Genomic DNA, 72,089 nt, shown 5'->3' on the forward strand with positions numbered 1-72,089 from the left:
ATTTCTGGGGATGGATTTAAAAGGGGTTGTATTTACCCCAGCCTCATCCTTCAGTTGTATACCAAAACAAGTGGGCTGACATTTTGTTGTTTTTCAAATCCCAGATTGTAGCTTTGAGTCCTGCATCTCCTGCTGAGAGGAGTTAATAGTATCTGTATGAAGCCTCTACTTCAGCCAGACTCATTAGCAGCTTGGCTCCTGGATAAGAGTTGGAGAAGCATCTGGTTTTGGAATGGATAGGATGCAGATAGGATATTTCCCCCGGTAACAATGCACTGTCTGTCGTAAGACACATTCGATCCCGCTTATTGTTTGCATGTAGCTGCAAGACAACCCGAGGCCCAAGTATAATTTCTCTTGATTGTTTTTTTCGCAGAGATACATATTGAGTTTTTTTGGTTTTGCTATGGCTCAGACACCAGGCTCACAATAAACACAAAAACAGTGTGACTAAACAACCCCAATAAAGGATGTAATTGTGCCGCCTCGTCCTCAAACTTTCACTTTGGGGGTGTATCTCTTGTTCTTAGTTATTAAGCTTAGCTTGGAGAGTCGCCACAAAAAGTTATGTTTTCTCTTTGTCTTATGCTTCTGGATGACAGACAATAGTGTTACACTGGCTGTTTTTTTGCCTGAGGGCAATCCATTAACTTGAAACTGACAGTAACTTTGAGATGAACTTGATCTACAACCATCACATGTCTCTTCAGATCTGACTGACTTGTCTTGTGCTTGACCAGATCATTGAGTTAATCTGCCTGATTATAGATAGCCTAAAAGATCTAGCCATTAGATCCCTATGTATTTGTTATTATTCTTATGACAGGACGGTAGGAAGCAAGTAAGCTAGGGAGACAGAAAAGGAATGGCACAGATGACTGAGTCACGTCTCGAAATCCTGTCGCCAAGATGGCATGTGTGGTCCGGAGTCGAGACTTATCGCTTGACCAGACTCCAACTTAGATAGCCTGCAGGCATTCTAATAACTCTGAAAATACTTTGAGATAAACTTTATACCAACTTCTAAAACACATCTACACAGTGGTTAACTTGGGATGAAAGAAGTGCAGGAGCTGTCCATGACTTCTCCATGACGTTGAACCAAATGTTCCTGACTATTATTATAGCCTACATGAAAAAGTAAGCATTATTGACACTGGAAGGCTACTCTGTCTGATCCCATGCAGACCTACCATCTCCTGTTGTTGTGCCCTTGATCAAGGAACTTAACCCCCCAACAAAGTGGAACTGTATTGTTAGTCACATGTTGTCAACACGTGGTCAATCCTCCATCTAGAGAGCTTGGCTTTTGTTCCAGCCCTGAAACACCCAAGTCTGCTTATCAAGGTTGTGTTGAGCAGCTGATGTTTAGGCTACAATGTGGTTAGACCAGGGCTTGAACAAACGCCTACAAACCCAGTAGCTATCCTGGAGGATGGTTGCCACCCTTGATATCAAATATTGCAACATTACAACCAAATACTTTTATTCATAACACTATTCCCTCATTCAATGAATCAGGGATCAAATAGATAAGGTAGGCTACTTCAAAGCAAGTTATCTAACTAGACATGCTTATATAGCCTACAGCATTAGGCTAAACTATTAATGTTTCAGGGGAGATCTATGGACAGCAAGTTATTTGTCAATTAAGATATTCTTATAATATTATTTAGCGTTGTTGTAAAAGGGGAGGTTGCTTGCAAGTTTATGGTGTATTGCTATTTGAACTGTATTGATGTGGGGTGATACTATTAACATGTTGCCGGGAAGATTCATACCCTCTGCACTCTCCAGTGGGAGGTAATACAGATTATTGCAAATCCTCTAATGTTGATGACTGGGTTCTTTCTTGGAAACTGTTTCTATGAAGTTGCCGTTAAATTGCACTGCCATTTTTATTGTATCAGGTATTATTGGTTGGGTTACCCCTGTGCTGTGATGGGTGTTTTATATGGTGTGTCTTATCTTTTCTCTCTACTGGCTATCTGGCAAACAGGCTACACTCTAGGCAGTCTCTTCTGCTGATGTGTGTGGGTCTGGTAGTGGGTAGTGGTACTCTATCCTACTCTTTTCCTTTCGGCAGCAGTGTTGCCAAATGAGCGACTTTGTTGCTATATTTAGCGAGTTTTCAGACCCCTCTGGCGACACATTTTCAAAAAAGCGACTAGCGACAAATCTAGCGACTTTTTCTGGTGTTATTGGAGACTTTTGGAGACTCTGAAATCAAATCAAATCAACGTTTATTTGTCACGTGTGTCACGCCCTGACCTTAGAGATCCTTATTATTCTCTATGGTTGGTTAGGTCAGGGTGTGACTCGGGTGGGAAAATCTATGTTTTCTATTTCTTTGTGTTTTTGGCTCAGTATGGTTCCCAATCAGAGGCAGCTTTCTATCGTTGTCTCTGATTGGGGATCATATATAAGTTGTCATTTTCCTTTTGGGGGTTGTGGGATCTTCTTTTCTGTATAGTTTATTTGCCTTACAGAACTGTGCACTTTAGTTTTTGTCGTTGTTATTTTGCTTTTGGTGTCATCAATAAAAAGAACGATGTACGCCTACCACGCTGCACCTTGGTCCGGTCATTCCACAAACGAGAGCCGTAACAGAAGATCCCACCAAAAACAGACCAAGCAGCGTGGCCAGGATGAGTGGACATGGGAGGAGATCATGAATGGAGAAGGACCCTGGACGCGGGTAGGAGAGTATCGCCATTCAAGGGAGCAGCTGGAGGCAGCGAAAGCAGAACAGTGACGATACGAGGAATTAGAGCAACGGAGCAAGCACGAGAGGCAGCTCCAACAAAATTTTTGGGGAGGCACACTGGGAGATTGGCGGAGTCAGGTTTTAGACCTGAGCCAACTCCCCGTGCTTACTGTGGGAGAGTGTGACTGGTCAGGCACCGTGTTATGCGGTGATGCGCACTGTGTCTCCAGTGCGCATTCACAGCCCGGTGTGCTCTGTGCCAGCTCCTCGCAGTTGCCGTGCTAGAGTGGGCATCCAGCCAGGACGGATTGTGCCGGCTCAGCGGTCCTGGTCTCCAGTGCGTCTCCTCGGTCCAGAATACCCTGTGACAGCTCTACACACGGTATCCCCAGTTCGCCAGCACCACCCAGTGCGGCCTCTGCCAACTCCTCGCACTTGCCGTGCTACAGGGGGTATTCAGCCAGGACGCGTTGTGCCAGCTCTGCGCTCCAGACGTCCGGTGCGCCTCCACGGTCCAGTGTATCCTGCGCCGGCTCTACGCACTATGCCTCCAGTGCGCCTTCATAGCCCAGTGCGTCCTGTGCCAGCTCTCCACACTCACCGAGCTAAAGTGGGTATCCAGCCAGGATGTGTTGTGGCAGCTCCACTCACTAGGCTGCCAGTACGTCTCCTCAGTCCGTCGAGACCTGTTCCGGCTCCACGTACGAAGCCTCCTGTGATGATCCATGGCCCGAAGCCTCCAGTGATAATCCATGGCACGAAGCCTCCAGTGATGATCCATGGCATGAAGCCTCCAGTGATGATCCATGGCACGAAGCCTCCCGTGATGATCCATGGCCCGGAGCCTGCAGTGATGATCCATGGCACAAAGCCTCCAGTGATGATCCATGGCACGAAGCCTCCAGTGATGATCCATGGCCCGGAGCCTGCAGTGATGATCCATGGCACGAAGCCTCCAGTGATGATCCAGGGAAAGGAGCCAGCGACGGTCCCCAGCCCGGAGCTTCCAGCGACTGTACCCAGTCCGGAGCTTCCAGCGACTGTACCCAGTCCGGAGCTTCCAGCGACTGTACCCAGTCCGGAGCTTCCAGCGACGGTCCCCAGTCCGGAGCCTCCAACGACGGTCCCCAGTCCGGAGCTTCCAGCGACGGTCCCCAGTCCGGAGCCACCAGCGATGGTCCGCAGCCCGGAGACTCCAGCGACGGTCCCCAGTCCGGAGCCTCCAGTGAGGGTTCCCAGGCCGGAGCCTCCAGCGAAGATCGGTGGTTCGGTTCCTCGAGCAGTGTTCTACGGTCCGGAGTCCCTGACGACGATCTACGGTCCGGAGTCGGCGACAACGATCTAAATCTGCACCAGTGGAAAGCTGGGATTCCCCTCCATTAAACAGTAGCCATGTTGTAGCTGTATTATTAGAGAGGGGTAAAGATAAAGATTTTGTTCTTTAAAAAAGAAAAGATTATGTAAGCCAGGGCGGCATCAGCCAGCGGCGACTTCCCGCATGCGCGATTCATTTGCAGTCTGGACTCGGAGGGGATAACATCTCCTGCTCTGACTGCAGATGGGAGGGACTACTGCGCGAGGACTGGGCCGCCTGTGAGTGCTTTGGGACGGGGGCGGGGCCCATGGCAGCACCCGCTGCTCATTGACAAGAGTAAGAACAATACGTGAAGAGGGCACGACAAAGCCTATTCCCACTCAGGAAACTAAAAGGATTTGGCATGGGTCCTGAGATCCTCAAAAGGTTCTACAGCTACAACATCAAGAGCATCCTGACTGGTTGCATCACCCAGGATCACCTGGGGGGGGTCAGCACAGACAGGTTTTATTCAGCATTAATAACATCCATAACAATAGGATCATCAGGAGAACTTCACCCCTATAGACAGACAAGAAGTCTCAGGGGAACTTCACCCCTATAGACAGACAAGAAGTCTCAGGGGAACTTCACCCCTATAGACAGACAAGAAGTCTCAGGGGAACTTCACCCCTATAGACAGACAAGAAGTCTCAGGGGAACTTCACCCCTACAGACAGACAAGAAGTCTCAGGGGAACTTCACCCCTATAGACAGACAAGAAGTCTCAGGGGAACTTCACCCCTATAGACAGACAAGAAGTCTCAGGGGAACTTCACCCCTATAGACAGACAAGAAGTCTCAGGGGAACTTCACCCCTATAGACAGACAAGAAGTCTCAGGGGAACTTCACCCCTATAGACAGACAAGAAGTCTCAGGGGAACTTCACCCCTATAGACAGACAAGAAGTTTCAGGGGAACTTCACCCCTATAGACAGACAAGAAGTTTCAGGGGAACTTCACCCCTATATACAGACAGGAAGTCTCTATGGTCCATGGGAAGTGGATGGAAACACGTCACAGGAGGCTGCTGATAATGGCCAGAATGGAGCAAATGGAATGGCATCAAATACCTGGAAACCATGTGTTTGATGTATTTGATACCATTCCACTGATTCCGCTATAGTCATTACCACAAGCGTGTTCTCTCCAATTAAGAAGCCACGATCTCCTGTGAAACACGTTCAGGTATTATTCTCCATCCAAGGTCTGTTTATAAGGCCTATCTACAGAGCATTGTCATTCATCCACAGAAGGTAAAAGTCAAGCAGGTAGTGGAGAATTAATTACAGTAAAACTACATTCAGGAGAAAAGGGGCTTTAATACAATTTGATCATTAAATGTCCATGACATTTACACAAAGTCTTTGACCGAGCCATGAACCTAATCCAGTGTAATAAGATTTGAGTCAACGTTTACACACTTCCAGCCTTGACTGCTCAATGGGTCGGCTTTTCTTTCGTCTCAGCCAGAACATTTGAAATCAATATTACACATTTAGTAACAGCAAGGTGCAGACTTAATATGAATTTTGCAGATTAGTAGTATATAACTGCATTTTCTAATACATTCCTATCCAATGCATGAATCCTTTCTGAATAGGTTGAGAAGGTGGTACGACTGTAAGAGACTGTTTGGTGTGTTGGTTTGAAAGGTTGAGCCCTTGAGATAGATGAGGAAGTTCTAAAACATAAACACAGCTTACAGTACTGTATATTAGTCCCCTGAGGCTCCTATACATTACTTTCCGGGTAAAACGAATCAAAATATGACTGTTGTCCACCTCCCTGAGAGAGTAGGCAGTTCTAAACATAGGTCGGAATATTACACAGACAAGCAGATTGTTATTTTCTTCCTGATGAAACCTTGTTTATAACAGGCATAAACAGAGGAGTAAAGACAGCCCTGGCCCGAGACAATGCCTGAGAATAGTAGTGCATTGGCACACACACACACACACACACACACACACACACACACACACACACACACACACACACACACACACACACACACACACACACACACACACACACACACACACACACACACACAGTGTAGAGGATACGGTGTAGAGGATACAAAAAGTGTTATAAAGCCTCCCAGGCCACCAAACAACTCGTTATAGGACTGTGTTGGGTAATTGGACATTAATTATGTTTTTGTTTTTTATGAAACTGTTTGCTAGCTTCAAATAATACCATTGTCTAGCGTCAAATGGTGTTAACAAGGTTGTGAAGACAGTGGGCATAGTTGGCACAGCAACTGAATCTCTGAATGGCTGGGAATCTACCAACCTAGGAACAGACTGGGGACAAAATCGATGCAGTAAAATTGGGGTTAGCTGGGGTTTGTCCGCAAAACAAAACACAATCAGAATTCTATTTTGAAAACGTACTCTCTAATTGAGATAATAACTGTATTCTGAGAAGACAGAGAAAAAGCAATTAAATGATAGACGGTCCTATTAAATTAAAAGTTTATTCTAGACAAAAACAAATTTTGATTAAAACCCAAAACTTTCCATAATTTTCATATACACAAGGAGGGATATCACATCACATATTTTCAGATATGATTAGTCCAGGTGTGAAAGTAGTACAGAACAATGTAAATTAGAGAAGCATTTCACTGTCATGAAGCAGACATCAAATTGACTTTGATGTCTGCTAATGATGAACTGCAGACACATCGTCTATCTATATTATTGTGTAGGTTAATTAAAACAGAAGGGATATATTAATGCTTCATTACGCTATTCATAGTGTTTGGGTCCACACTTATTGGACTAAATGAACAAAGGAGCTCTGAGGGACAGTTCATACACTGTAACTGCGTCCCAAATGGCACCCTATTTGCTATATTGCATTACTTATAGTGCACTAAAGTAGTGCAATATGTAGAGAATAGGTGGCCATTTGGGAGGAAACCTTTGAGTCAACTTTCATGGCTGCTTCTCAAGGCTAAGAGCCTCTAGAAAAGGCTCAACCCCCAGCATGTACAACACCAGAATCTGTTTATGTCTGTGATTGCACACTACCATGATAGATTGATTGCATTTGAATAGCGCCACTCACTGATTCTCCAAACACTAACACCATACGTTGGAAACTCAAAACAATCACACAGCATATCATCTATTTGAACTTCACAATCCAATTGTTTAGTTTTTGTCCACCTATTCAAAAACAAACACTTGCATTACTGCCGGTAAACAATTCAGTCTGCCTCCTGTGACTGTGAGGGTTATTGCCATGCAAAGGGATTTATTATACCACCGTAAAGGGGTGGGAATAGATCAATATAGTAACATGAATGTTGGTCAACTTTAATAGTATTTTATTTTCTGTATTGAAAAAAATATCTTCCTATATACAGTGGGGCAAAAAAGTATTTAGTCAGCACCAACTGTGCAAGTTCTCCCACTTAAAAAGATGAGAGAGACCTGTAATTTTCATCATAGGTACACTTCAACTATGACAGACAAAATTAGAAAAGAAATCCAGAAAATCACATTGTAGGATTTTTAGATTTTTAATGAATTTATTTGCAAATTATGGTGGAAAATAAGTATTTGGTCAACAACTAAAGTTTATCTCAATACTTTGTTATATACCCTTTGTTGGCAATGACAGAGGTCAAATGTTTTCTGTAAGTCTTCACAAGGTTTTCACACACTGTTGCTGGTATTTGGCCCATTCCTCCATGCAGATCTCCTCTAGAGCAGTGATGTTTTGGGGCTGTTGCCAACCTTCTTTGACATGAGATCTACTTTGCCAGCCTGATGAGATCTACCAGTATCTAAATCTAAACCAATCAACAAAAGTATAAAACACAACAAACCACTGAGTATGGACCTGCCGTTATGATACCTATTTGATACCCAAATATAATGTGGACCAATAACATGTTTTCCACACATAAATACAACTCATTTCACTTCCTACCTTAGTGTGACTTTTGGCATTGGGTGGAGGCAAGTAGCTTCTCATAGTCAGGGCTGTAAGCAGCTTGTTGCAAGTCTCATGCAGGCCACAAGGTGGTCATCAGTTATAGTAGATCTGTACTAGGACTTTATTATCTTCATGTGAGAAAATGCAGACTCACAGAGGTAGGCTGATCCACAAAGGGCTGATAAGTTGAGAGCACATCTTCTTATGTTGGGATACTTCTCTTCCAGCAGCAGCTCCCAGAACTCTTCCTTCATCTCAGTGGTTGCCCTGGATTTCAGCTGAATGTCATTTTGAAGGGGGAGAATTTCAGTTTCGGCTATAGTTGTGTCCAACTGAAAAAGTGATCCCATTTTGGAGGATTTTGACTTCCATATGTATGTCTCTGCCAAAAGGAAAGCACATATAAGTGGCAATAGGCTCCTGTGATGCAAAGTCAGTGAAACGACTGTCAAACTCAGATAAGATGCTCTGGACTTGCTCCACCTAACGTCCACTGTCAAGCTGTGCTGTATCCTTGCCCTGATGTTCAAGTTCTGAATGCATGTGTTGAAAGAAGTGCCAGTCCTCACGTTGCAGCTTTCTTGTGAGCAGTTGTCGTATGCATTTAAAAGTGTTCACAGAGCTGATCATGTCGATTACGTTTGCCTTCTCCTTGCAGCTCTGCATTCAGTTCATTAAGCATGTAAGTTAGGTCAGTGAGAAAATATAAATCCAGGAGCCACTGTGTGTCCTCTAGCTGTGCATATTCTGCATGTTTGGAGACCTTGAGAAACTCCTTGGTTTCATGCAACAACTCACTGAATCTCCCTAAAAATGTACCTCGGCTCAGCCACCGCCCATCCGTGTGCAGCAGCAGGTGTGTCTTGTGCACGCTTCAGTCTCTTTTAAGTGAGCGCGAAATAGCCTCCACTGTAGGCTTCTTGCTTGAATAGAACACACAATCTTCATTGCAACATCCATCACCTCTTTCATGTTTAACATCTTCCCGCACAAAGCTTTCTGATAAATTACGCAGTGATTGTCACGTTCTGACCATAGTTCTTGTGTGTTTTACTTGTTTTAGTGTTGGTCAGGACTTGAGCTGGGTGGGCATTCTATGTTGTGTGTCTAGTTTGTCTGTTTCTATGTTTGGCCTAATATGGTTCTCAATCAGAGGCAGGTGTTTTGTGTTGTCTCTGATTGGGAATCATATTTAGGTGGCTTGTTTTGTGTTGGGGTTTGTGGGTGGTTGTTTCCTGTCTTTGTGTTCATTTCACCAGAGAGGACTGTTTCGGTTTGCCACGTTTGTTATTTTTGTATTTTGTAAGTGTTCACGTTATCTTCTGTCATTAAATCATGTTGAGCACTAACTACGCTGCGTCTTGGTCCGATCCCTGCTACACCTCCTCTTCAGACGAAGAGGAGGAAGGATGCCATTACAGTGATAACTAAGAAAGTCCGGGAAAGAATAATCTCGTTCGCACAACGCAACGAACCAACTAATGTGGCCTACCATAGCTGTTGCCCCATCTGTAGTAATGGAGACAAGCTTACAAAAGGGCAGTTGGAATTTGTTAGCAAACTCCATAAAATCTTGAACAATATCTTTGCCCCTTTTATGTATTTTCAGTGGCAAAATGGCGAGTAGTTCCTCCTTTGTACTCATGTTGTCAAATGCCATTCTGATGAAAATGCATAACTCTACCACATCCACCATATATGTGGACAGTTACAGTTCATATAAGGAAATCAGTCAGTTGAAATAAATTCATTAGGCCCTAATCTATGGATTTCACATGACTGGGCAGGTGTGCAGCCATGGATGGGCCTGTAAGGGTATAGGCCCACCCACTTGGGAGCCAGGCCTACCCATTGGTCGAGACAGGCCCAGCCAATCCAAATGAGGTTTTCCCCACAAAAGGGCTTTATTACAGACAGAAATACTCCTCAGCACCCCCTCAGATGATTCTGGCGCTGAAGAAGCCGGATGTGGAGGTCCTAGGCTGGCGTGGTTACACATGGTCTGAGGTTGTGAGACTGGTTGGAAGTACTGCCAAATTCTCTAAAACGACGTAGAGAAATTAATATTAAATTCTCTGGCAACAGCTCTGGTGAACATTCCTGCAGTCATTATGCTAATTATATGCACCCTCAAAACTTGAGACATCTGTGATATTGTGTTGTGTGACAAAACTGGCCATTTTAGAGTGAACTTGTATTGTCCCCAGCACAAGGTGCACATGTGTAAGGATCATGCTGTTTAATCAGCTTCTTGATATGCCACACCTGTCAGGTGGATGGTTTCACAAACAGGGATGTAAACAAATTTGTGCACAACATTTGAGAGAAATAATCTTTTTGTGTGTATGGAACATGTCTGAGATCTTTTATTTCAGCTCATGAAATATGGGACCTACACTTAACATGTTGCATTTATATTTTAGTTCAGTGTATATACAGTGGGGAGAACAAGTATTTGATACACTGCCGATTTTGCAGATTTTCCTACTTACAAAGCATGTAGAGGTCTGTCATTTTTTATCATAGGTACACTTCAACTGTGAGAGACGGAATCTAAAAAAAAATCCAGAAAATCAAATTGTATGGTTTTTAAGTAATTAATTAGCATTTTATTGCATGACATAAGTATTTGATACATCAGAAAAGCAGAACTTAATATTTGGTACAGAAACCTTTGTTTGCAACTACAGAGATCATACGTTTCCTGTAGTTCTTGACCAGGTTTGCACACACTGCAGCAAGGATTTTGGCCCACCCCTCCATACAGACCTTCTCCAGATCCTTCAGGTTTCGGGGCTGTCGCTGGGCAATACGGACTTTCAGCTCCTTCCAAAGATTTTCTATTGGGTTCAGGTCTGGAGACTGGCTAGGCCACTCCAGGACCTTGAGATGCTTCTTACGGAGCCACTCCTTAGTTGCCCTGGCTGTGTGTTTCGGGTCGTTGTCATGCTGGAAGACCCAGCCACGACCCATCTTCAATGCTCTTACTGAGGGGAGGAGGTTGTTGGCCAAGATCCCGCGATACATGGCCCCATCCATCCTCCCCTCAATACGGTGCAGTCGTCCTGTCCCCTTTGCAGAAAAGCATCCCCAAAGAATGATGTTTCCACCTCCATGCTTCACGGTTGGGATGGTGTTCTTGGGGTTGTACTCATCCTTCTTCTTCCTCCAAACACGGCGAGTGGAGTTTAGACCAAAAAGCTCTATTTTTGTCTCATCAGACCACATGACCTCCCATTCCTCCTCTGGATCATCCAGATGGTCATTGGCAAACTTCAGACGGGCCTGGACATGCGCTGGCTTGAGCAGGGGGACCTTGCGTGCGCTGAAGGATTTTAATCCATGACGGCATAGTGTGTTACTAATGGTTTTCTTTGAGACTGTGGTCCCAGCTCTCTTCAGGTCATTGACCAGGTCCTGCCGTGTAGTTCTGGGCTGATCCCTCACCTTCCTCATGATCATTGATGCCCCACGAGGTGAGATCTTGCATGGAGCCCCAGACTGAGGGTGATTGACCGTCATCTTGAACTTCTTCCATTTTTGAATAATTGCGCCAACAGTTGTTGCCTTCTCACCAAGCTGCTTGCCTATTGTCCTGTAGCCCATCCCAGCTTTGTGCAGGTCTACAATTTTATCCCTGATGTCCTTACACAGCTCTCTGGTCTTGGCCATTGTGGAGAGGTTGGAGTCTATTTGATTGAGTGTGTGGACAGGTGTCTTTTATACAGGTAACGAGTTCAAACAGGTGCAGTTAATACAGGTAATGAGTGGAGAACAGGAGGGCTTCTTAACTTTGGGCTGCAAGCCCGAAGCCGGGCACAATATGACAACAGCCACTTCAAGTGAAGGGCGCGAAATTCAAAATATATTTTTTAGAAATATTTAACTTTCACACATTAACAAGTCCAATATAGCATATGAAAGATAAACATCTTGTGAATCCAGCCAACATGTCCGATTTTTAAAATGTTTTACAGCGAAAACACCACATATATTTATGTTAGCTCACCACCAAATACAAAAAAGGACAGACATTTTTCACAGCACAGGTAGCATGCACAAAGCCAACCTAACTAACCAAGAACCAACCAAACTAACCAAGAAACAACTTCATCAGATGACAGTCTTATAACATGTTATACAATAAATCTGTTTTGTTCGAAAAATGTGCATATTTGAGGTATAAATCAGTTTTACATTGCAGCTACCATCACAGCTACCGTCACAAATAGGACCGAAGCAGCCAGAGTATTTACAGACACCAACGCCAAATACCTAAATACTCATCATAAAACATTTCTGAAAAATCGATGGTGTACAGCAAATTAAAGACAAATATCTTGTGAATCCAGCCAATATTTCCGATTTTTTAAGTGTTTTACAGCAAAAACACAATATAGCATTATATTAGCTTACTACAATAGCCTACCACACTACCGCATTCATTCATCAAGGCACGTTAGCGATAGCAATAGGCACGTGTTAGCGATAGCGAATAAACCAGCAAAAGATATATAATTTTTGACTAACGTTGATAAGCTTCAGTCCTATAACATCAGGTTATACATACATTTATGTTTTGTTCAAAAATATGCATATTTAGAGCTGAAATCAGTGGTTATACATTGTGCTAACGTAGCATCTTTTTCCCAGAATGTGCGGATATTTTTATGGCACTCAACTATTCTGACCAAATAACTATACATAAACGTTACTAAAAAATACATGTTGTATAGGAAATTATAGATACACTAGTTCTTAATGCAATCGCCGTGTTAGAATTCTAAAAATAACTTCATTACGACATCCAGCTTAGGTATAGCGAGAGAGTACCCAAAATCTGGGCGCAAACGACTATTTCACATGTTCGACAGATATATGAAATAGCATCATAAAATGGGTCCTACTTTTGATGAGCTTTCATCAGAATATTGTACAAGGGGTCCTTTGTCAGGAACAATCGTTGTTTGGATTTAGAATGTCCTCTTCTCCAGTCAATTAGCACGGAAAGCTAGCAAAGTAGCGCAAAGCTCTCCTTCCTGAACAAAGGCACACAACGCAACTCGCCTAACGTCCCGAATAAACTTCAATAATCTAATAAAACTATATTGAAAAAACATACTTTACGATGATATTGTCACATGTATCAAATAAAATCAAAGCCGGAGATATTAGTCGTCTATAACGAAAGCTTATCAGAAGGCAAAACCGGGTCCCTTCACGCGCTCTCCAGAAAACAGGAAACTGGTGACATGTCATGCCGAGAGCTTTTATTCGACCCCAGATCAAGTTATACACTCCATTTCTTCTCTCACTGCCTGTCGACATCTAGTGGAAGACGTATGAAGTGCATATATTCGAATAAATATCAAGGACTTTTATAGGCAGGCCCTAGAACAGAGCATCGATTTCAGATTTTCCACTTCCTGTCAGGAAGTTTGCTGCAAAATGAGTTCTGTTTTACTCACAGATATAATTCAAACGGTTTTAGAAACTAGAGAGGGTTTTCTATCCAATAGTAATAATAATATGCATATTGTACGAGCACGAATTGAGTACGAGGCCGTTTGAAATGGGCACCTTTTATCCGGCTACTCAATACTGCCCCTGCAGCCCAAACAGGTTAAAGAAAAACTAACAGGTCTGTGAGAGCCGGAATTCTTACTGGTTGGTAGGTGACCAAATACTTATGTCATGCAATAAAATGCAAATTAATTACTTAAAAATCATACAATGTGATTTTCTGGATTTTTGTTTTAGATTCCGTCTCTCACAGTTGAAGTGTACCTATGATAAAAATGACAGACCTCTACATGCTTTGTAAGTAGAAAAACCTGCATAATTGGCAGTGTATCAAATACTTGTTCCCCCCACTGTATATATATATATATATATATATATGATCTTAAAACCACTTAGTGGGTTGAGGACAATTTGACCTGAAATTGACTCTAATTACAATAATTTGATTTATCTGAACTTGGTCAGAGAAGGAGCAAATCTAGAAACAGGCTCTCCTTTCTATCCCATAACCATCATCTTCATCAATATTTCAATGCAGCTATGGGATACATGGGGGGTTAAATGTTCTCTTATCAACGTCCTATATATAGTCTAATGATTATTGAGTGATGACGCATGCCAGCGCGCGATGCAGCGGTTGTGTAGTAGCCTGGGAGAGCTAGCATGGCACAACTGGAGCCTCCACACGGAGAGAGGAATAGGCTACTCACGCATTATCGCACACGTCTCGGGTGGTGCACAGGACACAGCCGGGGTTTTATCACGACTTATCGCTTCAATAAGTCTTTAATAAGGCCACGCTCTGCCTAAATAAAGGTGAAATAAATTAGCCAGACAGCAAATGAAATAATAGTAATCCGTCACTTACTATGGGGGATACGAAAATAACTCCAGAGGCCCTGCAAGAGCTACTTTACCGGTATAATTTAACGCGTCAGGACTTTATTGAAATCTACAAAATCCAACCGCTGGTTTATACGCCTGAGCTTCCACCTGGAGCCAAGACAGCGTTCGTGATTGTGTACGTGGTTATTTTCTTGCTGGCACTACTTGGAAATAGTTTGGTTGTTTACATCGTGGTGAGAAAGCGGGGAATCCAAACTGCCACGAACATCTTCATTTGTTCTCTAGCAGTGAGCGACCTCCTGATTTCGTTCTTCTGCATCCCGTTCACTTTACTGCAGAACATCTCATCCGAGTGGCTGGGAGGTGAGAGAGTATTATCTATCTGTGTTTTATGAAGTGATTCACTTATAAATTGAGCCTATTTGGTAAAAAGTCGCCTAACATGAATTCTGGATGGTTAGGCCTATTATGATAATGGGAGAGCCACGACTTTCAAAACCACAGCTATTGAGTCATCTACAATTTGGTGCATCACCTTATAAAATAAATTCAAAATCGAAGATTTAATATAACTTCATTTACTTTTTTCTCAGGGTAATTTAACCTATTTCGTTCACTACAGACAACCCAATAATAACTAAGGCTTTACAGTTTGCTGTTATAAGTTCTGACTACATAACAAATAGTGTGAGAAAGCAGAGGTAAAGTGGAGGCTACTAAACATTCACACTAAAAAGCAATGGCTCCATGGGGATTCAAAGCTGTGGCTCCATGGGGATTCAAAGCTGTGGCTCCATGGGGATTCAAAGCTGTGGCTCCATGGGGTTTCAAAGCTGTGGCTCCATGGGGTTTCAAAGCTGTGGCTCCATGGGGTTTCAAAGCTGTGGCTCTATGGGGTTTCAAAGCTGTGGCTCCATGGGGTTTCAAAGCTGTGGCTCCATGGGGTTTCAAAGCTGTGGCTCTATGGGGTTTCAAAGCTGTGGCACTATGGGGTTTCAAATCTGTGGCTCTATGGGGTTTCAAATCTGTGGCTCTATGGGGTTTCAAATCTGTGGCTCTATGGGGTTTCAAATCTGTGGCTCTATGGGGTTTCAAATCTGTGGCTCCATGGGGTTTCAAATCTGTGGCTCCATGGGGTTTCAAAGCTGTGGCTCCATGGGGTTTCAAAGCTGTGGCACTATGGGGTTTCAAATCTGTGGCTCTATGGGGTTTCAAATCTGTGGCTCTATGGGGTTTCAAATCTGTGGCTCTATGGGGTTTCAAATCTGTGGCTCTATGGGGTTTCAAATCTGTGGCTCCATGGGGATTCAAATCTGTGGCTCTATGGGGTTTCAAAGCTGTGGCTCTATGGGGTTTCAAATCTGTGGCTCCATGGGGTTTCAAATCTGTGGCTCCATGGGGTTTCAAAGCTGTGGCTCCATGGGGTTTCAAATCTGTGGCTCTATGGGGTTTCAAATCTGTGGCTCTATGGGGTTTCAAATCTGTGGCTCTATGGGGTTTCAAATCTGTGGCTCCATGGGGTTTCAAAGCTGTGGCTCCATGGGGTTTCAAATCTGTGGCTCTATGGGGTTTCAAATCTGTGGCTCTATGGGGTTTCAAATCTGTGGCTCTATGGGGTTTCAAATCTGTGGCTCCATGGGGTTTCAAATCTGTGGCTCTATGGGGTTTCAAATCTGTGGCTCCATGGGGTTTCAAAGCTGTGGCTCCATGGGGTTTCAAATCTGTGGCTCTATGGGGTTTCAAATCTGTGGCTCTATGGGGTTTCAAATCTGTGGCTCTATCAAGTTTATTTTATATAGCCCTTCGTACATCAGCTAATATCTCGAAGTGTTGTACAGAAACCCAGCCTAAAACCCCAAACAGCAAGCAATGCAGGTGTAGAAGCACGGTGGCTAGGAAAAACTCCCTAGAAAGGCCAAAACCTAGGAAGAAACCTAGAGAGGAACCGGGCTATGAGGGGTGGCCAGTCCTCTTCTGGCTGTGCCGGGTGGAGATTATAACAGAACTATGCCAAGATGTTCAAAATGTTCATAAGTGACAAGCATGGTCAAATAATAATCATGAATAATTTTCAGTTGGCTTTTCATAGCCGGTCATTAAGAGTTGAAAACAGCAGGTCTGGGACAGGTGGCGGTTCCATAACCGCAGGCAGAACAGTTGAAACTGGAATAGCAGCAAGGCCAGGCGGACTGGGGACAGCAAGGAGTCATCATGCCCGGTAGTCCTGACGTATGGTCCTAGGGCTCAGGTCCTCCGAGAGAGAGAAAGAAAGAGAGAAGGAGAGAATTAGAGAGAGCCAAGATTTTCAAAATGTTCATAAATGACAAGCATGGTCAAATAATAATCAGGAATAAAAGTCAGTTGGCTTTTCATAGCCGATCATTAAGAGTTGAAAGCAGCAGGTCTGGGACAGGTAGGGGTTCCATAACCACAGGCAGAGCAGTTGAAACTATGGGGTTTCAAAGCTGTGGCTCCATGGGGTTTCAAATCTGTGGCTCCATGGGGTTTCAAAGCTGTGGCTCTATGGGGTTTCAAAGCTGTGGCTCCATGGGGTTTCAAAGCTGTGGCTCCATGGGGTTTCAAAGCTGTGGCACTATGGGGTTTCAAATCTGTGGCTCCATGGGGGTTCAAAGCTGTGGCTCCATGGGGTTTCAAAGCTGTGGCTCCATGGGGTTTCAAAGCTGTGGCTCCATGGGGTTTCAAAGCTGTGGCTCCATGGGGTTTCAAATCTGTGGCTCCATGGGGATTCAAATCTGTGGCTCCATGGGGTTTCAAAGCTGTGGCTCTATGGGGTTTCAAATCTGTGGCTCCATGGGGTTTCAAATCTGTGGCTCCATGGGGTTTCAAAGCTGTGGCTCCATGGGGTTTCAAATCTGTGGCTCCATGGGGTTTCAAATCTGTGGCTCCATGGGGTTTCAAATCTGTGGCTCCATGGGGTTTCAAAGCTGTGGCTCCATGGGGTTTCAAAGCTGTGGCACTATGGGGTTTCAAATCTGTGGCTCCATGGGGTTTCAAAGCTGTGGCTCCATGGGGTTTCAAAGCTGTGGCTCCATGGGGTTTCAAAGCTGTGGCACTATGGGGTTTCAAATCTGTGGCTCCATGGGGTTTCAAAGCTGTGGCTCCATGGGGTTTCAAAGCTGTGGCTCCATGGGGTTTCAAAGCTGTGGCTCCATGGGGTTTCATGTCTTGATATTGATTGGTCTACTTAATTTCATGACATAAAACATGAACTTTAAATCATGTCTAGTTTCAACATGGTGACAATTTAATGAGGACCACTGATTAGAAATTATGAATGCAACCAGAATTGGATGTTTCATTATTAGATTACAACACCACAGATATGTTCCAAATAGCACCCTATTCCCTAGGTAGTACACTACTTTTTTAAACCAGAGACCATAGGGCCCTGGTCAAAAGTAGTGCACTATATAGGCAGCATGATACCGTTTGGGACACACACACACCTCCCCTATTTTCGTAAAGAATCGCGCAATTTGTTGAATAAGGTCCATGTTTGCAAAAGTAGAGATTCTCATGATTTAAGAATAATTTCCCCTGTCTCTGCAAGGCACTCAGTTGGATAGTGAATGTCAAGCAAGGATTCAACCTCAGAGCAACCAATGAGCTTTAAAATTATGGAATACATTTTTAGACAGGCATAGATCAGGGGAGGTAAAAAAAAAAAAAATCCTAGCCACTGAATATCTTTTTGAGTATGGTAATCTGTGGGTGGTGTGTCATGTTTTTATTTGACCTTTTATTTAATTAGGCAAGTCAATTAAGAACACATTCTTATTTACAATTATGTCCTAGGAACAGTGGGTTACCTGCCTTGTTCCAGGGCAGAATTGTAACGGTTCTCCTCTTCCTCTGAAGAGGAGGAGCATGGATTGAACCAAGACGCAGCGTTTGAATAAGACATGATTTTTAATTAAACAAAACAGAAAACACGAACGAACACTTGAAATTACAAAACAAATAAACGATGTAGACAGACCTGAACGACGAACTCACATGAAACACGAAGAACGCATGAACACGAAAACTGCCTACATAAAACGAACGAACAAACAAAAACCGAAACAGTCCCATGTGGCGCAACGACATACACAGACACAGGAGACAACCACCCACCACAAACAATGTGAAACAACCTACCTTAATATGACTCTCAATTAGAGGAAACGCCAAACACCTGCCTCTAATTGAGAGCCATACCAGGCAACCCTTAAACAAACATAGAAACAGAAAACATAGACTGCCCACCCAAACTCACGTCCTGACCAACTAACACATACAACAAACGAACAGAAAACAGGTCAGGAACGTGACAAGAATGACAGATTTTTACCTTGTCAGCTCGGGGGATTTATCTATTGATCTTTTGGTTACTGGCCCAACGCTCTAACCACTAGGCTACCTGCCGCCCCAGACCCCATATCACCCAGATACTGTAAAGATCTGGCCATCCTTCCTTACTGAGCTGCAGAATAAAATGGAAACTGCTCATGGATATTTCTCTGAGGCTGAAGATGATTTTAAAACAGTCAAGAGAATTCATTGGCTGAGCTCATTGCATTCACTCCACATTACTGGCCTGTATGACAAAGTGAAAAGAAGTAAGTCTGTGTTAAAAAAAAAAAATCACTTTCCAAATTACCATCCTGTTTGCAAAGCCTTAAAATTAATAATGCAAGACAGCATCGTAAAGAAATGAACTTTTGACCTAAATTAAAAACATCCGGTTTTGATCAAATCCAACACAACACATCACAGAGTGAAACCCTCTCTAAAGCAAATTTCCTGCCATTCTAAACATTTTGCCATGTTCATATGATATCTGAGTGAGAGAGACAAAAAAATTCAGTTGGGGCCCCCTAGAGGTCAGGGCCCCAGGGCACGTACCTTGCGTGCCTGGTCAGTAATTCAGCCATTATTACTACAAGGTTTAGATAGCTGGCTAGACTAACTTAACCAGCAATCTATAAAATGTTAGATGACATGGTCTAACTGAGTGACTGTCAGTGACTGAAATAACAAGAGGAAAACTGCTCAAATTTCGAAATTGCACGTTGTGTATTCTACTATCCTAACTAACAGTAAGCTGAGACCCCGACTGACTGGTGTGCATGGTTGAAGAGCTCTATTTTCATGTCATCTGACCAGAAAGTCAATTAATATTTGATTAGATTTTTATTTGAAATAAAGATCTTTGGCCACGCACACCATTACTTGTCAAACAACATCTCTTTATCTGAGCAATTGTATTAGTATAAGATAATATAATTTCCCATTTTTTTGAGCTTTCAATATAGCTCAGTATTTATATTATTTATTTTATACAGTCTTTTTTGCTCAGCTTTATCAAGAGTGCCAATAATTTTGGACTTTAAACTTTGGACCTTAAACTTATTTTTTTTTCCCCAATACCTCTTCCATTGTCCTGCCAACAAACAAATTCTGGTAAAATTTCTATGATTTGCCCTAATTGTCTGGCAAAAAGAACACATTTCTAGGAAAATCATTCAAGTATCATTATCCTGCGAACAGACACATCACTGATAGTATACCTCTAAGTCGATCCTCTGTCAATCAAATAAACAGATTCTAGTAAAAGCATTCAAGCATCAATATCAACCTTCTGTTATCAATCAAAAGGACACATTTTTGGGAAAATCATTCAATTATTATTATGTCCTCATTATATCATACATAATCCTTCCATTGTTAAGCAAACAGATACATAGAGTGTAAGTATGTTAAAACACAACACATAACATTTTCGTAAGCCTTCCATTGATTAGCAACAAGACACATTCCTAGGAAAAGCATTCAGGTATTTCACCTTCATAAGCACAAACGCGTTTGACTAAACCGTTACACAGGATACAGATTTATATAAGACTGGCGGTAAAGAAGAACAATAGTTGCTGTCACATCTCTGGTCATGCATATAAGAATTGAATTGTGCACCAAATCAAGTAGAAAATTGTCCATTACATGATTTATTCTTTCTTTATTGAGTGCTAATATAATTAGCACTCAACAGAATTAGCACTGAGCAGGGTGGTTTGATAATAGACCGGCACCAGTTTGTCCACTAGCACCAGGTTGTCCACTAGCACCAGGGTTTTCACTGGCACCAGGTTGTTCACTAGCACCAGGGTTTTCACTGGCACCAGGTTGTTCACTAGCACCAGGTTGTCCACTAGCACCAGGGTTTTCACTAGCACCAGGTTGGTTGTCCACTAGCACCAGGGTTTTCACTGGCACCAGGATGTCCACTAGCACCAGGTTGTCCACTAGGACCAGGGTTTTCACTGGCACCAGGTTGTCCACTAGCACCAGGTTGTCCACTAGCACCAGGGTTTTCACTGGCACCAGGATGTCCACTAGCACCAGGTTGTCCACTAGCACCAGGGTTTTCACTAGCACCAGGTTGTCCACTAGCACCAGGGTTTCACTGGCACCAGGTTGTCCACTAGCACCAGGGTTTTCACTAGCACCAGGTTGTCCACTAGCACCAGGGTTTTCACTGGCACCAGGATGTCCACTAGCACCAGGTTGTCCACTAGCACCAGGGTTTTTACTGGCACCAGGTTGTCCACTAGCACCAGGTTGTCCACTAGCACCAGGGTTTCACTGGCACCAGGTTGTCCACTAGCACCCTTTCGGACACAGACAAGGACTCCTGTGGATCCCTTGCATTGGGCCTGGTCAAAGGTAGTGCACTACATAGGAATTAGGGTGCCATTTCAGACACAGGCTTTGTCCCTCTCCCTTTATAGGTGTTCTGGTGTGCAAGACCATTCCCTTTGTCCAGACGACAGCAGTGGTGACAGGTATACTCACCATGGCGTGCATTGCTCTGGAGAGGTACCAAGGCATCGTCCATCCACTCAGCATGAAGAGACAGTACACACCACAGAGAGCCTACAGGATGCTGGGTAAAGTAAAGATATGGACCTGTATTAACAAATTGTCTTAGAGTAGACAGTAAGTAGACAGTAATTTTTGCTATTCTCTTTAGGGGAGAGAGGAACAAAGTCACCTTTGACCCTCCTCGGGATTCGAAGTAGATTAGTTGTTTTATTCTTCTGAGATACAAGGATTTAAGTCAAATCAGGTTTGGCCTTCCTCAGAGCCTTATTTACAAAGCATATTGGAATAGGAATACTGATCTAGGACCAGATTGTCCTTTCAGATATTAATGAGTAAGATTATATGGATACAGGGAGCAGCGGCGATTGGTCACAAAAAATAGTTAACTTGGGATTGATCAAAAAAAAATATATATATATATTTTTTTTGTACAACATATATACAGTACCAGTCAAAGGTTGGACACACCTACTCATTCAAGGGTTTTTCTTTATTTTTACTAGTTTCTACATTGTAGAATAAAAGGGAAGACATCAAAACTATGAAATTACACATATGGAATCATGTAGGAACCAAAAAATGTGTGAAACAAATCAAAATATATTTTATATTTGAGATTCTTCAAAGTAGCCACCCTTTGCCTTGATGACAGCTTTGCACACTCTTGGCATTCTCTCAACCAGCTTCATGAGGTAGTCACCTGGAATGCATTTCAATTAAATAGTATTATTACATTCATTAAATAGAACCTGCAAAACACCAGTTTCAACGTCAACAGTGAAGAGGCGACTCCTGGATGCTGGCCTTCTAGGCAGAATTGCAAAGAAAAAGTCATATCTCAGATTGGCCAATAATTTAAAAAAAAAATTAAGATGGACAAAAGAACACAGACACTGGACAGAGGAACTCTGCCTAGAAGGCCAACGTCCCGCAGTCGCCTCTTCACTGTTGACATTGAGACTGGTGTTTTGCGGGTACTATTTAATGAAGCTGCCAGTTGAGGACTTGTGAGGCGTCTGTTTCTCAAACTAGACTCTCTAATGTACTTGTCCTCTTGCTCAGTTGTGCACTGGGGCCTCCCATTCCTTTTTCTATTCTGGTTAGAGCCAGTTTGCTCTGTTCTGTGAAGGGATTAGTACACAGAGATCTTCAGTTTCGAGATCTTCAGTTTCTTGGCAATTTCTCGTATGGAATAGCCTTCATTTCTCAGAACAAGAATAGACTGACGAGTTTCAGAAGAAAGTTCTTTGTTTCTGGCCATTTTGAACCTGTAATCGAACCCACAAATGCTGATGCTCCAGATACTCAACTAGTCTAAAGAAGACCAGTTATATTGCTTCTTTAATCAGAACAACAGTTTTCAGCTGTGCTAATAATTGCAAAAGGGTTTTCTAGTGATCAATTAGCCTTTTAAAAGGATACACCTGGATTAGCTAACACAACGTGCCATTGGAACACAGGAGTGATGGTTGCTGATAATGGGCCTCTGTACGCCTATGTAGATATTCCATTAAAAATCAGCTGTTTCCAGCTACAATAGTCATTTACAACATTAACAATGTCTACACTGTATTTCTGATAAATGTTGTTATTTTAATGGACAAAAAATTAGCTTTTCTTTCAAAAACAAGGACATTTCTAAGTGACCCCAAACTTTTGAACGGTAGTGTGTACTGTATATATATATTTTTACTGAGGTCCGGACTTCTGTGTCCTCATATGTAGTTACGGCACTGGTAGAACCATGTCTTCATTTTGCTCTGTGAGATTGTTGTCTCTTTGTTCTCTTTGACTAGGAGTTGTTTGGCTTGCATCCATGATTGTTGGATCTCCCATGTTGTTGGTGCAACAGTTAGAGGTGGGTAAGATACTACACTCTGCGTAGTACTCCTGCCAATTGTTTTTAAGCTATTTCCCTGTCCAGTTGTTTTAGATCTGGGATTACTTTGTGTGTGTGTGTGTGTGTGTGTGTGTGTGTGTGTGTGTGTGTGTGTTTGTGTATTCACGCGTGTCTCTCTCTCCAGGTGAAGTATGACTTCCTATACGACCTACACCACGTGTGCTGCCAGGAGCGTTGGCGCTCAGCCTCACACAGACAGCTGTATGCCACCTTCATCCTGGTAGTTCTGTTCCTCCTGCCCCTGGCGGCCATGTTGATCCTCTACACACGGATAGGGATCGAACTGTGGATCCGCAAGAGGGTGGGCGACTCCTCTGTACTTAACACCATGAACCAGGGAGAGGTGGGAAAGATCTCCAGGTCTGTATAGAGATACTGTATGTATGATACCTCACAAAATGACTCCATAAAAAACTTGTGTGTCCAACAACCTATACACATACATGGTAGTTACATTCTGTAGGTACAGAGTGATTGCAGCGGACATGAGTCGGTACATGGTTGCTCATGGTCTTTTAATAAGGTAGCCCCTCTGCCTGCGACTTCAAAATCAGTGTCAAGAAAGAATATCCTGTTGGTCTGGTGCTCAAGATGTTGGTTACTCCCGTGGAAGATCCTGTCCGTGACATAATTATGATAATTTCACTGAATACTGATTATAAGAATATTATCATATGATCCAAAAAGTTTCCTCATGTTAACCCGACAGATTAATGTGATTCTTATTCTTTGTTGGTGATTAGAAGGAAGAGGAGAGCCATCAAGATGATGATTACCATTGTGGTGCTATTCACTGTGTGTTGGGCCCCATTCCACACCGTCCACATGCTCTCTGACTATAGTAAGTCTGTCTGAGGAGCCAATAGCCATAAGACACTTCTCTTCTTTACATCCTTCAGTTGATCTGAAAGTTGATTGGAAGTGAGACCCGGAGATGAAGGTCCCATGGAGAATGGAGAGGCTGCTTTGCATCCTATTGTTAGTTTATTGCTGTTATGAAGAAAAAAACTATGGGGAGACTGGAAATAAGTTATTAAGACAAATGTTGGTGGGGGGGCGGGTTCTATTAAGCTAACATGGAATGGTTTTAAGATGTTCATACCCATGGATCATGGAATGGTTTTAAGATGGTCATTCCATGGATCATTTAGCTATTTGATTTAAAATTTTAGGTCCCCTGTAGGAATAACAAAAAAATATATACAGTACCAGTCAAAAGTTTGGAAACACTGACTGATTCAAGGGTTTTTCTTTATTTTTACTATTTTCTACATTGTAGAATAATAGAAGACATCAAAACTATGAAATAACACATGAATTCATGTAGTAACCTAAACAAGTGTTAAACAAAACAAAACAAATCAAAGATTCTTCAAAGTAGCCACCCTTTGCCTTGATGACAGCTTTGCATACTCTTGGCATTCTCTCAACCAGCTTCATGAGGAATGTTTTTCCAACAGTCTTGAAGGAGTTCCCACATATGCGGAGCACTTGTTGGCTGCTTTTCCTTCACTCTGCGGTCCAGCTCATCCCAAACCATCTCAATTGGGTTGAGGTCAGGTGATTGTGGAGGCCAGGTCATCTGATGCAGCACTCCATCACTCTCCTTCTTGTTTAAATAGCCCTTACACAGCCTGGAGGTGTGTTTGGGGTCATTGTCCTGTTGAAAAACAAATGATAGTCCCACTAAGCGCAAACCAGATGGGATGGCGTATCGCTGCAGAATGCTGTGGTAGCCATGCTAGTTAAGTGTGCCTTGAATTCTAAATACATCACAGACAGTGTCACCAGAAAAGCACCACCACACCTCCTCCTCCGTGTTTCACAGTGGGAACCACACATCCAGAGTTCATCTGTTCACTTACTCTGCGTTTCACAAAGACACGGCGATTGGAACCAAAAATCTCAAATTTGGACTAATCAGACCAAAGGACAGATTTCCACCGGTCTAATGTCCATTGCTCGTGTTTCTTGGCCCAAGCAAGTCTCCTCTTATTATTGGTGTCGTTTAGCAGTGGTTTCTTTGCAGCAATTCGACCATGAAGACCGGATTCACACACAGTCTTCTCTGAACAGTTGATGTTGAGATGTGTCTGTTATTTTAACTCTGTGAAGCATTTATTTGGGCTGCAATCTGAGGTGGAGTTAATTAACCTATTCTCTGTAGCAGAGGTAACTGGGTCTTCCTTTTCTGTGGCGGTCCTCATGAGAGCCAGTTTCATCATAGCGCTTCATGGTTTTTGCGACTGCTCTTGAAGAAACTTTCAAAGTTCTTAAAATTTTCAGGGTTGCCTGTCATGTCTTTATGTAATGATGGACTTTTGTTTCTCTTTGCTTATTTGAGCTGTTCTTGCCATAATATGGACTTGGTCTTTTACCAAATAGAGCTTTCTTCTGTATTCCACCCCTACCTTGTCACAACACAACGGATTGGCTCAATTGCATTAAGAAGGAAAGAAATTCCACTAATTAACTTTTAACAAGGCACACCTGTTAATTGAAATGCCAAGGGTGTACAAAGCTGTCATCAAGGCAAAGGGTGGCTACTTTGAAGAATCTCAAATATAAAATCTATTTTGATTTGTTTAACACAATTTTTTGGTTACTACATGATTCCATATGTGTTATTTAATAGTTTTGATGACTTCACTATGCCCTAAGGGTCGAAACATTGTTAATAAATATCATCTGGTAGCATGAGAAGCAGTCTGCAGTGTTTTCCTTTCTGTTTTCCATGAGTTTGCCTACAACTCCAGCATCTGCAGAAAGCACCTGGATGTGCGTATGTTCTTCAGCTTTTGTTCACTATTATTCTACATTGTAGAAAATAGTAAAAATAAAGAAAAACCCTTGAATGAGTAGGTGTGTCCAAACTTTTGACTGGTACTGTATATGTTTGATGAATTATTGAATTTGGCCTTTACTACTTTAGCCCATAGAAATGCACTGAATAACGCATTCATAAATGGCAAAACAGACAAAATATAAATAATAAGGAACATGGTTTTGAAGTGTCTGTCCTATATCTAGGAGATATAAGAAAAGCTCAGGAAATATATTTTTTGGTACACATATTTAACCCCCTTTTCTGTTGGCACAAAACTGCTTCTATACTTCCATTTTTTTTTTACCGGTACCTCGTTACCTTCAGACGAGTCCCGGGACACTTGTGGGAGTCATAGAGCAAAATGGAGAACACCACCGTGTTCATGAAAGTCTCATCTTTCCATAGTGTGGTCAAACTGTTCAGACGCTATAGATGTTTTTGTGAGAAGACCAATTTTCGGGATGTCTCCTGGTCTGACAAACAGCGCTGTAGCTCTGCCACATTCCGCCGCAGATGCGGAAGGCTGACATGGTATTCATGAGTTTATCTGTCTCTGGGGAAGTAGATAAAGAACAGTGCCAGAATTCTGAAGTATCCCTTTAAACAGATGGATATTGATGGGTATTTTTGTATTATGTCAATTAGATTGACACCCGGGTGCGTCAATCGATTATTAAGGATTAAGTACCACATTATCTAACAATCCCACCCAATTAAATTCCACATTATCATTCCCATCCTCAGATTACCTGGACGAGCAGTTCAACGACATCACGGTGAACATGATCATGGCCATCGCCCAGGCCATCGGTTTCTCCAACTCCTTCAACAACCCTATCGTCTACGCCTTCATGAATGAGAACTTCCAGAAGAAATGTGTGTCCACCTTCTCCCAGTGCTGCCGACGGCCAAACCAGAGGGTTGGAGCTCTAGATGTCACCAGTAGATCCAAACTGCATGTCCGTTTTACCCGACCGAGGGACAGACAAGAGGTGGCCATCTTGGAAGACATGTCCATCGTACAGGCCACCAGGACACAGATTGGTGGGATTGAGAATGGGGCCTCAGAGCTAAATACAGCTTTATCCTATGCAGAGGAGAAGATCTCGTTTGTGACCTGTGAGCCACAGACATGAGTGGAAGTCAGATGTAGATATGCCTAGATTAGATTTGGGACTTCTGTTCCCTAATGTGGTCCTGCTTGGCTCAGTTGGTAGAGCTTGCACCGCCAGGGTTGTAGGTTCGATTCCCGGGGCCACCCATACGTAGAATGTATGTATGCATGACTGTAAGTCACTTTAGATGGAAGCGTCTATAAAATGGCATCTATTATCAACAGTAAGGTTACAATTGAATCAAGTGATTGATGATCCTAAATAAAAGGACCAGTTACTTTTAAAGGACACCTAAAATCAGTGTGTAGGTTTCTTTTCTGGATTAGATTTGTATCTGAAAAATAATGGATATGACCACTCTACTCCTGTGTGACCTTAGACATGAGATTCTGGACTCTGGAGAGAGAATATGTGGCATCAATCATCCATATTGTATTTATCTACGTTATTTTTCCTCCACTTAGGAAAAATAATGGTTTTATAGCGCTGCCTTTGAAAACTGACTATAGGTAGGGTATTGGTATCCTCCAGAGTTATGTATTATTTGTGACGTTTGTGCATACATTGTTGTGGCATTAAATAAAACTGTGCTGTGAAGTATTTTTCAATTTTCTTTGACAACAGATGAAAGCGTAGGAATGTGTCATGCAGGGGCAGCTAGTGAAATCACTGGAATCCTAAACAAAGAGTTGCAGTCTGCTTTAGAATGGGTTACCAGTAATAAACTGGTCCTGAAGATCTCTTAAAACTAAGAGCATTGTATTTGGTAAAATCATTCCCTAAGTTCTAGGCCTCGGCTGAATCTGGTAATGAATGGTGTGGCTGTTGAACAGGTTGGCAGATGTAGATAGGCCTCACTGCATGGCTTCTTGTTTTTATAAGAGACAATGTGTTGGAAATTCCAAATTGGTTCTTCTCAGTCCCCAGGTACAGAAGAAATTCAAGAAAACATACTGCTTCCCAAGTGACCTCCCAGGTCCACCCATGGCTGCGCCTCTGCCCAGTCATGTGAAAGCCATAGTTTAGGGCCTAATTATTATTTTTTTAATTGACTGATTTCCTTCTATGAACTGTATCTCAGTAAAATATTTGAAATTGTTGCATGTTGCGTTTATATTTTTGTTCAGTATATGTAAATTGTAAAGTATTTTGTCATGTATTTTTCGTTATGTGTCGGGCCCCAGTAAGACTAGCTGTCGCCATTGGTGTTTGCTAATGGGGACCTTAATAAAATTAAATAAAAAATGTCATGAAACTCATTATTTTAGAAGGTGCACGAAGTACGTGAGAATGGAAGGTGGGTGGTATTCGGAGAAATTCACTTTCATTCATTTTCTAAGAACATGAAACAATATTTTCTTGCAATCTAGAGCCATAATCATTATTCTTAATTCTATGTAAAACATAACATTTAAAATAAGTATATTTTCTGCATAGGTTATCTAAGCATACATCTTTACCTGTCCAATTGTCTTTTTAATTAATGATGGACATTGATTCTTCAAGAACTTTTATGCCTTAGGGGTTTTGTACATCTGCCACACTGGTATAGTATCAGAACCCAAGAGTTAAAGCTATTTTAGTGTTTTTTTTAAAGTATAAAAACCTTGCCAGCAGGCATGCCAGCTAAGATAGACAAGCTACTCTAACTTGATTGATAGCCTGAAATAGCTTGGTAGCTAGTTATGAGGTTGGGAGATTGGGAACCTATCTAGCTGGCTAGCTAAAGCCAATTTAATAAAATTGCTAGGTGGCTAGAATTACAGAGAAACAACAAAACATGTTTGCTTTATTTAATCATCAAGAAGGAATCAATCGGCTACATAACTTGATCAAATTAATTTACAAACATGCCCCCTGTGAGTCCTGCCTATCACCGGAAGCTAAAATCAAATCACTTGACACTTTCTCTCCGACACTGACAATACTGTCTGCATACACTAGAGCAGGAGTATCTAGCGTCCTGCCTAGCACATCTTTGCTCAGTGGTGCACCTTGGAAGGAACCACTTAATAGGGAAAATACCGCCGACAGATATTTTTATATATAATTATGATATAACGTGGTCTAAAAAATGAAGTTAAGTAATTAATTTAACATCTGATAAATGTAAATTATGAAAAAATATTTCAAATCTTCAAATCAAATCTTATTTTTATTTGTCACATACACATGGTTAGCAGATGTTAATGCGAGTGTAGCGAAATGCTTGTGCTTCTAGTTCCGACCATGCAGTAATAACCAACGAGTAATCTAACCTAACAATTTCCCAACAACTACCTTATACACACAAGTGTAAAGGGATGAAGAATATGTACATACAAATATATGAATGAGTGATGGTACAGAACGGCATAGGCAAGGTGCAGTACATGGTATAGTATATACATATGAAAAAATATTTTTGTGGCTGCCCTTTTGCCCACTCTTGGCAAGAGTTCTCTACATGTCTCTGAAATTCCACTCTCTGGAATGTGATTCTTTAAGGTTTTAATCCATAAAAATAAATGAAATAACCATGTTACTGTCCATTTTAAGTCCAGTTTCTCATGCATTTCAATATGTGAAATCCGTGGTTCTGTTTGGCTCGGTTGGTAAGAACGTGGTCCAAAGTATTTAGTTCCGATGGTCCAGCAAAATGTTAATTGTTGGACATAACAGACTGTAAAAACACCAGGAAATCAGCTCCAAGTGATTTTAATTTTGGAAATCTGTTCCCAAGTATTCCCACGCATAATACAGAGACGTGATCGTATACAAATCTAATCAAGGTTTGAAATAATTATGATTTAATCAAATATCAAATATCTTCGGGCTTCTTGCGGTCAATTTGCAGTCTACAAATTATTTGTAATTATGTCTAGCCCACCGACCATCCCCTGAAGAAAAAATCGGCCTGCGGCTGAATCGAGTTGATGATCCCTACTCTACAAACAAGTAGTGGACACTGGAAATGTGTCTATTTTAATCCATGACCCAAAATCACGGCCCAGGCTGTCATTGACGCTACTTGACTGACATCTAGCGGTATAGGTAGGGTTTTCTCTCTATGATTTCTCTACTTCTCCATTACCGACGATTTTCATGAATGCCGTGAATAAAAATACTTCCATGTCGTTCAATAATAAACAAAAGTATACATTAACATACATTGTTGCGTTAATAAATAATAATGTGGTGGACTACTTTTGGAAAAAGGGCATCAGAGCATGATTGTGTAACTGCTAGATGAATAATATGGCCACCAATTAATAACTGTGTAATCAATAAACATGTTCTTTCTGAATGTATTGCATACAATTGTATATAGGATACTCATACTCACACGTATAGGATACTCATACTCAATAGAAATACATATACATTCACGTCAGTAAATACAGAGGATAAAATACAGATTAATCATGGAGTATTTTTGGATAACACATTCATGTGTTTTGCCAAAATTACATGGGCATTTATTTTATTTTGTGACGTTTGATCTATTGTCATATACACTTAAGAAAATAGTACATACAAAGGATTAAACGACACGTTATATTTTCCTCTGTGGGCGCTCAAATAATCTGCATGTATTTTTAGTCAGGCAAGAATTTTGGTCGCACAGCTTCCATTCAGGCATTTGGTTGGCCAGCTTCGGGCCCTTCCTCCTTTTCCTCATCCCTGAGAGGCTGATGCCAAGATGGTGAGTCTTGTGGCATAAAATGTAGAATTAAATCCTTCATATATCTTAAGCATCCTTTCGTCGTTGTTAAAGTCGTGAAGTCCGAATACATTGACAAGCCATCCCTGTTAGGAATATTACAACATTTAAGTTGTAAAGGTTCTTTTTAGTCCTTTAAGAACTCTGGTGGCCTAACCGAACTCTGGCTTTTGGACCGCCTCTTCATTCGGTTGTACAAGCCATTCAGTAATTTTAGAACACATTACTTCTACTTTTCCACGACTACTAGTTGACGGCTAAATTGTGTTTTTTTACAGTATGATATAATGCCGTTATTTGGCCAGCACGGGCAATATGGTTAGCAAGGTGTCCTCGACTACTGAGGGTAACGGTAGTCACCCTGACACAGCATGTCAGTTGTAAAGCAGCATTGTTATTCTGGATACTATCTAGCTAACGTTAAATGCCACAAGATGACTAACGCGAACTTACCACAAATGCATGATATTTGGCATGTACCTTGTAATCAATCCAACCAGAAGTACTCATGTCTTTGAAGTAGAGCGCTAACTACCTTCCATCTAAACAGGTCTAGCAAACGTTGGCCGGCTAACGTTAGCTAGCTAGGTTGCGAACTAACATCAGTGACGTTAGCAACCTGTCAGCATGATTTGATTTGTAAATACTTGGCATACTTTTCACGTAGCTAGCTACTAAATCTTACCTGTGTAAGTCACGAAATACAAGGTAATGAAGTTGGCTAACTACCTCTAGGTGCCTGGTGTGATCTGATGTGTTAGTGTATGCAACAAGCAACTTTTATTTTGCCCTGCTAAATAACTAGCTACCTGACACATCGTCTTTTTCAATACTTGTTGCTGTTTACTACTTGTATATATTATGTGTGTAGGGCCCCCAGCGTATCAGGATCCTGTTCCAGTCGTAATTTCCAGATTTTGTTGACATTAGTGGCTATAATATAAACACGTTAAATTACTGTAAAACCAACAATGTGTTCACCTGCAAGAAGGGGGTCTGAAAAGCTACCTATAACGGTATTGTCATTCCAGCATTGTAAATGCTGACCTCTGTTTTCCATCTACTTTCAGAACGACACAGTGACAGTCAGAACCCGGAAGTTTATGACAAACCGGCTGCTTCAGAGGAAGCAAATGGTAAGCCCACATGTTTCTTTACCACATGTTTCTTTCCTACCACATAACACCAAAACATGACCTCAATTGCTTTATACTGAGTGTTCAGCACACATTATTTAGTGAAGCAATTGTCTGCAGTTTCCTTTCATTTTTATAAGTGCGCATGGTGTATAACTGTTTCTCCATTGTCTCCTGTTCTAGGTTGTTGATGTCCTCCATCCGGGCAAAGCCACAGTCCCTAAGACTGAGATCAGGGAGAAACTGGCCAAAATGTACAAGACCACCCCCGATGTGGTGTTCGTCTTCGGCTTCAGGACACAGTTTGGTGGCGGCAAGACGACGGGTTTCGCCATGGTCTACGACTCTCTCGACTACGCTAAGAAGAACGAGCCCAAGCACAGACTGGCCAGGGTGAGTGGATGCTGGAAAAATGGAAACAAGTGTTGAGTTTATTTTTTATTTTTGGGGGGCTTTGTTCTTTTAATTTGTATGACACCATGTCTGTGTATAGTTTGTCCCATCAGTATCATCTATTGTCTGCTAGTGATGCACATTGCAAGCAGTGCTGTTTTGGTAAATATGTTTTTGTTCTCACAGCACGGTCTCTATGAGAAGAAGAAGTCCTCCAGAAAACAGCGCAAGGAACGCAAGAACAGAATGAAGAAAGTACGAGGCACCAAGAAAGCCAGTGTGGGTGCTGCTGGCAAAAAGGTAACTTGGCTGTTCCCCCTATGGTGCATTCCTCTTGTTCTAGTATGGGTGCGTCTCAATAGTCACAATTTTACACAAGCTGCTTTTGTTGTCTTTCCTCTGCTTTGATTTGAAAACGCAGTGGGTGATTTGAAAACGCAGTGGGTGAATGTGTAATGGTGAATGGCTACAAGATGTATGTACAAGATGTATGTTTTCACCCAAGAGAACTTCAAATCTGTGCGGGTGGAAGAGGCAGTTTAAGACTATTGAAACACCCCAAGTGCCACTTCATTCTTATTAATTATTCATTACATGCATATCTTTTCCACTTCCTAAGTCTTAGTTTTGTCTTTACTTATGTGTTCTTACTGTTTTAATGAGTCATCTTTTTCTCTCGACAACTGTTCTTTGGGACTGTAGAAGGTAAATGTTTTCATCAGTAGACTAACTGCTGTGTGTAGATAATGCTACTGTAGTCTTCCTAGCTGACTTCATCCCAATACTCCCTTTTATATAACCAAAAAGGCTACTGCCTTTTTACATGTGGATTTCTTTCATGTCCACATTGGGTTTCAGTTTAGTCCCCTACCAGTTAGAATGAGCAGCTAGGTATTAACTCATGACCCTAATTTTGGTGAGTGTGAACTGAACACTAATAGTGGTTTAGATCCCAAGTTAAACCATATTGTGTGGTCTTAAGACTCAAGAGTAGATCGCCAACTGGATCACTGAAAGACTAGAAACTAGAGCCGTTTCTCAATTCATTCCTGGACGACCCCAATGGAGAACATATGTTTGTTTTAATCCAGCACTAACACATAATTCAACTAGTCAAGTCTTAGTGCTGGGTTAGAACACAAATATACACCCCCCAAGAATGGATTGATAGACTTTCTAGAAGCTGCATTTGTGTGTTTTTATCGAAATGCCCTCATCTAGTGCTCAGCATTCAGTTTGGATTGTATTCTTTTCCTGGGTGGAGTTGACTGAATTTTGTAATTCATCTTCAGTGCAAATCTTATCCCTTTCAGGGGTCTACTCTATAAGTAAAGTATTTAAGTAAAATAGCTTAACATTATTTTCATCCTTTTGCCTTTCTTTTGCCTCCTGTGGATTTCTTTTACAGAAATGAGGTCTGTTCCAGGTATAAAGCAAAGCGGGCATGGCGTGCTGTTATTCATGTGTTGAAATGAACATTTACTCCTATATCCTGGTAGCACTAGTTGAGACCGGTCTCTGCATGTCTCACCTGTAGTCTTTCCACAACCTTTTATCTACCAATACCAACCTTCCCTCTTCAACCCACCCTATTTCCCTAAACTCCTAAAGTTACCATGGCTGGTGGTACTTATACTCTGACAAATAATCTTATATCCACTAACGTCATATCAACTTAAAGAAACACTAAATTACACTACTACTTTGCTTCTAAAGGTTACTATTCTTATTCTGCTGTTAAACTATTACATCTTTGTATTTGTCAACCGCTGAGTAGGGTTATGCTAACATGCAGTACAAGCGGTGGCCTCCGGTCGTGTAATAAAGCAAGTCTAGAGTGATTCATTGGATAATAAGTTCTAACCAACTACTGTCTGTGTGAGACAACTGAACCACATGTCCACTTATACAACTTTTCTGAAACGTTAACCTTCATAGTTTCATTTAGGAATGTATTTCATTTAATGTAATCTTTTAAATATATTTTGATGTTTTATTATACTAGACTGCCAAATAAATTGGTATCTTCACTGAGCTGAAAAATGTAAGATGCACTATGCAGAAATTGCTCTGCCATTACCTGGTTGCTAAAATTCTAAGTTTGCCTACTTTCAGTTTGTGACAACAAGCAAGTATTGTTGAATCATCGTACCATCTAAACCGCTGTGAAATATATTTTCCATAAACATAAAATATTGTATTTTCAGCCGTTTGAAGCTGGTGTACAAAACCAAAAGTGAGACACAAAAACCAAACTTAAGAATGGGAAGCATTGAAATAATGCACATAGAACAGATCTACTGCTTCTTAGACTTGCTTTCAATGACGGACCTATAACAAATTTCTGTGATTTTGGATGGTTGCCCAAAAAGTTTCATTGCTGCTTTATCTGTAATTTTGCAGTTGAAATTTGGATGCATTTACTATAAGAAATGTGTAGGTTGAGCCCACGTCCCTAGCAAATGCATCTGTTCCCACGCCCAATTTCAATACTATTACCCTCCCTCAGCCCAAAAATGAGTTGACCCCCCCCCCCCTTGAGTATAGTGGTGGCTAGATAAATAGTGAACTTCTGTTTTGCAGATGAACTAACTTCCCTTCCTCTGTTTTCCTACAGTGAGCCCGGAGAATCAGGGATGGTCCTCGTGCTCAAGATGTTCTTGTATATTGTCATCAAATAAAACGTTTGTAAAAGTCACTCCTGTTTTCACAACTTATTTGTATATACCTCGGACAAATTTGACATGTTTGTGTAGACTGTTACATTTGCAGTGTGCGGTAAATATACTGAACAAAAATATCTATGCAACATGTAAAGTGTTTCATGAGTGAATTGAAAGATCCCAGAAATGGTCCATACGCACAAAAAGCTTATTTCTCATGTTCTCATACAGGCAATAAACTAAGCAGACCAGAACAAACTTTCTTTTCATTTGTAAGCGGCCTGAGTAAGACCTTCATTTATCCACCATCTATGGTACAAAGCTAACAATAGGAGGTAAGGCGGGCGGTCTGCTTATTGCTTCAACCCCTCGTGAACAGATTGATGTGAGTTGACCCTGTCTTTTTTTCTCTTATGCTGGTAAATGTAGTAATGGATCAGAAAATGAAGACTTCAGGGTCAAAGATTCAGAATTGTCTGGAGAGTGCCCCCCTACTGGCCAAACATTAGATTCCTGCTACATTCTCCTTTTAATACTGTTGAATGGTGTTCCCTTTGAATGAGTGAAAATATCCAATATTACCGAATGCATTGAATGTTGAATTACTGAGGTGTTTTGTGGATAAACTATTGTCCTATATGATAATGGTCACATACACTGGTCCAGTGTGTTCTTTCTCTTTGTAGACATTTATTTTGCTCTTATGACTTGAATATTTCCACCTTAATTTCTCACAATGAGAGAAGACATAAATGAAAGGCTTCATTCTAACGAAGTTGAAAATATTTAAAGTGCTTTGTCAAAATGGTTCCATTGTGTTCACCAAGACTGAAGACCCTTGCTGTGAGCAGAGAGCTGAACCAATGGTGCTACGATGCAGAGACTACTACTGCTGTAATTCATACTGATTTGTCTTGGGCTATGCACTTTGTTGACAACATACCTGACTCCTACCAGGTGACATGGAAAGGTCAGCGTCCGCACCTTCTCATTACTGCTGTCCCCACATGGGTAGGCAGACCATTCCATAAAAATGGAGCTCTATAGGAGAAAGCCCTGCCTCCAGCTGTTTGCTTAGAAATTATATGGACAGTTAGGAGGCCTGCACCTTGTGACCGTAGCGTATGTACGGCAGGACCAAATCGGAAAGATAGGTAGGAGCAAGCCCATGTAATGCTTTGTAGGTTAGCAGTAAAACCTTGAAATCAGCCCTTGCCTTAACAGGAAGCCAGTGTAGAGAGGCTAGCACTGGAGTAATATGATCAAATATTTTGGTTCTAGTCAAGATTCTAGCAGCCGTGTTTTGCACTAACTAAAGTTTATTTAGTGCTTTATCCGGGTAGCCGGAAAATAGAGCATTGCAGTAGTCTAACCTAGAAGAGACAAAAGCATGGATACATTTTTCTGCATCATTTTTGGACAGAAAGTTTCTGAGTTTTGCAATGCTACGTAGATGGAAAAAAGCTGTCCTTGAAACAGTCTTGATATGTTCGTCAAAAGAGAGATCAGGGTCCAGAGTAACGCCGAGGTCCTTCACAGTTTTATTTGAGACAACTGTACAACCATCAAGATTAATTGTCAGATTCAACAGAAGATCTCTTTGTTTCTTGGGACCTAGAACAAGCATCTCTGTTTTGTCCGTGTTTAAAAGTAGAACATTTTCAGCCATCCACTTCCTTATGTCTGAAACACAGGCTTCCAGCGAGGGCAATTTTGGGGCTTCACCATGTTTCATCGAAATGTACAGCTGTGTGTCATCCGCATAGCAGTGAAAGTTAACATTATGTTTCCGAATGACATCACCAAGAGGCAAAATATATAGTGAAAACAATAGCGGTCCTAAAACGGAACCTTGAGGAACACCGAAAATTACAGTTGATTTGTCAGAGGACAAACCATCCACAGAGACAAACTGATATCTTTCCGACAGATAAGATCTAAACCAGGCCAGAACCTGTCCATGTAGACCAATAGGGTTTCCAATCTCTTCAGAAGAATGTGGTGATCGATGGCATCAAAAGCAGCACTGAGGTCTAGGAGCACGAGGACAGATGCAGATCCTCGGTCTGACGCCATTAAAAGGTAATTTACCACCTTCACAAGTGCAGTCTCAGTGCTATGATGGGATCTAAAACCAGACTGAAGCGTTTCGTATACATTATTTGTCTTCAGGAAGGCAGTGAGTTGCTGCGCAACAACTTTTTCTAAAATTTTTGAGAGGAATGGGAGATTTGATATAGGCCGATAGTTTTTTATATTTTCTGTGTCAAGGTTAGGCTTTTTCAAGAGAGGGTTTATTACTGCCACTTTTAGTGAGTTTGGTACACATCCGGTGGATAGAGAGCCGTTATTATGTTCAACATAGGAGGGCCAAGCACATGAAGCAGCTCTTTCAGTAGTTTAGTTGGAATAGGGTCCAGTATGCAGCTTGAAGGTTTATCAAATCACATTTTCTTTGTCACATACACATGGTTAGCAGATGCTAATGCGAGTGTAGCGAAATGGTTGTGCTTCTAGTTCCAACAATGCAGTAATATCCAACGAGTAATCTAACCTAACAATTTCACAACAACTACCTTATACACACAAGTGTAAAGGAATGAATAAGAATATGTACATAAAAAAATATATGAATGAGTGATGGTATAGAACGGCATAGGCAAGATGTAGTAGATGGTATAGAGTACAGTATATACATATGAGATGAGTAATGTAGGGTATGAAAACATGAGTGGCATTGTTTAAAGTGGCTAGTGATCCATTTATTACATCAAGTTGGCAAGATGCAGTAGATGGTATAGAGTACAGTATATACACATGAGATGAGTAATGTAGGGAATGTAAACATATGAAGTGGCATTGTTTAAAGTGGATAGTGATACATTTATTACATCAATTTTTCCATTATTAAAGTGGCTGGAGTTGAGTCAGTATTTTGGCAGCAGCCACTCAATGTTAGTGATGGCTGTTTAACAGTCTGATGGCCTTGAGATAGAAGCTGTTTTCAGTCTCTAGGTCCCTGCTTTGATGCACCTGTACTGACCTCGCCTTCTGGATGATAGCGGGGTCAGAGGCCATGATTAGAGGCCATGATTTTTTTCATCATTGTGTCAAGAGATATAGTACTAAAACACTTGAGTGTCTCCCTTGATCCTAGGTCCTGGCAGAGTTGTGCAGACTCAGGACAACTGAGCTTTGGAGGAATACGCAGATTTAAAGAGGAGTCCGTAATTTGCTTTCTAATGATCATGATCTTTTCCTCAAAGAAGTTCATGAATTTATCACTGCTAAAGTGAAAGCCATCCTCTCTTGGGGAATGCTGCATTTTAGTTAGCTTTGCGACAGTATCAAACATAAATTTTGGATTGTTCTTATTTTCCTCAATTAAGTTGGAAAAATAGGATGATCGAGCAGCAGTGAGGGTTCTTCAATACTGCACGGTACTGTCTTTCCAAGCTAGTCGGAAGACTTCCAGTTTGGTGTGGCGCCATTTCCGTTCCAATTTTCTGGAAGCTTGCTTCAGAGCTCGGGTATTTTCTGTATACCAGGGTGCTAGTTTCTTATGACAAATGTTTTTTGTTTTTAGTGGTGCGACATTGTGTAGCTACATATGAGGCTGTCTGAATGACCCTCTAGACTTCTCTTTGGAGACATTTCATTCTCCCCATTAGCATGGCAGTAAACACTAATCAAATATGCACATAATCAGTGCAGTTAGTGACAGATACCCCCTCAGGACCTCTGAGGTTTGCATTGCATTACAATGGCTTGTGTCCCAAAGGGTGTCATTTGGGACGTAAGCCAATGTTTTATAGGACTAGGGCACAAATAATAATATAATAGTAATCAATCATTTTTCTCTTTATTTAGCCATCTCACATATAAAATCTTGTTTGTTCATAAAAAAATGTGAATGACTCACCACAGGTTAATGAGAAGGGTGTGCTTGAAAGGATGCACATAACTCTGCAATGTTGGGTTGTATTGGAGAGTCTCAGTCTTAAATCATTTTCCACACACAGTCTGTGCCTGTATTTAGTTGTCATGCTAGTGAGGGCAGAGAATCCACTCTCACATAGGTGCGTGGTTGCAAAGGGCATCAGTGTCTTAACAGCGCAATTTGCCAAGGCTAGAAACTCTGAGCTCACCCCAATCCAGAAATCTGGCAGTGGCTTCTGATTAAATTAAATTTTCACAGAACTGCTTGTTGCAATTTCGATGAGGCTCTCTTGTTCAGATATCGGTAAGTGGACTGGAGGCAGGGCATGAAAGGGATAATCACAGCCGCAATTTTGTCCCGCACATTGCATATAGTTTCGGAGAGTCCCTGTAATCCTAGATTCAGATCAAAAGGCCAGTCGTGTGACAAACTCGTCATGGTGCAAGTGGTCAGACAAGTGAAAATTATGGTCAGTAAAGAAAAGTTTAAGCTTGTCTCTCAATTTAAAAACACGTGTCAATAGTTTACCCCTTGATAGCCATTGCATGTTGTAAAAGTGTTACATGGTCGCTGCCCATATCATTGCATAGTGCAGAAAATACAGGAGAGTTCAGGGGCCTTGCTTTAACAAAGTTAACCATTTCCACTGTAGTGTCCAAAACATCTTTCAAGCTGTCCGTCATTTCCTTGGCAGCAAGAGCCTCTCGGTGGATGCTGCAGTGTACCCAAGTGGCGTCAGGAGCAACTGCTTGGAGGCGCGTTACCACTCCACTATGTCTCCCTGTCATGGCTTTTGCGCCATCAGTACAGAGACCAACACATCTTGACCACCAAAGTTCATTTGATGTCACAAATCTGTCCAGTACTTTAAAAATATCCTCTCATGTTGTCCTGGTTTCCAGTGGTTTGCAGAAGAGGATGTCTTCCTTAATTGACCCCCCATAAACGTAACGGACATATACCAGGAGCTGTGCCAGGCCCGACATGTCTGACTCACCCAGCTGTAACGCACATAATTCACTGGCTTGTATGCAAAGCAGTAATTGTTACAAAACATCTCCTACCATGTCACTGATGCATCATGAAACAGTGTTGTTTGATGAAGGCATTGTCTGTATAGTTTTTTGGGGCCTTTTCCCCCAGCATTGTCTCAGCCATATCTGCGGCAGCAGGAAAAATTATGTCCTCCACAATAGTATGGGCCTTGCCTGTCCTAGCCACTCGGTAACTCACCATATAAGACGCCTCTAGCCCCTTCTTATTATTGGTATCTGTTGCTTTTATACATGTCTTACTACTCGAAAGTCGTCTATTCTCATTCAAAAAACTCTCGTGGCTTATTTTTAAAATGGGTCATGTTTCGTTTCTAAATATCTGCGCAAGTGTGACGGTTTCCCCCAAGAGAGTAACAGTTAATGTGATTGGATTTTAATTATTTGAATAGCTACCTGTATTTGACATGGAATTGTTATTTCGCTGAACACTAGATTGTGTCATGTTCCTGACCTGTTTTCTGTTATTTTTGTATGTGTTTAGTTGGTCAGAACGTGAGTTGGGGTGGGCATTCTATGTAATGTGTTTCTATGTTTAGGTCGGTTGTAATTAGCCTTATATGGTTCTCAATCAGGGACAGGTGTTTGACATTTTCCTCTGATTGAGAACCATATAAAGGTAGGCTGTTCACACTGTTTGTTTGTGGGTGGTTGTCTTCTGTGTCTGTGTATGTTGCACCACACGGGACTATTTCGGTTTGTTTGTTCGTTTGATGTATTCAATGTATAATGTATTATTCATGATTATTATTTGACCATGCTTGTCACTTATGAACATTTTTGAACATCTTGGCATAGTTCTGTTATAATCTCCACCCGGCACAGCCAGAAGAGGACTGGCCACCCCTCATAGCCTGGTTCCTCTCTAGGTTTCTTCCTAGGTTTTGGCCTTTCTAGGGAGTTTTTCCTAGCCACAGTGCTTCTACACCTGCATTCTAGCTGTTTGGGGTTTTAGGCTGGGTTTCTGTACAGCACTTCGAGATATTATCTGATGTACGAAGGGCTATATAAAATAAAATTGAAATTGATGTAGTCTGTTCCTGTTTGTGAATTCTAAGTGTATTTATGTAAGTTCCATGTTCAGGTCTGTCTACGTCGTTTTGTTATTTTGTAGTTTGTTGAAGTGTTTTCGGTTTTCGTCTTTACTTTAATAAACTTAATTATGTCTACATTCCACGCTGCGCTTTGGTCAAAATCCCTACTCCTCCTCTTCGTCCGAAGAGGAGGAGGACACCCGTTACAGATTGTTTAATTTTATTTTTGGCAGTGAAATGAGGCTACTCAGGCGATTAAAAAAAAAACTCACCCAAATGTATAGCCCCGTTGGAAAATATAAATGGACTGCATTAAAATGTGAAAATAAATGTGATTCACGCGTACCCAAGTTTGGGAATATTAGATCTAGAGTTTGGCGTTGATAAGAACACACAAAGGTTGTAGTAACAGAAGTTGCCACACGAGGGCTCTCTTTCCCTATCTGTCAGGGGCTGATACTTTGTAAAAGACACACAAACACACACACTCCCTCCCTCCCGGCAGCAGGCCTGTTTCAATATGCATGGCAATCCTCAGGAATAGCAGACAGAAAGGACAGAACCTGGGCCAGGGTTGTGGATGTGGAAGAAATACCCATATCCACAGTGTCACTGCAGCAACTCTCTGAAGCCTCTGTCAATAATATATTGAGCAACAGAACAATCACCACCCACAGTTTGACACACTTGGGATCCTAGTGGGAGAAGCACAACTCAGTAGTCAAAAGTGGCTTCCTATCCTTAACTGTCTCCTTTTCTTGTCTCCTTTCCTTTCGAATCGGCTTCCAGCACATTGCTTTCACCATTCCTTTGTGTATGGACCAATGCAGGAGAGAAGACTGTGAAAGGAAGCCAGATGGAGTAGAGCGTATACAAGGAGAGGAAGCCAGAATGAGAGGAGATGAGGAGAGGAAGTGGTGCTAGACTATTGAGATGCACCCTGGGTCTGTGGCAGCGCTGCTGCACGACAGAGACCAGCAGCGGAGAAGTGAGACGTGTGTAAACTGCTGATTGGTAACGCTCTGGTGTCTGACTGCAGTCATTTCACTTGTCAAAACCTCCCCGTCGCCCTGTCTGTCCTTCTCAGTTTTCATTCAGTGTGTTGTGTCAATTGGAAAATATGCCACTTGTCTCCTCTGAGCGATGCATTACTGTAGATTACCCTCTAGACAGTAACCACGTTTCCATCCCCAGTTTTTACGCTAGTAAAGTCATACCATGTAAAAATAAAATCAGGATAGCTGGGATGGAAAAAGGACGTTTCGGTACAATTTGATAAATGCCGACAGATAATTTGCTCTATCAACATGGTCGGATCATTTTGTGTTGGTAAAATGAATTATGCAATAAATGGCAGTGGTAACACCTTTATGTGCAAATATTGATATAATAACCATCATATCGAAGTAAACTTGGAGTCACTCAATGAGTGGTCCTCCCACTACGACTCGGGAAACCATGTGGTTTATTAGGATACACATGAAAGAAGTTATGATGAAGCCCCTGGGCCCAAGCCAATAAACATATATACAGTCTACAATACCGGTAAAAAATGTGGACACACCTACTCATTCAAGGGTTTTTATTTATTTGTACTATTTTCTATATTGTAGAATAATAGTGTAGACATCAAAACTATGAAATAACACATATGGAATCATGTAGTACCCAAAAAAGTGTTAGACAAATCAAAATATATTTCAAAGTAGCCACCCTTTGCATTGATGACAGCTTTGCACACTCTTGGCATTCTCTCAACCAGCTTCACCTGGAATGATTTTCCAACAATCTCGAAGGAGCTCCCACATATGCTGAGCACTTGTTGACTACTTTTCCTTTTTCCTTCACTCTGCGGTCCAACTCCTCCCAAACCATGTCAATTGAGTTAAGGTCTGGGGATTGTGGAGGCAGGTCATCTGATGCAGCACTCCATCACTCTCCTTCTTGGTCAAATAGCCCTTACACAGCCTGGAGGTGTGATGGGTCATTGTCCTGTTGAAAAACAAATGATAGTCCCACTATGTGCAAACCAGATGCGATGGCGTATCGCTGCAGAATGCTGTGGTAGCCATGCTGGTTAAGTATGCCTTGAATTCTAAATAAATCACAGACAGTGTCACCAGCAAAACAACCCCACACCATCACACCTCCTCCTCCGTGCTTCTCGGTGGAAACCACACATGTAGTGATTATCCGTTCACCTACTCTTCTCACAAAGACACGGCTGTTGGAACCAAAAATCTCAAATTTGGACTCATCAGACCAAAGGACAGATTTCCACTGGTCTAATGTTCATTGCTCGTGTTTCCACTTGCCCAAGCAAGTCTCTTCTTCTTATTGGTGTCCTTTAGTAGTGGTTTCTTTGTAGCAATTCGACCATGAAGGACTGATTCACGCAGTCTCCTCTGAACAGTTGATGTTGAGATGTGTCTGTTACTTGAACTCTGTGAAGCATTTATTTGGGCTGCAATTTCTGAGGCTGGTAACTGTAATGAACTTATCTTCTGCAGCAGAGGTAACTCTGGGTCTTCCTTTCCTTTGTCGGTCCTCATGAGAGCCAATTTCATTATAGCGCTTGATGGTTTTTGCGACTGCACTTGAAGAAACGTTCAAAGTTCTTGAAATTTTACGGATTGACTGACCTTCATGTCTTAAAGTAATGATGGACTGTCATTTGACTTTGCTTATTTGAGCTGTTCTTCCATAATATGAACTTGGTCAATTACCTATTAGGGCTATCTTCTGTATACCACCCCTACCTTGTCACAACACAACGGATTGGCTCAATCGCATTAAGAAGGAAATAAATTCCACAAAAGTAACTTTTAACAAGGCACACCTGTTAATTGAAATGCATTCCAGGTGACTACCTAATGAAGCTGGTTAAGAGAATGACAAGAGTGTGCAAAGCTGTCATCAAGGCAAAGGGTGGCTACTTTGAAGAATCTCAAATATTAAATATGTTTGGATTTGTTTAACACTTTTTTGGTTACGACATGATTCCATATGTGTTATTTCATAGTTTTGATGTCTTCCCTATAATTCTATAATGTAGAAAATAGTAAAAATTAACAAAAACCCTTGAATGAGTAGGTGTGTCCAAACTTTTTACTGGTACTGTATATTATACAGTATATACAGTGCATTTGGAAAATAGTCAGACCCCTTTACTTTTTCACATTTTGTTATGTTACAGCCTTATTCTAAAATGTATCAAATGGTTGTTTTTTCCTCATCAATCTACACACAATACCTCATAATCACAAAGCAAAAAAAGTTTTTTTAGAATTTAAAACTTAAATACTGGGCGCCAAAGACATGGATGTCGATTAAGGCAGCCCTCCGCACCTCTCTGATTTAGAGGGGTTGAGTTAAAGGCACCTAATGACTCTCAGACCATGAGAAACAAGATTCTCTGGTCTGATGAATCCAAGATTGAACTCTTTGGCCTGAATGCCAAGCGTCACGTCTGTAGGGAACCTGGCATCATCCCTACGGTGAAGCATGGTGGTGGCAGCATCATGCTGTGGGGATGTTTTTCAGCAGCAGGGACTGGGAGACTTGTCAAGATCGAGGAAAAGATGAATGGCACAAAGTACAGTACCTTGATGAAAATCTGCACTCAGGATGTTAGACTGGGGTGAAGATTCACCTTCCAACAGGACAACGACCCTAAGCACACAGCCAAGACAACACAGGAGTGACTTTGAGACAAGTCTCTGAATGTCCTTGAGTGGCCCAGCCAGAGCCCAGACTTGAACCCGAGCTAACATCTCTGGAGAGACCTGAAAATAGATGTGCAGCGACGTTCCCCATCCAACCCGACAGAGCTTGAGAGGATCTGCAGAGAAGAATGGGAGAAACTCCCCAAATACAGGTGTGCCAAGCTTCTAGAATCATATCCAAGAAGACTCAAAGCTGCAATCGCTGCCAAGTATAATTGTCTGAATACTTATATAAATGTGATATTTCAGTTTTAAAAACCTGTTTTTGCTTTTGCCATTATGGGGGTATTGTTAGTAGATTGATGAGTACATTAAAAAAAAAATCCAGTTTCGAATAAGGCTGTAATGTAACAAAATGTGTAAAAAGTCAAGGGATCTGAATACTTTCCGAATACACTGTATTAGGTAAGTAGTAGATATTTTTGTATTTATTTTTACTGCAAATGCCAACCACAGAAGGATTCAGGAGCCCATTTTCAATGAGTGTAGACAGCCTACTGCTGCCTGCCGCCGCTCTGCTAATCGTCAGATGGGGGAGTGGAGGAGGTAGGAGGCCCACGTGGGTAACTGAGTGGCCCTGCCTTGATTGGGTAAATGATTAATATTATTATTATTTGTAATTCATAATGAATGAATATGACTGGTCAATTGTGTGAGTCAGGGGCTGGGCCCAAGCCCATAGGCAGTGGTGGAAAAAGTACCCAATTATCATATTGAATGACTCAAGTAGAGGTGAAAGTCAGCCAGTAAAATACTACTTGAGTAAAATTCTAAAAAGTATCAAAAGTAAATGTAATTGCTAAAATGTACTTAAGTATCAAAAGTAAAAGTATAAATCATTTCAAATTCCTTATATGAAGCAAAGCAGCTGGCCACATTTTCTAGTTTATTATTTATTTACGGATAGCCAGGGGCACGCTCCAACTCGGACATCATTTACAAACAAAGCGTGTGTTTAGTGAGTCCGCCAGATCAGAGGCAGTAGGGATGACCAGGAATGTTCTCTAGAAATGTATGTGAATTAGACCATTTTCCTGTCCTGCTAAGCATTCAAAATGTAACTAGTACTTTTATGTTTTTTTTTGTATTTTTTTATCCGACCACAGGAGCCCGCTCTCAATGTTCAAAATATACCAGAGAGCATAATTTAGCCACAGAGGATCAATAGTTTAAAAAAACTAACTGTGGATAGAATGTTATCACATGCCATACAGGTAACTGCCAAAATATAGGAAACAGCAACATAAAACGTCTTGCAAGGGTGTTGGGCCACCACGAGCTGCCAGAATAGCTTCAAAGCTCCTTGGCATAGATTCTACAAGTGGACCTAAACCTTACCAGGAAAATGCACCCCACACACCATAACATAAACCATGTATCCCTTGTTTAGTCAAGTGTTTCCTTTATTTTGGCAGTTACTGGTTGCCTACAGTCAGGAAGGCCGCAATGTGGGCAGCATGCACATCAAATATACAGCTTGTTGCGTTGCTGCCATAGAAATATAATCCATAGAAGGGTTTTGGAACCTCTTACCCTGGCAATTTGACTGTTAAACTCATGGGTACACTAGCAATGGATGCCCGTCCTGATTTGAATGGGAACGGCCATCTATGGATTATTTTTCTATGGTTGGTTGCAGCTGTCTGTTTACCTTTTGCAAATGTCAAAATATAATCGCGTGAAAAATGTACAGTTTGGAAAGCAAATGCCTGCCGCTGAAAAGAGAAGACTAATCTGTCTATAGAACCAATTTAATTTTAAGGAACATCAGAATGCTGCACTTTATTTCTTCCGGTTACTGATAGGTATGCGCCCATCAAGAAACTGACTGTTAGAACGGCCAAATCATGAATAGATGATGAATTGAAAAACTGTATGGCTGAGAGGGATGAGGCAAAGGGAATAGAAAATAAGTTTGACTACACAGCAGACAGGCAAACATAGAGTAAATTGAGAAATCACGTAACTAAACTAAACAAAAAGAAGAAGAAACTATACTATGGAACAAAGATAAATGACATAAAGAATGATAGTAAAAAGCTCTGGAGTACTTTAAATGAAATTCTAGTCAAGAAAGCAAACTTGGCTCCATCTTTCATTGAGGCAGATGGCTTTTCATAACAAAACCCTTTGATATTGCTAACCACTTTATTACATTTTTTGTTGACAAGATTAGTAATCTTAGGTAGGACATGCAAACAACAAATGCTGAGTCTTCATATTCATGCATAATAGACCAAATAATGAAAGACGAGCACTGTAGTTTTGAGTTCCACAAAGTGGGTGTGGAAGAGGTGAAACAGTTGTTGCTATCTATAAATAAGGACAAACCACCTGGTACCGACAACCTGGATGGTAAGTTGCTGAGGTTGGCAGCGGAATACATTGTGACTCCTGTTTGCCACATTTTCAATTTAAGCCTAGAAGACGGTGTGTGCTCTCAGACGTGGAGTGGGGCAAAGGTCATTCCGCTACCCAAGAATAGCAGAGCACCCTTTAAATGTTCAAACAGCCAACCAATCAGCCTGTTACAAGTGCTTAGCATAGAGCTTAGCACTTAACATAGAGCTTGAGTCAGTTTTAGAATGGGTAACTAGCAAATGGCAGGTGCTAAATATCTCAAAAACTAAAAGCATCATTTTTGGGACAAATTACTCACTCAACAATAAACCTAGTTTAGATTCATTAATGGATAATGTGCCTTTTGAGAAAGTTGAGGAGACTGAACTGCTGGGTGTAACCCTAGATAGCAAGGTGTCATGTTCAAAATATGTACTGTTTACTCAATGGTTGCTAAAATGGGAAGAGGTCTGTCCATGATAGGGCGTTGCTCTGCCTTCTTGACATCTCAGTCGACCAGACAGATCCTAAAGGACCCTCGTTTTGTCGCACCTGCTCTACTGCCCAGCTGTGTGGTCATGAGCGGCAAAGAAGGACACAGGTAAATTTCAGTTGGTACAGAACAAAGCAGCACGTATCGCACTTAGATGTACACGGAGGGTGAATGTCAGTAACATGCATGTCAATCTCTCCTGGCTCAAAGTTGAGGAGAGATTGACTGCATCACTACTGCTCTTTGTGCGAGGTATTGATGTGTTGAAGGTTCTGAACTGTCTGTTCAAACAGTTGGAACACAGTTTAGACACTCATTAGTACAACACAAGACATGAACCAGAGGTCTCTTCACAGTCCCCAGGTCCAGAACAGAGGCTGGGAAACGCACAGTATTAAATAGAGCCGTGACTTCATGGAACTCTCTGCCAGCCCAGGTAACTCAAGATAGCAATAAAAATAGCTTAAAAAAACAGATTAAAGAGCACCTTACTGCACAAAAGGGACTGTGAAGAGACACAGCCATGTGATATATCTTGTATTGTAATGTTCACTGTACTATGTATTGGACCTACATGTTGGATGCATGTACTAATTAATTTGTAGGCTATGTGTGACATTTTAAATGTATTTCAGTCCTTGACTAATAATGTTCTGTAGTATGTATAATGTCATGTTTCATGTGGACCCCAGGAAGAGTAGCTGGTGCTTTTGCAGTGGCTAATAGGCATTGTAAAGAGTACCAAATACCAAAAATTTCCAATTTCTTGCGAACAGCTACACTGTTTTTCAAAGTACCTCATCTTGAGATAGGCTATTGCCAAGAGCAGTGGATCAGCCATCACCGTGAGTAGTAGCCTATGGCCACACGAGGTTGGTGGCACCTTAATTGGGGAGGACAGGCTCGTGGTAATGGCTGGAGCGGAATAGGTGGAATGGTATCAAATACGTCAAACGCATGGTTTGATGCCATTTCATTCACTCCGTTCCAGCCATTATTATGAGCCGTCTTCCCCTTAGCAGCCTCCACTGCCTACGGCTTCATGTTCATCATTAGGTGAATCAGTGTGCCACTGGACATTTTATTTAGTTGCCTACTGTAGCCTATAATAAATAAATATATATATATATAGCACCAGTCAAAAGTTTGGACACACCTACTCATTCAAGGGTTTTACTTTATTTTTACTATTTTCTACATTGTAGAATAATAGTGAAGACATCAAAACTATGAAATAACACATATGGAATCTTGTAGTAACCAAACAAGTGTTAAACAAATCAAAATGTAGTTTATATTTGAGATTCTTCAAAACAGCCACCCTTTGCCTTGATGACAGCTTTCCACACTCTTGGCATTCTCTCAACCAGCTTCATGAGGTAGTCACCAGGACTGCATTTCAATTAACAGGTGTGCTTTGTTAAAAGTTAATTTGTTGGAATTTCTTTCCTTCTTAATGTGTATATACAGTTGAAGTTCGGAAGTTTACGTACACATAGGTTGGAGTCATTAAAACTTGTTTAACAACCACTCCACAAATCTATTGTCAACAAATGATAGTTTTAGCAAGTCGGTTAGGACATCTACTTTAGTAGATCTAAGTCATTTTCCCAGCAATTGTTAACAGACACATTATTTCACTTGTAGTTCACTGTATCACAATTCCAGTGGGTCAGAGGTTTACATGCATGAAGTTGACTGTGCCTTTAAACAGCTTGGAAAATTCCAGAAAATTATGTCATGGCTTCAGAAGCTTTTATTAGGCTAATTGACATAATTTGAGTCAATTAGAGGTGTACCTGTGGATGTATTTCAAGGCCTACCTTCAAACTCAGTGCCTCTTTGCTTGACATCATGGGAAAATCAAAAGAAATCAGCCAAGACCTCTAGGGAGCAATTTCCAAACGCCTGAAGGCACCACGTTCATCCTAACAAACAATAGTAAGCAAGTATAAAAACCATGGGACCACGCAGCCGTCATACCGCCCAGGAAGGCGGTTCTCTCTACCCTCTGTCTCCTAGAGATTAACGTACTTTGGTGCGAAAAGTGCAAATCAATCCCAGAACAACAGCAAAGGACCTTGTGAAGATGCTGGAGGAAACAGGTGCAAAAGTATCTATATCCACAGTAAAACGAGTCCTATATCGACATAACCTGAAAAGCCACTCAGCAAGGAAGAAAACACTGCTCCAAAACCGCCATAAAAAAGCCAGACTACGGTTTGCTCTGGTCTGATGAAACAAAAATATAACTGTTTGGCCATAATGACCATCGTTATGTTTGGAGGAAAAAGGGGGAGGTTTACAAGCCGAAGAACATCATCCCAACCGTGACGCACGGGGGTGGCAGCATCATGTTGTGGGGGTGCTTTGCTCCAGGAGGGATTGGTGCACTTCACAAAATAGATAGCATCATGAGGAGAGAAAATTATGTGGATATATTGAAGCAACAACTCAATACATCAGTCAGGAAGTTAAAGCTTGGTCGCAAATGGGTCTTCCAAATGGACAATGACCCCAAGCATACTTCCAAAGTTGTGGCAAAATAGCTTAAGGACAACAAAGTCAAGGTATTGGAGTGGCCATCACAAAGCCCTGACCTCAATCCTATGGAAAATGTGTGGGCAGAACTGAAAAGCGTGTGCGAGCAAGGAGGCCTACAAACCTGACTCAGTTACACCAGCTCTGTCAGGAGGAATGGGCCAAAATTCACCCAACTTATTGTGGGAAGTGAAATGTTTGACCCAAAATGTTTGACCCAAGTTAATCAATTTATAGGCAATGCTACCAAATACAAATTAAGTGTATGTAAACTTCTGACCCACTGGGAATGTGATAAAAGAAATTAAATCTGAAATACATAATTAATTCTCCCTACTATTATTCTGACATTTGACATTCTTAAAATAAAGTGTTGATCCTAACTGACCTAAGACAGGGAAATTTACTAGGATTAAATGTCAGTAATTGTGAAAAACTGAGTTTAAATGTATTTGGCTAAGGTGTATGTAAACTTCTGACTTCAACTGTATATATACTATACATATACATATATACATATACTGTACAATGTGTGTCCCTTCATTGGCCGGGCTGATCATCACACACTGATTTTTATCTACAACAAGTCAGTTTGGTGGAAACACCACTGGTGAGAAAATGTGCATATTTTCTTTCTTCAGATTTTAGAATATTCGCTTGAAAATCTATCGCAAATTGGATGGAAATCTAGCTTGTGATTTTGGAGGTTTTAGGCTATCATTCCATGGCAGAAGACGAGCTACAGACCAGACATCAGAACAGCTAGACTGCTACAGACCAATGTACAGGACATCAGAACAGCTAGACTGCTACAGACCAGTGTACAGGACATCAGAACACCGAGACTGCTACAGACCAGTGTACAGGACATCAGAACAGCTAGACTGCTACAGACCAATGTACAGGACATCAGAACACCGAGACTGCTACAGACCAGTGTACAGGACATCAGAACAGCTAGACTGCTACAGACCAGTGTACAGGACATCAGAACAGCTAGACTGCTACAGACCAATGTACAGGACATCAGAACAACAAGACTGCTACAGACCAGTGTACAGGACATCAGAACAGCTAGACTGCTACAGACCAGCGTACAGGACATCAGAACAGCTAGACTGCTACAGACCAGTGTACAGGACATCAGAACACCGAGACTGCTACAGACCAGCGTACAGGACATCAGAACAGCTAGACTGCTACAGACCAGTGTACAGGACATCAGAACAGCTAGACTGCTACAGACCAGCGTACAGGACATCAGAACAGCTAGACTGCTACAGACCAGTGTACAGGACATCAGAACACCGAGACTGCTACAGACCAGCGTACAGGACATCAGAACAGCTAGACTGCTACAGACCAGCGTACAGGACATCAGAACAACGAGACTGCTACAGACCAGTGTACAGGACATCAGAACACCGAGACTGCTACAGACCAGTGTACAGGACATCAGAACAGCTAGACTGCTACAGACCAGTGTACAGGACATCAGAACAGCTAGACTGCTACAGACCAGCGTACAGGACATCAGAACAGCTAGACTGCTACAGACCAGTGTACAGGACATCAGAACAGCTAGACTGCTACAGACCAGTGTACAGGACATCAGAACAGCTAGACTGCTACAGACCAGTGTACAGGACATCAGAACAGCTAGACTGCTACAGACCAGTGTACAGGACATCAGAACAGCTAGACTGCTACAGACCAGTGTACAGGACATCAGAACAGCTAGACTGCTACAGACCAGTGTACAGGACATCAGAACACCGAGACTGCTACAGACCAGCGTACAGGACATCAGAACAGCTAGACTGCTACAGACCAGTGTACAGGACATCAGAACAGCTAGACTGCTACAGACCAGCGTACAGGACATCAGAACAGCTAGACTGCTACAGACCAACGTACCGAACATACTCAGGCCACTCCAATAGCATTTTTCCCTTTTTGTTTTAAATTGCTGATAATGTTGATAATCAAGATTATCTATGATGACATCCCTCTCTACCCTCCAAAAGGTTACTGGTAACCTCTCATTTCTATTGTAGAATGATAAGGTATATTTACCTGAAAGTGTACGTGCATTTATATGAGTGATGAGACTATATCCAAGCTAAGGGCCTAATTCGAGCGGATATTGCTCTGCGGCCACACAGTCACATTTCCCCTTGTCTTGTTTATAAACAGGATGTGTCCCAAATAGCACCCTACTCCCAGTGCACTTATTTTGACCACAGCCCATAAGGCTCTGGCCATAATTAGTGCACTATATAGGGAATAGGGTTCCATTTGGGATGCAGACAGTGTTTGGAACAGAACAGATCTCCTTCGTTTTAGTGTGACCTTTCTGGTGTAATTTGCATAGAAATACCCTGGAAGGACGGGAGAGAGAGAGAGATAGTCTAAATGAAGTGATTATAGTGCTGTGGTATCAACTGCTCTCCTCAGGACACACTGCTCTCTCTCTCTCTCTCTCTCTCTCTCTCTCTCTCTCTCTCTCTCTCTCTCTCTCTCTCTCTCTCTCTCTCTCTCTCTCTCTCTCTCTCTCTCTCTCTCTCTCTCTCTCTCTCTCTCTCTCTCTCTCTCTCTCTCTCTCTCTCTCTCTCTCTCTCTCTCTCTCTCATTGTCCATTAGTGAAATATGACATGTATTTTCTTGCATATAGAGTTACTACAATTTACTTAATTAAAAATTTCCAACAGCATGATCAACCTTTCTCATCCTAGTGCCAGGCTTCTACGCTTTACAAGACTACCGTTGCACCTTAAGACTGCACTCAACCACAACGTTGTATTTTTGGCCTGGAACCCAGGGATTTGACACACTTTTACATCTTAACAAACTCTGAATGTAGGCCAGCCAGACAACTCTCCAAGTAAAGTATCCTTCCCTGTGGTCTGTTCCCGCTGGGCACACCACATCATTTCAATGTGGATAATTGGGTAATATTTGTTTGAGATGTTGATTACAACTTATATTCACCCACTCAAAAAGACAGCTAAAAGTTAGTTACATTTCCAATGTGTGATCATTATGCTTTCAACCATCTAAATGAAAAAACAATGTCTGATTTTTGGTTTAGTTGTCACCCAAATGTGTTATCACTGCACTTTCAACCATTTAAAAGCACAACAAAGTTTAAATGGAAATACAATGTCAGATATTTGAACATTAATACTACTTAATATGTAGTCACTGTGCTTCATCTAATAGCACAGCCAAATGACCTGGATTGGAGTTGAGATGACATTAAAAGTACATGGTCGAAGTGATCAATGCCGTTTGAGATTACAAGCAGATTATTACAGTAATTGTGAAGATCTCCACAGACCTGCGATGACCTATGCATCCTATCTTGAACATGCAGCTTTATGTGATTACATGGGAAGAAGTTTAGACTTACAGTAACCTCAAAATGTGAACATGGATGTGTTACTCATTTTAAGTTTGAGTAACTACTGTTACATTAGTTTGTAAAATAGCCTTAACTTTAGGCTATTCACTGTATTACCAAAATAACATTGAATTGTGTTTGGTTGACAACGCAATCAAATATCAACATTTATATAACAGGATGTTGGTGCCACCTTAATAATTGGGGTGGATGGCTCATAGTAATGGCTGAATCAGAATAGTTGGAATGGTATCAAATACATCCATTTGCTCCGTTCCGGTCATTATTATGAGCCATCCTCCCCTCAGCAGCCTCCTGTGCTATATATCTACTGCTTAGATAGCTCCATCTGAGCCACTGGCTTAATCCCATTATTTGACTTTTATTTTTGGTTGAGTTGGAAGCGTAAATCAAACATACTGTATCATTTTTTAAACTTTTTGACAGGTGAATAATCTATTTATTGTATACATTTTTTATATTGAATTGCGTTTGGTTGTCAACACAACCAAATATCAACATTTGAAGGAGATGTATCTTCTGAGTCCACAGGTGGACTCCAATCAAGTTGTAGAAACATCTGAAGGATGATCAATGGAAACAGGATGCACCTGACCCCAATTCGTGTCTATTAACAAAAGGTCTGAATACTTATGTAAATAAGGTATTTCTGTTAAAGTTTTTTTTATACGTTTGCAGAAATGTTCACTTTGTCATTATGGGGTATTGTGTGTAGATTGCTGAGGATTTTTTTTTATTTAATCAATTTTAGAATAAGGCTGTAACAAAATTTGGAAAAAGTCAAGGGCTCTGAATACTTTCCAAAGGCACTGTGCCTGCATGGTCACATTTAATTTGCTCTGTTAAACCTACCCTTTGGAAGGACTTCGATAGTAACAGTGAATCTGTTTAGTTTTATTGTGGAGATTGCTCAGCAGTCATTCTCACGATAGCACATTGGTACTAGTCAGTGACAAATATCATAGCAGGGCTTGGTTAAAACCCTGGATTGAAGTCCAAAGGGTAGCTGTAGATAGAGGAGGTCTTGCCCAGCCCGTTGTTTTTTTTCTTCGAATAGTGGATATATGGAAGATCGGACGTTGTTTTAAAGGTACAAATTCAACATATTTCAACATAAGTTTTGTCTATGTTGAAATGTGTTTACCATGATGAATGACATAATCCTGTGGTTGAAATTTCCCCCTCAAAACAACATTTTATGTTGATGATTTGTATTTTCTACGTAGATTCCACAAATTACGTTGAAACGACATTGATTCAACCAGTTTGTGTCCAGTGGGTTCCTCTGAGATGGGTGGAGAGAAGAAATGTTTGCTCGAGTGTGTGTGTGTGTGTGTGTGTGCGTGTGTGTGTGTGTGTCTGTGTCTGTGTCTGTGTCTGTGTCTGTGTCTGTGTCTGTGTGTGTGTCTGTGTCTGTGTGTGTGTGTGTGTGTGTGCGTGTGCGTGTGCGTGTGCGTGTGCGTGTGTCTGTGTCTGTGTCTGTGTCTGTGTCTGTGTCTGTGTCTGTGTCTGTGTCTGTGTCTGTGTGTGTGTGTGTGTGTGTGTGTGTGTGTGTGTGTGTGTGTGTGTGTGTGTGAGCGTGTGTGTGTCTGTGTCTGTGTCTGTCTGTGTGTGTGGAGAAGAAACAGTGTCTTCGAGGCACAGTCTTTGACACATTTTTTTGAGCACAGAATTTCCTTCACAGAATTCATAGTAGATCACCATGGCTTCCCCTATGTGGGCTAGTTAAGCAAAAAGGCCAGAGTAGGTGTGGTATATGGCCAATATACCACGGCTAAGGGCTGTTCTTATGCACTACGCAATGCGGAGTGTCTGGACACAGCCCTAAGCCGTGGTATATTGGCCATATACCACAACCCCCCCGAAGTGCCTTATTGCTATTATAAACTGGTTACCAACGTAATTAGCAGTAAAAATAAATGTTTTGTCATACCCATGGTATACGGCTTTTAGCCGATCAGCATTCAGGGCTGGAACTACGCAGTTTATAATCTTCAATAAATGCTGGCCAACCAAGATTAAACACAGTCTGCGAATCACGGCCTGTATTCATAAAACATCTCAGAGTAGGAGTGCAGATCAGCACTCTTGCCTCAAGATGCTTTTTGAATACTAAGCCTGGATCTCAATTCAAACACAACCCACTGGGCTCACACTGGTTGAATCAATGTTATTTTCACATCAGTTCAATGAAATTACGTTGAACCAACGTGGAATAGACGTTGAATTGACGTCTGTGCCCAGTGGGAAGAGACCTTACACCAGTGTAAAATATCCTTACATTTCTTAGCTCCACAAAACACTACTTAATCGGACTAATTAAATGAACAATAGTCTCCTAGTCTCCTTTAGTCTCATATAGATCCACAATGTTACATCAATCACTGATACCTGTGTGTGTACATGTTTTTCCACAAGGCAGTACAACACAGACTTTAGTCTACCTGGGTGACCTACAAACAGGCTGGCAGCTTCATTTATCTCAGCTGTGTACTGTTAAAGTGTTGGGTTATGCCCACTGTTTATATCCCGGAGCCGGGTTGACACTGAGTGGGTGAAGACAGTGAGCTGCTGTACGATGAAAAGAGAGAGACAGCAAAGAGAGAGAGAGAGGGAGGGAGGGAGGGAGGCAAGAAGAGGGCGATATAAGAGGAAGAGAAGAGAGAGAGAAGATGGAACGAGAAAAAGAGGAAGAGAGAGTGGATGAACAGAAAGAGAGAGTGAGAGGGAGGAGAGTAGATGACTTCACTACATGCACTCATTAGCTATACAGGGTCTCTCTCTGCTGTACTCTGTCTGTGTGGCAGTGGGAGGTTTGACATAAGTGGCGCTTTCAACTCAGGGACTGGTAACAGATGGCGTTGGGAAATAAGGCTCATCTACACAGCCAGCCAGGCAGCAGCACTGTTTCTGTTGCTCTCTCCCAGGAGCATCTCTCTCGCTCTCTCCTCACATTCTCCTCCTCTCTACCTCCCTGCACTCTTCTCTCTCATCCTCTCTAACTCCCTCTCTCTCGCTCTCTACCTCCCTGCATCATACTCTCTCTACCTCCCTGCATCTTACTCTCTCTCTCTCTACCTCCCTGTATCCTACTCTCTCTCTCTACCTCCCTGCATCCTACTCTCTCTACCTCCCTGCATCATACTCTCTCTACCTCCCTGCATCTTACTCTCTCTCTCTACCTCCCTGTATCCTACTCTCTCTCTCTACCTCCCTGCATCCTACTCTATCTACCTCCCTGCATCATACTCTCTCTACCTCCCTGCATCCTACTCTCTCTCTCTACCTCCCTGCATCATACTCTCTCTACCTCCCTGCATCCTACTCTCTCTCTCTACCTCCCTGCATCATACTCTCTCTACCTCCCTGCGTCCTACTCTCTCTCTCTACCTCCCTGTATCCTACTCTCTCTCTCTACCTCCCTGCATCCTACTCTCTCTCTCTACCTCCCTGCATCATACTCTCTCTACCTCCCTGCATCCTACTCTCTCTCTCTACCTCCCTGCATCATACTCTCTCTACCTCCCTGCATCCTACTCTCTCTCTCTACCTCCCTGCATCATACTCTCTCTACCTCCCTGCGTCCTACTCTCTCTCTCTACCTCCCTGCATCCTACTCTCTCGCTCTCTACCTCCCTGCATCATACTCTCTCTACCTCCCTGCATCCTACTCTCTCTCTCTACCTCCCTGCATCATACTCTCTCTCTCTCTACCTCCCTGTATCCTACTCTCTCTCTCTACCTCCCTGCATCCTACTCTCTCTCTCTACCTCCCTGCATCCTACTCTCTCTCTCTACCTCCCTGCATCCTACTCTCTCTCTCTACCTCCCTGTATCCTACTCTCTCTCTACCTCCCTGTATCCTACTCTCTCGCTCTCTACCTCCCTGCATCCTACTCTCTCTCTCTACCTCCCTGTATCCTACTCTCTCTCTCTACCTCCCTGTATCCTACTCTCTCGCTCTCTACCTCCCTGCATCCTACTCTCTCTACCTCCCTGCATCCTACTCTCTCTCTCTACCTCCCTGTATCCTACTCTCTCGCTCTCTACCTCCCTGCATCCTACTCTCTCTACCTCCCTGCATCCTACTCTCTCTCTCTACCTCCCTGTATCCTACTCTCTCTCTCTACCTCCCTGCATCCTACTCTCTCTCTACCTCCCTGCATCCTACTCTCTCTATCTACCTCCCTGTATCCTACTCTCTCTCTCTACCTCCCTGCACTCTTCTCTCTCATCCTCTCTACCTCTCTCTCTCGCTCTCTACCTCCCTGCATCCTACTCTCTCTACCTCCCTGCATCCTACTCTCTCTCTCTACCTCCCCGTATCCTACTCTCTCGCTCTCTACCTCCCTGCATCCTACTCTCTCTACCTCCCTGCATCCTACTCTCTCTCTCTACCTCCCTGTATCCTACTCTCTCTCTCTACCTCCCTGCATCCTACTCTCTCTACCTCCCTGCATCCTACTCTCTCTCTCTACCTCCCTGCATCCTACTCTCTCTCTACCTCCCTGCATCCTACTCTCTCTCTCTACCTCCCTGCATCATACTCTCTCTAACTCCCTGCATCCTACTCAATCTCTCTACCTCCCTGCATCCTACTCTCTCTCTCTACCTCCCTGCATCCTACTCTCTCTACCTCCCTGCATCCTACTCTCTCTCTCTACCTCCCTGCATCCTACTCTCTCTCTCTACCTCCCTGCATCATACTCTCTCTCTCTCTACCTCCCTGTATCCTACTCTCTCTCTCTACCTCCCTGCATCCTACTCTCTCTCTCTACCTCCCTGCATCCTACTCTCTCTCTCTACCTCCCTGCATCCTACTCTCTCTCTCTACCTCCCTGTATCCTACTCTCTCTCTACCTCCCTGTATCCTACTCTCTCGCTCTCTACCTCCCTGCATCCTACTCTCTCTCTCTACCTCCCTGTATCCTACTCTCTCTCTCTACCTCCCTGTATCCTACTCTCTCGCTCTCTACCTCCCTGCATCCTACTCTCTCTACCTCCCTGCATCCTACTCTCTCTCTCTACCTCCCTGTATCCTACTCTCTCGCTCTCTACCTCCCTGCATCCTACTCTCTCTACCTCCCTGCATCCTACTCTCTCTCTCTACCTCCCTGTATCCTACTCTCTCTCTCTACCTCCCTGCATCCTACTCTCTCTCTACCTCCCTGCATCCTACTCTCTCTATCTACCTCCCTGTATCCTACTCTCTCTCTCTACCTCCCTGCACTCTTCTCTCTCATCCTCTCTACCTCTCTCTCTCGCTCTCTACCTCCCTGCATCCTACTCTCTCTACCTCCCTGCATCCTACTCTCTCTCTCTACCTCCCCGTATCCTACTCTCTCGCTCTCTACCTCCCTGCATCCTACTCTCTCTACCTCCCTGCATCCTACTCTCTCTCTCTACCTCCCTGTATCCTACTCTCTCTCTCTACCTCCCTGCATCCTACTCTCTCTACCTCCCTGCATCCTACTCTCTCTCTCTACCTCCCTGCATCCTACTCTCTCTCTACCTCCCTGCATCCTACTCTCTCTCTCTACCTCCCTGCATCATACTCTCTCTAACTCCCTGCATCCTACTCAATCTCTCTACCTCCCTGCATCCTACTCTCTCTCTCTACCTCCCTGCATCCTACTCTCTCTACCTCCCTGCATCCTACTCTCTCTCTCTACCTCCCTGCATCCTACTCTCTCTCTACCTCCCTGCATCCTACTCTCTCTCTCTCTACCTCCCTGCATCCTACTCTCTCTACCTCCCTGCATCCTACTCTCTCTCTCTACCTCCCTGCATCCTACTCTCTCTACCTCCCTGCATCCTACTCTCTCTCTCTACCTCCCTGCATCCTACTCTCTCTCTCTACCTCCCTGCATCCTACTCTCTCTACCTCCCTGCATCCTACTCTCTCTCTCTACCTCCCTGCATCCTACTCTCTCTACCTCCCTGCATCCTACTCTCTCTCTCTACCTCCCTGCATCCTACTCTCTCTACCTCCCTGTATCCTACTCTCTCGCTCTCTACCTCCCTGCATCCTACTCTCTCTCTCTACCTCCCTGCATCCTACTCTCTCTCTCTACCTCCCTGCATCCTACTCTCTCTCTCTACCTCCCTGCATCCTACTCTCTCTCTCTACCTCCCTGCATCCTACTCTCTCGCTCTCTACCTCCCTGTATCCTACTCTCTCGCTCTCTACCTCCCTGTATCCTACTCTCTCGCTCTCTACCTCCCTGTATCCTACTCTCTCGCTCTCTACCTCCCTGCATCCTACTCTCTCTCTACCTCCCTGCATCCTACTCTCTCTCTCTCTACCTCCCTGTATCCTACTCTCTCTCTCTACCTCCCTGCATCCTACTCTCTCTCTCTACCTCCCTGTATCCTACTCTCTCTCTCTACCTCCCTGCATCCTACTCTCTCTCTACCTCCCTGCATCCTACTCTCTCGCTCTCTACCTCCCTGCATCCTACTCTCTCTACCTCCCTGCATCCTACTCTCTCTCTCTACCTCCCTGCATCATACTCTCTCTCTCTACCTCCCTGTATCCTACTCTCTCTCTACCTCCCTGCATCCTACTCTCTCTACCTCCCTGCATCCTACTCTCTCTCTCTACCTCCCTGTATCCTACTCTCTCTCTCTACCTCCCTGCATCATACTCTCTCTACCTCCCTGCATCATACTCTCTCTACCTCCCTGCATCCTACTCTCTCTCTCTACCTCCCTGCATCATACTCTCTCTCTCTACCTCCCTGTATCTTACTCTCTCTCTCTACCTCCCTGCATCCTACTCTCTCTACCTCCCTGTATCCTACTCTCTCTCTCTACCTCCCTGCATCCTACTCTCTCTCTCTACCTCCCTGCATCCTACTCTCTCTCTCTACCTCCATGTATCCTACTCTCTCTCTCTACCTCCCTGCATCCTACTCTCTCTCTCTACCTCCCTGCATCCTACTCTCTCTCTCTACCTCCCTGCATCCTACTCTCTCTACCTCCCGCATCCTACTCTCTCTCTCTACCTCCCTGCATCCTACTATCTCTACCTCCCTGTATCCTACTCTCTCTCTCTACCTCCCTGCATCCTACTCTCTCTCTCTACCTCCCTACATCCTACTCTCTCTACCTCCCTGTATCCTACTCTCTCTCTCTACCTCCCTGCATCCTACTCTCTCTCTCTACCTCCCTGTATCCTACTCTTTCGCTCTCTACCTCCCTGCATCCTACTCTCTCTCTCTACCTCCCTGCATCCTACTCTCTCTCTCTACCTCCCTGTATCCTACACTCTCTCTCTACCTCCCTGTATCCTACTCTCTCTCTCTACCTCCCTGCATCCTACTCTCTCTCTCTACCTCCCTGCATCCTACTCTCTCTCTACCTCCCTGTATCCTACTCTCTCTCTCTACCTCCCTGCATCCTACTCTCTCTCTACCTCCCTACATCCTACTCTCTCTACCTCCCTGCATCCTATTCTCTCGCTCTCTACCTCCCTGCATCCTACTCTCTCTCTCTACCTCCCTGTATCCTACTCTCTCTCTCTACCTCCCTGTATCCTACTCTCTCGCTCTCTACCTCCCTGCATCCTACTCTCTCTACCTCCCTGCATCCTACTCTCTCTCTCTACCTCCCTGCATCCTACTCTCTCTCTCTACCTCCCTGCATCCTACTCTCTCTACCTCCCTGCATCCTACTCTCTCTCTCTACCTCCCTGTATCCTACTCTCTCTCTCTACCTCCCTGCATCCTACTCTCTCTCTACCTCCCTGCATCCTACTCTCTCTATCTACCTCCCTGTATCCTACTCTCTCTCTCTACCTCCCTGCACTCTTCTCTCTCATCCTCTCTACCTCTCTCTCTCGCTCTCTACCTCCCTGCATCCTACTGTCTCTACCTCCCTGCATCCTACTCTCTCTCTCTACCTCCCTGTATCCTACTCTCTCGCTCTCTACCTCCCTGCATCCTACTCTCTCTACCTCCCTGCATCCTACTCTCTCTCTCTACCTCCCTGTATCCTACTCTCTCTCTCTACCTCCCTGCATCCTACTCTCTCTACCTCCCTGCATCCTACTCTCTCTCTCTACCTCCCTGCATCCTACTCTCTCTCTACCTCCCTGCATCCTACTCTCTCTACCTCCCTGCATCCTACTCTCTCTACCTCCCTGCATCCTACTCTCTCTCTCTACCTCCCTGTATCCTACTCTCTCTCTCTACCTCCCTGCATCATACTCTCTCTACCTCCCTGCATCCTACTCAATCTCTCTACCTCCCTGCATCCTACTCTCTCTCTCTACCTCCCTGCATCCTACTCTCTCTACCTCCCTGCATCCTACTCTCTCTCTCTACCTCCCTGCATCCTACTCTCTCTACCTCCCTGCATCCTACTCAATCTCTCTACCTCCCTGCATCCTACTCTCTCTCTACCTCCCTGCATTGTACTCTCTCTCTACCTCCCTGCATCCTACTCTCTCTCTCTCTACCTCACTGCATCCTACTCTCTCTCTCTACCTCCCTGCATCCTACTCTCTCTACCTCCCTGCATCCTACTCTCTCTCTCTACCTCCCTGCATCCTACTCTCTCTACCTCCAAGTATCCTACTCTCTCGCTCTCTACCTCCCTGCATCCTACTCTCTCTCTCTACCTCCCTGCATCCTACTCTCTCTACCTTCATGCATCCGAATCTCTCTCTCTACCTCGATGTATCCTACTCTCTCTCTCTACCTCCCTGTATCCTACTCTCTCTCTCTACCTCCCTGCATCCTACTCTCTCTACCTCCCTGCATCCTACTCTCTCTCTCTACCTCCCTGTATCCTACTCTCTCTCTCTACCTCCCTGCATCCTACTCTCTCTACCTCCCTGCATCCTACTCTCTCTCTCTACCTCCCTGCATCCTACTCTCTCTCTACCTCCCTGCATCCTACTCTCTCTCTCTACCTCCCTGCATCCTACTCTCTCTACCTCCCTGCATCCTACTCTCTCTCTCTACCTCCCTGCATCCTACTCTCTCTACCTCCCTGCATCCTACTCTCTCTCTCTACCTCCCTGCATCCTACTCTCTCTACCTCCCTGTAACCTACTCTCTCGCTCTCTACCTCCCTGCATCCAACTCTCTCTCTCTACCTCCCTGCATCCTACTCTCTCTACCTCCCTGCATCCTACTCTCTCTCTCTACCTCCCTGTATCCTACTCTCTCTCTCTACCTCCCTGTATCCTACTCTCTCTCTCTACCTCCCTGCATCCTACTCTCTCTCTCTACCTCCCTGTATCCTACTCTCTCTCTCTAACTCCCTGTATCCTACTCTCTCTCTCTACCTCCCTGTATCCTACTCTCTCTCTCTACCTCCCTGCATCATACTCTCTCTACCTCCCTGCATCATACTCTCTCTACCTCCCTGTATCCTACTCTCTCTCTCTACCTCCCTGCACTCTTCTCTCTCATCCTCTCTACCTCTCTCTCTCGCTCTCTACCTCCCTGCATCCTACTCTCTTTACCTCCCTGCATCCTACTCTCTCTCTCTACCTCCCTGTATCCTACTCTCTCGCTCTCTACCTCCCTGCATCCTACTCTCTCTACCTCCCTGCATCCTACTCTCTCTCTCTACCTCCCTGTATCCTACTCTCTCTCTCTACCTCCCTGCATCCTACTCTCTCTACCTCCCTGCATCCTACTCTCTCTCTCTACCTCCCTGCATCCTACTCTCTCTCTACCTCCCTGCATCCTACTCTCTCTCTCTACCTCCCTGCATCATACTCTCTCTACCTCCCTGCATCCTACTCAATCTCTCTACCTCCCTGCATCCTACTCTCTCTCTCTACCTCCCTGCACCCTACTCTCTCTACCTCCCTGCATCCTACTCTCTCTCTCTACCTCCCTGCATCCTACTCTCTCTACCTCCCTGCATCCTACTCAATCTCTCTACCTCCCTGCATCCTACTCTCTCTCTCTCTACCTCCCTGCATCCTACTCTCTCTCTCTACCTCCCTGTATCCTACTCTCTCTCTCTACCTCCCTGTATCCTACTCTCTCTCTCTACCTCCCTGCATCCTACTCTCTCTCTCTACCTCCCTGTATCCTACTCTCTCTCTCTAACTCCCTGTATCCTACTCTCTCTCTCTACCTCCCTGTATCCTACTCTCTCTCTCTACCTCCCTGCATCATACTCTCTCTACCTCCCTGCATCATACTCTCTCTACCTCCCTGTATCCTACTCTCTCTCTCTACCTCCCTGCACTCTTCTCTCTCATCCTCTCTACCTCTCTCTCTCGCTCTCTACCTCCCTGCATCCTACTCTCTTTACCTCCCTGCATCCTACTCTCTCTCTCTACCTCCCTGTATCCTACTCTCTCGCTCTCTACCTCCCTGCATCCTACTCTCTCTACCTCCCTGCATCCTACTCTCTCTCTCTACCTCCCTGTATCCTACTCTCTCTCTCTACCTCCCTGCATCCTACTCTCTCTACCTCCCTGCATCCTACTCTCTCTCTCTACCTCCCTGCATCCTACTCTCTCTCTACCTCCCTGCATCCTACTCTCTCTCTCTACCTCCCTGCATCATACTCTCTCTACCTCCCTGCATCCTACTCAATCTCTCTACCTCCCTGCATCCTACTCTCTCTCTCTACCTCCCTGCACCCTACTCTCTCTACCTCCCTGCATCCTACTCTCTCTCTCTACCTCCCTGCATCCTACTCTCTCTACCTCCCTGCATCCTACTCAATCTCTCTACCTCCCTGCATCCTACTCTCTCTCTCTCTACCTCCCTGCATCCTACTCTCTCTCTACCTCCCTGCATCCTACTCTCTCTCTCTCTACCTCCCTGCATCCTACTCTCTCTCTCTACCTCCCTGCATCCTACTCTCTCTACCTCCCTGCATCCTACTCTCTCTCTCTACCTCCCTGCATCCTACTCTCTCTACCTCCCTGCATCCTACTCTCTCTCTCTACCTCCCTGCATCCTACTCTCTCTACCTCCCTGTATCCTACTCTCTCGCTCTCTACCTCCCTGCATCCAACTCTCTCTCTCTACCTCCCTGCATCCTACTCTCTCTACCTCCCTGCATCCTACTCTCTCTCTCTACCTCCCTGTATCCTACTCTCTCTCTCTACCTCCCTGTATCCTACTCTCTCTCTCTACCTCCCTGCATCCTACTCTCTCTCTCTACCTCCCTGTATCCTACTCTCTCTCTCTAACTCCCTGTATCCTACTCTCTCTCTCTACCTCCCTGTATCCTACTCTCTCTCTCTACCTCCCTGCATCATACTCTCTCTACCTCCCTGCATCATACTCTCTCTACCTCCCTGCATCCTACTCTCTCTCTCTACCTCCCTGCATCATACTCTCTCTTTCTACCTCCCTGTATCCTACTCTCTCTCTCTACCTCCCTGCATCCTACTCTCTCTACCTCCCTGTATCCTACTCTCTCTCTCTACCTCCCTGCATCCTACTCTCTCTCTCTACCTCCCTGCATCCTACTCTCTCTCTCTACCTCCATGTATCCTACTCTCTCTCTCTACCTCCCTGCATCCTACTCTCTCTCTCTACCTCACTGCATCGTACTCTCTCTCTCTACCTCCCTGCATCCTACTCTCTCTACCTCCCTGCATCCTACTCTCTCTCTCTACCTCCCTGCATCCTACTCTCTCTACCTCCCTGTATCCTACTCTCTCTCTCTACCTCCCTGCATCCTACTCTCTCTCTCTACCTCCCTGCATCCTACTCTCTCTACCTCCCTGTATCCTACTCTCTCTCTCTACCTCCCTGCATCCTACTCTCTCTCTCTACCTCCCTGTATCCTACTCTCTCGCTCTCTACCTCCCTGCATCCTACTCTCTCTCTCTACCTCCCTGCATCCTACTCTCTCTCTCTACCTCCCTGTATCCTACACTCTCTCTCTACCTCCCTGTATCCTACTCTCTCTCTCTACCTCCCTGTATCCTACTCTCTCTCTCTACCTCCCTGCATCCTACTCTCTCTCTACCTCCCTGTATCCTACTCTCTCTCTCTACCTCCCTGCATCCTACTCTCTCTCTACCTCCCTACATCCTACTCTCTCTACCTCCCTGCATCCTACTCTCTCGCTCTCTACCTCCCTGCATCCTACTCTCTCTCTCTACCTCCCTGTATCCTACTCTCTCTCTCTACCTCCCTGTATCCTACTCTCTCGCTCTCTACCTCCCTGCATCCTACTCTCTCTACCTCCCTGCATCCTACTCTCTCTCTCTACCTCCCTGTATCCTACTCTCTCACTCTCTACCTCCCTGCATCCTACTCTCTCTACCTCCCTGCATCCTACTCTCTCTCTCTACCTCCCTGTATCCTACTCTCTCTCTCTACCTCCCTGCATCCTACTCTCTCTCTACCTCCCTGCATCCTACTCTCTCTATCTACCTCCCTGTATTCTACTCTCTCTCTCTACCTCCCTGCACTCTTCTTTCTCATCCTCTCTACCTCTCTCTCTCTCTCTCTACCTCCCTGTATCCTACTCTCTCTCTCTACCTCCCTGCATCCTACTCTCTCTCTCTACCTCCCTGTATCCTACTCTCTCGCTCTCTACCTCCCTGCATCCTACTCTCTCTACCTCCCTGCATCCTACTCTCTCTCTCTACCTCCCTGCATCATACTCTCTCTCTCTACCTCCCTGTATCCTACTCTCTCTCTACCTCCCTGCATCCTACTCTCTCTACCTCCCTGCATCCTACTCTCTCTCTCTACCTCCCTGTATCCTACTCTCTCTCTCTACCTCCCTGCATCATACTCTCTCTACCTCCCTGCATCATACTCTCTCTACCTCCCTGCATCCTACTCTCTCTCTCTACCTCCCTGCATCATACTCTCTCTCTCTACCTCCCTGTATCTTACTCTCTCTCTCTACCTCCCTGCATCCTACTCTCTCTACCTCCCTGTATCCTACTCTCTCTCTCTACCTCCCTGCATCCTACTCTCTCTCTCTACCTCCCTGCATCCTACTCTCTCTCTCTACCTCCATGTATCCTACTCTCTCTCTCTACCTCCCTGCATCCTACTCTCTCTCTCTACCTCCCTGCATCCTACTCTCTCTCTCTACCTCCCTGCATCCTACTCTCTCTACCTCCCGCATCCTACTCTCTCTCTCTACCTCCCTGCATCCTACTATCTCTACCTCCCTGTATCCTACTCTCTCTCTCTACCTCCCTGCATCCTACTCTCTCTCTCTACCTCCCTACATCCTACTCTCTCTACCTCCCTGTATCCTACTCTCTCTCTCTACCTCCCTGCATCCTACTCTCTCTCTCTACCTCCCTGTATCCTACTCTTTCGCTCTCTACCTCCCTGCATCCTACTCTCTCTCTCTACCTCCCTGCATCCTACTCTCTCTCTCTACCTCCCTGTATCCTACACTCTCTCTCTACCTCCCTGTATCCTACTCTCTCTCTCTACCTCCCTGCATCCTACTCTCTCTCTCTACCTCCCTGCATCCTACTCTCTCTCTACCTCCCTGTATCCTACTCTCTCTCTCTACCTCCCTGCATCCTACTCTCTCTCTACCTCCCTACATCCTACTCTCTCTACCTCCCTGCATCCTATTCTCTCGCTCTCTACCTCCCTGCATCCTACTCTCTCTCTCTACCTCCCTGTATCCTACTCTCTCTCTCTACCTCCCTGTATCCTACTCTCTCGCTCTCTACCTCCCTGCATCCTACTCTCTCTACCTCCCTGCATCCTACTCTCTCTCTCTACCTCCCTGCATCCTACTCTCTCTCTCTACCTCCCTGCACCCTACTCTCTCTACCTCCCTGCATCCTACTCTCTCTCTCTACCTCCCTGTATCCTACTCTCTCTCTCTACCTCCCTGCATCCTACTCTCTCTCTACCTCCCTGCATCCTACTCTCTCTATCTACCTCCCTGTATCCTACTCTCTCTCTCTACCTCCCTGCACTCTTCTCTCTCATCCTCTCTACCTCTCTCTCTCGCTCTCTACCTCCCTGCATCCTACTGTCTCTACCTCCCTGCATCCTACTCTCTCTCTCTACCTCCCTGTATCCTACTCTCTCGCTCTCTACCTCCCTGCATCCTACTCTCTCTACCTCCCTGCATCCTACTCTCTCTCTCTACCTCCCTGTATCCTACTCTCTCTCTCTACCTCCCTGCATCCTACTCTCTCTACCTCCCTGCATCCTACTCTCTCTCTCTACCTCCCTGCATCCTACTCTCTCTCTACCTCCCTGCATCCTACTCTCTCTACCTCCCTGCATCCTACTCTCTCTACCTCCCTGCATCCTACTCTCTCTCTCTACCTCCCTGTATCCTACTCTCTCTCTCTACCTCCCTGCATCATACTCTCGCTACCTCCCTGCATCCTACTCAATCTCTCTACCTCCCTGCATCCTACTCTCTCTCTCTACCTCCCTGCATCCTACTCTCTCTACCTCCCTGCATCCTACTCTCTCTCTCTACCTCCCTGCATCCTACTCTCTCTACCTCCCTGCATCCTACTCAATCTCTCTACCTCCCTGCATCCTACTCTCTCTCTACCTCCCTGCATTGTACTCTCTCTCTACCTCCCTGCATCCTACTCTCTCTCTCTCTACCTCACTGCATCCTACTCTCTCTCTCTACCTCCCTGCATCCTACTCTCTCTACCTCCCTGCATCCTACTCTCTCTCTCTACCTCCCTGCATCCTACTCTCTCTACCTCCAAGTATCCTACTCTCTCGCTCTCTACCTCCCTGCATCCTACTCTCTCTCTCTACCTCCCTGCATCCTACTCTCTCTACCTTCATGCATCCGAATCTCTCTCTCTACCTCGATGTATCCTACTCTCTCTCTCTACCTCCCTGTATCCTACTCTCTCTCTCTACCTCCCTGCATCCTACTCTCTCTACCTCCCTGCATCCTACTCTCTCTCTCTACCTCCCTGTATCCTACTCTCTCTCTCTACCTCCCTGCATCCTACTCTCTCTACCTCCCTGCATCCTACTCTCTCTCTCTACCTCCCTGCATCCTACTCTCTCTCTACCTCCCTGCATCCTACTCTCTCTCTCTACCTCCCTGCATCCTACTCTCTCTACCTCCCTGCATCCTACTCTCTCTCTCTACCTCCCTGCATCCTACTCTCTCTACCTCCCTGCATCCTACTCTCTCTCTCTACCTCCCTGCATCCTACTCTCTCTACCTCCCTGTAACCTACTCTCTCGCTCTCTACCTCCCTGCATCCAACTCTCTCTCTCTACCTCCCTGCATCCTACTCTCTCTACCTCCCTGCATCCTACTCTCTCTCTCTACCTCCCTGTATCCTACTCTCTCTCTCTACCTCCCTGTATCCTACTCTCTCTCTCTACCTCCCTGCATCCTACTCTCTCTCTCTACCTCCCTGTATCCTACTCTCTCTCTCTAACTCCCTGTATCCTACTCTCTCTCTCTACCTCCCTGTATCCTACTCTCTCTCTCTACCTCCCTGCATCATACTCTCTCTACCTCCCTGCATCATACTCTCTCTACCTCCCTGTATCCTACTCTCTCTCTCTACCTCCCTGCACTCTTCTCTCTCATCCTCTCTACCTCTCTCTCTCGCTCTCTACCTCCCTGCATCCTACTCTCTTTACCTCCCTGCATCCTACTCTCTCTCTCTACCTCCCTGCATCCTACTCTCTCGCTCTCTACCTCCCTGCATCCTACTCTCTCTACCTCCCTGCATCCTACTCTCTCTCTCTACCTCCCTGTATCCTACTCTCTCTCTCTACCTCCCTGCATCCTACTCTCTCTACCTCCCTGCATCCTACTCTCTCTCTCTACCTCCCTGCATCCTACTCTCTCTCTACCTCCCTTTATCCTACTCTCTCTCTCTACCTCCCTGCATCATACTCTCTCTACCTCCCTGCATCCTACTCAATCTCTCTACCTCCCTGCATCCTACTCTCTCTCTCTACCTCCCTGCACCCTACTCTCTCTACCTCCCTGCATCCTACTCTCTCTCTCTACCTCCCTGCATCCTACTCTCTCTACCTCCCTGCATCCTACTCAATCTCTCTACCTCCCTGCATCCTACTCTCTCTCTCTCTACCTCCCTGCATCCTACTCTCTCTCTACCTCCCTGCATCCTACTCTCTCTCTCTCTACCTCCCTGCATCCTACTCTCTCTCTCTACCTCCCTGCATCCTACTCTCTCTACCTCCCTGCATCCTACTCTCTCTCTCTACCTCCCTGCATCCTACTCTCTCTACCTCCCTGCATCCTACTCTCTCTCTCTACCTCCCTGCATCCTACTCTCTCTACCTCCCTGTATCCTACTCTCTCGCTCTCTACCTCCCTGCATCCAACTCTCTCTCTCTACCTCCCTGCATCCTACTCTCTCTACCTCCCTGCATCCTACTCTCTCTCTCTACCTCCCTGTATCCTACTCTCTCTCTCTACCTCCCTGTATCCTACTCTCTCTCTCTACCTCCCTGCATCCTACTCTCTCTCTCTACCTCCCTGTATCCTACTCTCTCTCTCTAACTCCCTGTATCCTACTCTCTCTCTCTACCTCCCTGTATCCTACTCTCTCTCTCTACCTCCCTGCATCATACTCTCTCTACCTCCCTGCATCATACTCTCTCTACCTCCCTGCATCCTACTCTCTCTCTCTACCTCCCTGCATCATACTCTCTCTTTCTACCTCCCTGTATCCTACTCTCTCTCTCTACCTCCCTGCATCCTACTCTCTCTACCTCCCTGTATCCTACTCTCTCTCTCTACCTCCCTGCATCCTACTCTCTCTCTCTACCTCCCTGCATCCTACTCTCTCTCTCTACCTCCATGTATCCTACTCTCTCTCTCTACCTCCCTGCATCCTACTCTCTCTCTCTACCTCACTGCATCGTACTCTCTCTCTCTACCTCCCTGCATCCTACTCTCTCTACCTCCCTGCATCCTACTCTCTCTCTCTACCTCCCTGCATCCTACTCTCTCTACCTCCCTGTATCCTACTCTCTCTCTCTACCTCCCTGCATCCTACTCTCTCTCTCTACCTCCCTGCATCCTACTCTCTCTACCTCCCTGTATCCTACTCTCTCTCTCTACCTCCCTGCATCCTACTCTCTCTCTCTACCTCCCTGTATCCTACTCTCTCGCTCTCTACCTCCCTGCATCCTACTCTCTCTCTCTACCTCCCTGCATCCTACTCTCTCTCTCTACCTCCCTGTATCCTACACTCTCTCTCTACCTCCCTGTATCCTACTCTCTCTCTCTACCTCCCTGTATCCTACTCTCTCTCTCTACCTCCCTGCATCCTACTCTCTCTCTACCTCCCTGTATCCTACTCTCTCTCTCTACCTCCCTGCATCCTACTCTCTCTCTACCTCCCTACATCCTACTCTCTCTACCTCCCTGCATCCTACTCTCTCGCTCTCTACCTCCCTGCATCCTACTCTCTCTCTCTACCTCCCTGTATCCTACTCTCTCTCTCTACCTCCCTGTATCCTACTCTCTCGCTCTCTACCTCCCTGCATCCTACTCTCTCTACCTCCCTGCATCCTACTCTCTCTCTCTACCTCCCTGTATCCTACTCTCTCACTCTCTACCTCCCTGCATCCTACTCTCTCTACCTCCCTGCATCCTACTCTCTCTCTCTACCTCCCTGTATCCTACTCTCTCTCTCTACCTCCCTGCATCCTACTCTCTCTCTACCTCCCTGCATCCTACTCTCTCTATCTACCTCCCTGTATTCTACTCTCTCTCTCTACCTCCCTGCACTCTTCTTTCTCATCCTCTCTACCTCTCTCTCTCTCTCTCTACCTCCCTGTATCCTACTCTCTCTCTCTACCTCCCTGCATCCTACTCTCTCTCTCTACCTCCCTGTATCCTACTCTCTCGCTCTCTACCTCCCTGCATCCTACTCTCTCTACCTCCCTGCATCCTACTCTCTCTCTCTACCTCCCTGTATCCTACTCTCTCTCTCTACCTCCCTGCATCCTACTCTCTCTACCTCCCTGCATCCTACTCTCTCTCTCTCTACCTCCCTGCATCCTACTCTTTCTCTACCTCCCTGCATCCTACTCTCTCTCTCTACCTCCCTGCATCATACTCTCTCTACCTCCCTGCATCCTACTCAATCTCTCTACCTCCCTGCATCCTACTCTCTCTCTCTACCTCCCTGCATCCTACTCTCTCTACCTCCCTGCATCCTACTCTCTCTCTCTCTACCTCCCTGCATCCTACTCTCTCTACCTCCCTGCATCCTACTCAATCTCTCTACCTCCCTGCATCCTACTCTCTCTCGCTCTACCTCCCTGCATCCTACTCTCTCTCTACCTCCCTGCATCCTACTCTCTCTCTCTCTACCTCCCTGCATCCTACTCTCTCTCTCTACCTCCCTGCATCCTACTCTCTCTACCTCCCTGCATCCTACTCTCTCTCTCTACCTCCCTGCATCCTACTCTCTCTACCTCCCTGTATCCTACTCTCTCGCTCTCTACCTCCCTGCATCCTACTCTCTCTCTCTACCTCCCTGCATCCTACTCTCTCTACCTCCCTGCATCCTACTCTCTCTCTCTACCTCCCTGTATCCTACTCTCTCTCTCTACCTCCCTGTA

The 72,089-nt window shown here is 43.9% G+C and overlaps 2 protein-coding genes across 3 annotated transcripts; both read left to right on the top strand.

Annotated features, from left to right (window-relative positions):
- Window positions 1–14,211: 14,211 nt before the first annotated feature.
- On the top strand, window positions 14,212–28,284 carry qrfpra (pyroglutamylated RFamide peptide receptor a). The gene is made up of 6 exons (XM_055902808.1): window positions 14,212–14,748; window positions 21,177–21,335; window positions 23,067–23,128; window positions 23,295–23,530; window positions 23,914–24,011; window positions 26,742–28,284. The coding sequence occupies exons 1-6, from the start codon at window positions 14,409–14,411 to the stop codon at window positions 27,131–27,133; spliced, it is 1,287 nt and encodes a 428-aa protein (XP_055758783.1). The 5' UTR covers window positions 14,212–14,408; the 3' UTR covers window positions 27,134–28,284.
- A 2,432-nt stretch (window positions 28,285–30,716) lies between these two features.
- On the top strand, window positions 30,717–35,042 carry LOC129836518 (40S ribosomal protein S24). Of its 2 annotated transcripts, XM_055902810.1 has the most exons (5): window positions 30,725–30,797; window positions 31,886–31,951; window positions 32,135–32,344; window positions 32,531–32,644; window positions 34,962–35,042. In XM_055902810.1, the coding sequence occupies exons 1-5, from the start codon at window positions 30,795–30,797 to the stop codon at window positions 34,962–34,964; spliced, it is 396 nt and encodes a 131-aa protein (XP_055758785.1). In that variant the 5' UTR covers window positions 30,725–30,794; the 3' UTR covers window positions 34,965–35,042. The 2 variants fall into 2 exon arrangements, with proteins under 2 accessions (XP_055758784.1, XP_055758785.1); XM_055902809.1 differs by having other exon boundaries at window positions 30,717–30,797; window positions 32,531–35,042.
- Window positions 35,043–72,089: the final 37,047 nt, after the last annotated feature.

Source organism: Salvelinus fontinalis, chromosome 37 (assembly GCF_029448725.1).
Source record: "Salvelinus fontinalis isolate EN_2023a chromosome 37, ASM2944872v1, whole genome shotgun sequence".
In the NCBI taxonomy this organism is placed as follows: domain Eukaryota; kingdom Metazoa; phylum Chordata; class Actinopteri; order Salmoniformes; family Salmonidae; genus Salvelinus; species Salvelinus fontinalis.

Excerpts from the sequence above, each read along its gene's own strand:
- LOC129836518 (XM_055902809.1), top strand. Across the intron at positions 31,952-32,134 it reads TGCTTCAGAGGAAGCAAATG|GTTGTTGATGTCCTCCATCC; the intron begins GTAAGCCCACAT and ends CTCCTGTTCTAG. Across the intron at positions 32,345-32,530 it reads CCAAGCACAGACTGGCCAGG|CACGGTCTCTATGAGAAGAA; the intron begins GTGAGTGGATGC and ends TTGTTCTCACAG.
- qrfpra (XM_055902808.1), top strand. The coding sequence starts at position 14,409 with ATGGGGGATACGAAAATAACTCCAGAGGCCCTGCAAGAGCTACTTTAC. Across the intron at positions 21,336-23,066 it reads GAGAGCCTACAGGATGCTGG|GAGTTGTTTGGCTTGCATCC; the intron begins GTAAAGTAAAGA and ends CTCTTTGACTAG. Across the intron at positions 24,012-26,741 it reads CCACATGCTCTCTGACTATA|ATTACCTGGACGAGCAGTTC; the intron begins GTAAGTCTGTCT and ends TCCCATCCTCAG.